Source organism: Cibotium barometz, chromosome 55 (assembly GCF_041138505.1).
Source record: "Cibotium barometz isolate CiBa-2024 chromosome 55, ASM4113850v1, whole genome shotgun sequence".
NCBI classification, from domain to species: domain Eukaryota; kingdom Viridiplantae; phylum Streptophyta; class Polypodiopsida; order Cyatheales; family Cibotiaceae; genus Cibotium; species Cibotium barometz.
The window spans coordinates 10,075,409-10,147,497 of NC_141100.1; the positions used below are offsets into that span (position 1 = coordinate 10,075,409).

Consider the following 72,089-nt stretch of genomic DNA (forward strand, 5'->3'; position numbering starts at 1 on the left):
CGGTCATGCTGCAGCAGCAGGGAACCCAAGAAGTGGTTAAGTCATCTGCATTTGGTCGAATTCGCTTACAATGCTTCTTATCATCGGAGCATTGGGATGAGTCCTTTCAAAGCTTTGTATGGACAAGATTGCCTTACACCATTGACTTGGTCTGATCCATTGATTAGAGTCAAAATGTCCAGACAAATGCTTGACGACATGGACCAGCAGATGTAATAAATCTGTAAAGATATAAAGGCAGCCCAAGTCAGGCAAAAGCTATATGTCGATAAAAAGAGATCTGAGAGAGAGTTCGAAGAATCAGATATGGTCTTCATTCGAGTACGACCAAAAAGAAGTTCTTTATCCTTAGGGAAGTACAAGAAGCTCTCTCCCAGATACTGTGGGCCATATGTTGTCATAAAGAAAGTGGGCAATCTACCCTATAAACTTCTTCTGCCTCCCCATCTCAAGATACATGATGTATTCCATGTCAGCTTGCTTAAGAAATATGTACCTAGCCTGAGTCACATGCTTAATGTGATGAGCAATTGATCTCTCCGACTCAAGGCCAAATGGTACTCCAACTTGAGGAACTCCTTGACATTTGGGAGAAGATTCTCAGGAGCAGAGTCCTCAGACAATTCTTAGTAAAGTGGAAGTTCTTTCCTCTAGAAGACGCCACCTGGGAGAAAGAAGAAGAGTTGGCAAAGGATTACCCCCACTTTGCGAGATGAGGACATCTCGCATTTTTCAAGTGGGAGAGGATGTAAGATTCCTCCTCGAGCTGAATATTGATTAAGCCTCTACTTTGCGAGATGAGGACATCTCGCATTTTTCAAGTGGGAGAGGATGTAAGATTCCTCCTCGGGCTGAATATTGATTAAGCCTCTACTTTAATCCCTTGTAATCATTCTATGTTTCTGAATACAAGAAAATATTATTTTCCCTTGTTTTGCCTAGTGAGATAAAAATTTCTAGAGAGTGGTAAATCAATATTGGGATATTTTTAGATAAATAAATTCTATAAATATCAAAAAAATATTTTCCTAAAACTGAAAATCAAAATAGATTTTCCAAGGTGGTAAAAATTGGAATTAATAAAAAATGATTTAGAAGACCTTAGCCTAAGGGTCAAGATTTTCAAAAAAAATTTGATTATGGTCCAATTAAGGTTTCTATGGACCAATAAGATTAATCCAAGTGTTGGGACAACATAAATCCAAAGAATAAAAGAAAATACCCAAAAATGAGTAAATGCCCACATAAGATGAAGAGTTGACTAAGTACTAGGTTTATTAGTTAAAAATTATGAAGTATTAATAAAAAAAATGAGATATTTTGGAGTAATCATTCATTTTTGACACATAGGTAAGGAAAAGGGGGCCCTTCAAGAAGGCGCCTATTTCACATGTGTCAAACCAAAAAATAATAGGATATTTTTATCTCTTCTCTCTCTTGGATCAAACCAAATCAAAAAGGGAGCCAAACTGGTCCACCAAACTGAAGCTGGAAAATTCTAGAACTCAGTTGGACTCAGTAAGTGGCCTCCCTCACCTATAAATAGACCCTCATTCCTTTGTATTCTCATATGTGAACTAAACTATGCCGGTATTACTCTAAGTTAAGCTTATTTTCTATTATCCTCTAGAAACCCTCTAAAAATTGAAGAGATTGGAGCTTCTCTCTCTCTTCAATCTTCCTTGGAGACTCCAACAACATACCAAACCAATTGATTGGTTGGGGGCCTCTACTGTGATCAAAGAATCAAGTAATTTAGGAGGTAAAGTGTGGATTATTATCTTCTTTTTCTTAAATCTCTGAATGTTTCTCTTCTCAATCCCTCTCAAGCTTGAGAAGCATTAATTTGAATGGCTTTTGAGTACTATTGAAGTTCTTTAATGTATTGTAATGAAGAAATACATAAATTTCCATTTATGCTTAATTTATAATGGTTTTTAGGCATTTCTCTCTCTCCCCCAAAGAATGGTCATTCCTATGACCTATTCTCAATTCAAATGAAGCTTCTCATGAAGCATTTCTCTAATCTAAAAGTAATTTCTATGCTTGTCTAATTGGAGGCCAAAAGAATGGCTTTTTAATACTTTTATGCTATTTACTTTATGGTAAAATTAAGAATCAATCCATAATTGGATAATGATTCAATTAGGCGTTATTCTAATCACATGAATAATACTAAACCTTATTCTTTCAAATTTATTGAGAATTATCAGTAATAGCAGCAGCGGAGCTATGGTAAATTTTTTTTAAAAAAAACACATAAATCGTTTTCATTTATATTATGGAAAGAGGACTTCCTACCATATTCTAGGATTAATCATCCTAGATTAATTGAATGATTCTCATTAGTAATCATGAAAAAAAAATTGATTTTTATGTTTATGCATAAATAATAAATCAGAAAAAAGAGAAATTTCTAGTAATTCATTTGTATGTTAAAAGAGTAATTCCCATGACAATAGAAATCCATGTATTCCAATGAATTAAGAAAAAAAATTGGATTGCTAAAATAATGTATATTTTATTTAAAAATTAAGAAAGGATTTTAGTTAAATTTATCTTTTGGCATGGATAAATTTTAAATGATGAAAGAGGAATTCCCACTATATTGCAATCCAAATATTTATATGAGGAAAGTGTAATTCCTAGTGTAAAGGAATTAATAAAGATTTTTATTTAAATTTTAAGAGAAAATATAGTTAAAATTATCTTTTTGTATAGATAAATTTAAATGATGAAAGAGGAATTCCCACCATATTGGAATTCAAATATTTAAATGAGAAAAGTGGGATTTTTAGCTTAATGAAATTAATGGATATTTTTATGTAATTTTTTAAGAAGAAAGAGAGATTTAATTTATGGAAAAAGAGGAATTCCCATGACAATTGGATTACACTCATTGAAATGAGAAAAAGAAGGATTTCAAGTTTATTCAAAAAAAATAGGTATTTCAATATTTTAGTTAAAAGATGAAATTCCATCATAATTCTACCTAATGAATTAAGGTTGAGAAATTATGTGGGAGAAGGAATATCTTTGGATATTTTAATTAGTGAAATCACTAAATTGATATTTACCCAAAATCTAGATGTTTAGTTGAAGGGAATCCTTATAGAACTAAACGGAATGAATTTGGTTAAACTACGTGAGGGACAGACAATAAACCTAATTGTCCTTCTCTCGATCTGAATCAAACAAAAACTTTGTGACCAATTCCAGTTACTAAATCCAAAGAATAGACTACCAAAACTAATCTAGTTTTTTCTTGACCAAACTCACCAAGAATCTAGTTGGATAAATGGACAAAATGATGGGTAGATTACCCTCGTGAGAGATCAAGGATCCTCATTATGAAACTGGGAATTATGGAAAAAGGGTTTTTGAAACCGATCTCAGACTGGAATTTTACTTGCATTGGAACCTCTGTTTTTTTCATTCAAAGGATTGTTTTACGCCATAATGCTGGAGGAAGCATTTGGCTTATGTTTTTCTAAGAGGAGGTTCATTGGAACAACTGGTGGCAGGGAATCGTCAAGGGACGTTGCTCGCGACAAAGCCCGCCGAGGTCTTGACCAGCCTCGGTATGGTTAAAATGGTGTGCTTCCGGTATGATGGGCGAGGACTGACGAAGCCGTCCCTGAGTGAAGTGCTAGGACACCTAAGGAGGATCCTAGAGGGTTCTGACCAGGCGGTGCACGGGCTCGCAGTTGCTAGGACACCCATGCGTACATCGAAGAAGATTTTGGATGGACAAAAAGGAAAGATTTTTGGGAACCAAATTTTGATACTGGATCTAGTTGGTTGGCCAGCTGGTCTTCAACAGAGAGTTCAGAGGATACACTTTTGTAATACAATGGACTCAGAGTTTTGGAAAATGATGATCAGAAATATTATGATTTCTATTGAAGGATTGTGGGGCCTAGTCAGAAACAACGCTTCAAATTGGCAAAGTGAGCATAGGGTTAGGTTCCCCATACCCTAAGCTTCCCATCTAGCCTTAAACCTTACCATTCGGACACTTGAGCTATCCGCTACATCCATTTTTCCACTGGATACCATGTTTTATAGAAATTAGGGTTTTTGGATTGAACCAATTTTGACATTATAGCTGGATAGTATGCTCTTCCCTAATTCTGGCAAGCTAAAGACTTCAAGAATTGGCCACTCTTAGGCACTTCAACAATAGCCAAGGAGGATCTTATTTAGTTTAACACCTTGTCGAGAGGCATCATTCCATTGGTCATCCTCTCACCTCCTCCACCACGAGTGTTGTAGGCTGAGGAGGGGAGGCATCCTCCAAAAACCCATAGGTCTCATGATTTTTTTCATGACGTGTGTTGGCTGAGGTCACCTTTTTGGTTTATGCTTACCATTTTATTTACTTTATGTGGTGTTTCCCCTTTGAGCCTTAGATCCTACTATTTACTCATGGTATTTTTTAGTAATACTTAGATTACCTCGCTAGATGATTTACCTGGGAGGTAGTGCAAGAGGACTGTGAGTTTTCTTTTATGCCTAAGTTATGGCTGAGGTCACCTTTTTGGTTTATGCTTACCATTTTATTTACTTTATGTGGTGTTTCCCCTTTGAGCCTTAGATTCTACTATTTACTCATGGTATTTTTTAGTAATACTTAGATTACCTCGCTAGATGATTTACCTGGGAGGTAGTGCAAGAGGACTGTGAGTTTTCTTTTATGCCTAAGTTACCTTGTCGAATGGTTTGCCCAAGTGGTAGTGCTAGAGGACTATCTTAGCTAGAAGGTCACGCCAAGGTTACCTCGCTAGATTCTTTACCCTAGCGATAGTGCTAGAGAACTATCTCAACTACGAAGTTTATACCTAGGAGTTATGTTGTCTGATGTTTTTCCTAAGGGATAAGCTCGCTAGAGAGGAGTATCTCTTCCCTAAATGAGGGGTATTATTCTATACAAACTATAGAAGATGAATGTACTTAATATTAGATATTTATGGTAGTATTATAGTGAGGATGTGTATTGATGCCATTGGTACTTTTTGTTTCATGGCCATCCAAGTATGAACGGACACCATAGTGTTATCAGAGAGCTCTATTTTTATCAAATTACTTGAGCCTAGGGGAAATCTTTTAAGTTTTATAAAATATCAAAAAGTAAATATTACTAAAGTATATGTTTTGAGTATAAGATTATGAAAATAAATAAAATAATGTGCAAAAGCTTGCACATATATATAGAGCTTACTCAAAATTGTGAATGCCTTCCAAAATAATTATTTTTGCACATCAATCTCAATCTTCCATGTCCTCCTTACCTATAAAATATCCAACAAATAGTTTGGTAAATTCAATACATGTTCCATAGGTAAATAAACCATCACCACACAAATGTTCATTAGGCATAAGTACTCCAGGAATCACCCTGCTATACAAACAAGTTGTAAAACAAACAATGGAGGCCCCAAGCATATGTCATTTCACCAAACGTATTAATATCTATAGTGGTATCACCTATGATATTACATAATTTAGCATGACACAAAAATAATCTAGGTATCCTCAAACTATTTAAAAGGGTGGAATAATTATTTTAAGAGGGATTAAAATACATTCTCATAGCATGCTTACCTCTTGAGCTTGTTACACACAAACTAGCACTCTGATACCATGAGAAGAATGCATGGGAGGGGGTGATCTTGAGATCCTTGTAAGAAAACTTCTTAACACACACACAAGAGTAGGTAAACACACAAGAGAGAGATGGATGGCTGAATTTTCTTCTTTCTTCTTACTTATCTACAACCATAACATAAAGATAAGAGTATGTACTACAAGGAAAATAATTTACTATTAAAACATAAAGATAACAGTATGTACTATAAGGAAAATAATTTGCTACTAAAACATAAAGATAAGAGTACATACTATAAGGGAAAGTATTGTACTACGAATACTACGAAAACATACAAGGTCCATAGTGTGAACCTAACTATGTACGCCATAAGTATGCCATAACTCTAGTAACCAAAGTGGCTATCATACATCCTGTAAACCACTGGTGGCATATCAAACATAATCTCACCAACCATTCCAATGGCATAAGAGAGCAGAGTTATAATCCTGGCTCGATATCTTAACACACAAGCACTATGATCTTTATGTACAAGGTATTTTGCTAGGGCTTCTTCATTTTAGTAGTTAAATTTTTTTACAAACTTAAAAAAAAATTTAAAAGCAACTCACCAATGGAAATCAACAAAAATGTAGGTGATGGTCTCGATGGACTTAACATTACAAAATATTATTTCTTAGCATTTTTTTTTTGTAGTCTAGTGATGTACACAAGTTTTGGAAATATGTGTTCCTAATATTTAAATAAGTTCTATATATCGGTATTACCAATAACATCTTTCACTTTTAATGTTGAGGATTCTAAAGCACCTTTTCTTAGCCTTATATATAGACAGAATCAAGGTTTTATTACAGCTTTGAAAATTAATTTTAGTATATTACTTATAGATGTGTGCTCATAATGTAGAATCCCACAACTAATGCTATAGGTGTGTTGGTGCACATATTTTAGATGACAAAATTACATTGGAAATTAATTTCTTGCAAACATTACAAAGCCTACACACCTTTTTGTTGATAAATCCTTAATTAAAATTTTCTTGATGAATTCAAGGCTTTTGTTTTTGTGCTTTTGCTACTTGAAATTCAATAAATAGATTACGATTACATGAAACACATCTATGTTGTCGTGTGCCATTACTTTTATTTAAGTTGTGCTTGATGTGTGATGATGCTTGTTTAAATAAAGCTTTGTATTCAATCAATTGGATAGTTAATCTAAGACTATATATTTTTGGCTCATGATAATACTAATTTTCTTTTCAAAAATCTATTTCATTACTTGTGTAATTTTATATGATAGTGTTCTAAATGATGTTTGTTTAAATAAAGCTTTGTATTCAATCGATAAGACACTATTTTTTTTTGGCTCATGATAATACTAATTTTCTTTTTAAAAATCTATTTAATTACTTTGTGCAATTTTATATGATAGTGTTTTATATGATAGTGTTTTAAATGATATGTTTTCATTAGAAAATTTGCTTAGAAAAATAGAGTGTATACTCTTGTGAGACAACAAAGGACTTCCTCTTTTAAGCTTCAGGATTTGTGAATCTAGAAATAACGTAGTCCTTTTATGTTTTCTAGTTGTAACTGGACCAATTTCCATTGTACTACTTAAAGGGAAACTTAGCTTATTATCTTGCAAATAGTAGCTTAATTCGATGGAGATATACTAACTTAAACAATATAAAAACAAATCACGCATTTAAAAAGCACAACCAAGTCAACATGAGGTATCGATGTCTTATTACCTTGCATGCTCAAGGAAGTCATCAAATGACCTCATGGTCAGGTGGATTATTTCTTTTGCATTGTGTAAATAAGACACAACAAAATGCCACAAGGACAATGGGGTAAAATGATATCCAAAAGTACAAGATATTGTTTAAAAAAATAATATATTTAGTCTATTACCATGGTGAAATTCTTGGTCAAAGTGAATTAGTATGTTTTGATCCATGGAAAAGGCCTTCATTACTTACTAAAGATTACCATTAGTAAAATGCTTAAACATTAGGAAATTAAATACAACAAATTACTAAGCAACAAGACTTGATTTAAGCTATCTCTACACCGCATACATTGCATTGAATAATAAAATCACTAAAGGAATCAAATGCCATGGTTGAAATAACTTGATGTAATGTCAACACACAAGTACACAATGCTAAGATTGGAGCAAAATGCCATCATTCCATTGGAACTCAAAACTCATCCAAGGAACCAACTTGCTTAAGGACTAAGAAATCGACACTTAACATCATTAGTCACAATCCAAGTTTTAAAACCAACATACAAATTGTTTATTTCTTAAGGACTAAGAAATAGACAATTAACATCATTTGTCTCACAATCCAAGTTTTGAAACCAACCTATAATTCAAAAACTCTTTCAAGGTATTGTTTTACATGTAGATAGTATCAAGTCAAATTAATTAAAAAGCTTTGCACGTTTATTTAAAGATTAGAGTAGCCTAGATTAAAATTAAATAAAGTAATCATTAAAATAACAATAATAAAGTAATGATTAAAATTAAATAAAGTAATTATTGAAATAACAATAATAAATGAAGAAGGAATATTTATACAACAGCCTCTTTCCCATGGAAGGTTGTATCATTATGTGGAAGTTGAGATGGAAATCACACTTATAAACCTAACGAACACATAATCACACATATTCGGGCTACACACATTAATTAATTAATCGAGCTCTAATGAGCTCGATTAATGAATTAAGGTTCTAAGGTTTAAACCACCATCGCTTATTCATCGCTTCGTAGCTTTCAATTTTATTTTTTTTTGACCAAGCCGGATCGCTCTCTCTCGTAGACAATGCAAGGCGAATCTCTGTGTGTGTGTGTGTGTGGAGGCCACAACCTCTTTCCATTTTATTGCCACCCTAAGGCAGTTAAGGAAGGATCCAGAGAGACCGTCAGAATTCGATTTTTTGTTTGACCTCCCATTTCCATATATTACACTCTAAGGTCACGTCCCATTTCTCACTCCTAAGGTTATGCCACCTCAACAAATTAATTAATTCTCAAACAAAATTTGGCAGCCATATTCACAAACGTCCACCTCGAACGACCATTCTTAACCTTATTACCCATACAAACCACATTCGATAAAAACAAAATTTTCAACCAAACAGAATAAGGACAACTCCTAAGTCTACCCGATTTCAGTTCCCAAAGTGTATACTACATGTCGGTTTTATAACTAAACTGTATAAGAAGTGAATCCTTGAAATAAGGGCAATGAGAAAACTTGAGCTTGAGCTCCTTGTAAGAAAACTTCTTAACACACACACACACACAAGAGTAGGTAAACACATAAGAGAGAGATGGATGGCTGAATTTTCTTCTTTCTTCTTACTTATCTACACCCATAACATAAAGATGAGAGTATGTACTACAAGGAAAATAATTAACTACTAAAACATAAAGATAAGAGTACATACTATAAGGAAAATAATTTGCTACTAAAACATAAAGATAAGAGTACATACTATAAGGGAAAGTACTGTACTACAAAAACATACAAGGTCCACAGTGTGAACCTGACTATGTGCACCATAAGTATGCCATAACTCTAGTAACCAAAGTGGCTATCATACATCTTGTAAACCATTGGTGACATATCAACCATAATCTCACCAACCATTCTAATGGCATAAGAGAGCAAAGTTATTATCCTGGCATGTCATTCATTCCCACACTAGTTAAGCTCGATTTCTCAACACACAAGCACTATGATCTTTATGTACGAGGAATTTTGCTAGGTCTTCTTCATTTTCGTAGTTAAATTTTTTTACAAACTTAAAAAAATAATTTAAAAGCAACTCACCAATGGATATCATTGTCGCTTAATAGATGAGAATGTCAACAAAAATGTAGGTGGTGGTCCCGATGGACTTAACTTTACAAAATCTCATTTCTTAACATTTATTTTTTGTAGTTAGGTGATGTACACAAGTTTTGGAATATATGTGTTCCCAATATTTAAATTCAAGTAAGTTCTATATATTGGTATTACCAATAACATCTTTCACTTTTAATGCTGAGGATTCTAAAGCACCTTTTCTTAGCCTTATATAGAGATGGAATCAAGGTTTTATTATAGCTTTGAAAATTAATTTTGGTATATTACTTATAGACGTGTGCTCATAATGTAGAATCCCCGGTATACTTTTATAACTTTGAAAAATAAGTTTAGTATATTACTTGCAAATGTGCGCTCAAAATATAGAATCTCCCATTTTGTAATTAATGAACTCCCATTTTGTAATTAACGAATCTCTTTTGTGCTTTTATATCAAGCTTAGCCAAAAAAGGGGTGGGAAGTAAAAGTATCTTTGAATAGGCTATGGGGAGTATCTTTAGAGGGCCTACCATTAGACATTGAGATTCATAATCTACTATCACCTCTGAACTAATAATGCTATGTATAAGTGAATCGATCGCTACATCATAGTCTTCTTCCAGTTCATTTTCATTTTCATTTTCATCTTTAGGTTCTAAACTTGAGATTGGGTTTGTTTCTAAATTATGCTTCCAATGTGGATTTTCATATACACATAAAGAGGTGTTGATATCAAATCCTTTATGGCTTGCATAACACATATTGGCCTTCCACACCCAACAAGGTAAGGTTTGTTGTTGTACTAGAGTTGCTTGATTCCGATCAACAAACTTGCTTCGTCATTTAAAAATCTTGGCAATATTCTTTATATTTAAACACATTAACCAACAATACTACCTTCTAATGCAAAAATTGGCCTTGATAGCCTAGCTCACAAAGCAATGCAAATCTTATGAATTCATAGGGATCGTAGCCGTTCTCCAATATCACTATTATCTAATTTCGCAACTAATGCTATAGGTGTGTTGGTGCACATATTTAGATGACAAAAGTACATTGGAAATTGATTTCTTGATTTCTTACAAACATTACAAAGCCTACACACCTTTTTTTGTTGATAAATCCTTATTTAAAAATTTGTTTGATGAATTCAAGGCTTTTGTTTTTGTGCTTTTGTTACTTGAAATTCAACAAATAGATGACGATTACATGAAACACATCTATGTTGTGGTGTGCCATTGATTTTATTTAAGTTATGCTTGATGTGTGATGATGTTTGTTTAAATAAAGCTTTGTATTCAATAGATTGAATACTTAATCGAAGACTATATATATATATATATATATATATATATATATATTTGTCTCAAGACAATACTAATTTTCTTTTCAAAAATCTATTTCATTACTTGTGTAATTTTATATGATAGTGTTCTAAGTGATGTTTGTTTAAATAAAGCTTTGTATTCAATCGATAAGACCCTATCTTTTTTTTTTTTGGCTCATGATAATACTAATTTTCTTTTCAAAAATCTCTTTCATTACTTTGTGCAATTTTAAATGACACGTTTTCATTAGGAAATTTGCCTAGAAAAATAGAGTGTATACTCTTGTGACAACAAAGGACTTCCTCTTTTAAGCTTAGGATGTGTGAATCTAGAAATAACATATGAATCTAGACCAATTTCCATTGTATTACTTAAAGGGAAACTTAGCTTGTTATCTTGCACATATAGTAGCTTAATTCGTAGCTTAATTTGATGGAGATAAACAATATAAAAACAAATCACGTATCTAAAAAGCACAATCATGTCAACATAAGGTATAGATGTCTTATTACCTTGCATGCTCAAGGAAGTCGTCAAATAACCTCATGGTCAGGTGAATTAAATACAACAAATTACTAAGCAACAAGACTTGATTTAAGTTATCTCTAAACCGCATACATTGCATTGAATAATAAAATCTCTAAAGGAATAAAATGCCATGGTTGAAATAGCTTGCTATAATGTCAACATACGAGTACACAATGCTAAGATTGGAGCAAAATGCCATCATTCCATTTTGAACTCAAAACTCATCCAAGGCACCAACTTGCTTAAGGACTAAGAAATTGACAATTAACATCATTAGTCACAATCTAAGTTTTAAAACCAACATACAAATTGCCTACTTCCTAAAAGGACTAAGAAATAGACAATTAACATCATTTGTCTCACAGTCCAAGTTTTAAAATGAACCTATAATTCAAATACTCTTTCAAGGTATTGTTTTACATGTAGATAGTATCAAGTCAAATAGATTAAAAAGCTTTGCACATTTGTTTAAAGATTAAAGTAAACTGGATTAAAATTAAATAAAGTAATGATTGAAATAACAATAATAAAGTAATGATTAAAATTAAATAAAGTAATTATTGAAATAACAATGATAAATGAAGAAGGAATATTTATACAACAGCCTCTTGCCATGGAAGGTTGTATCATTATGTGGAAGTTGAGATGAAAATCACACTTATAAACCTAACCAACACATAATCACAAACGTCCATCTCGAACGACCATTCTTAACCTTATTACCCATACAAACCACATATTAATCCTTAAATTTAAGGTGAAAAATAATTAACCCTTGACGTATTAGGGTATGACCCCAAAACTCCACAATCCAGTTTATACTATATAGCAATGCTCGATAGAAACAAAATTTTCAACCAACGACAACTCCTCAGTCTACAACACGATTTCAGTTCCCCAAAGTGTATACTACATGCCGGTTTTATAACTAAATTATATAAGAAGTGGAATCCTCGAAATAAGGGCAATGAGAAATCTTAGGCAATTTTTTCATTATTCAAGCCGGAAAAAATACACAAAGTTGCCCTCCCCCCCCTTTTTTTTTTCTCTCTACATTTCTACAAATTTCTTTAAATTTTTTTGGAACAATAGTTATATATATTAATATTAACAGAAGCAGCAAATTTCTACAAGCATTTTAATTTATGCAAAAAGTTATTATTTTGACATTTTTTGGGGGCTTAACTAAATTTGACCCTATTTGGGTTTTCTTTTTCTCCGACACATGCATAGGGTTTCTCATCTCAATCGGGTTCTCTCCCTGCGTCTGGAAATCTGTCGGATCTCATCGCAGAAACCCCAGTTGTGATCTAGGGTTTATCTTCCTGCGATTTCTTCAGAAACACACGTAATTTGAAGCTTTTCTAGGGTTTCTTCTGCAGCAGCACACAGGAAAGCTTCCATAAATCTCTGCAGCGATGAGACGTCTCCGCTGCTTCCTGCATCGACGCAAACCATCCAGGCTTCTGCTTTCTTCACAGCAAAGAGGAAAGGAATTTTTTAAATACACAAGGGTTTGTGTCTCCATCAGAGAGGCCATGAAGCTCTTTTAGGGTTTGGTTTCTGCACTTTTTTGAAGAAGAGGGAGGAGATGGAGCTTATCTAGGATTCATTTCTGCCCTTCCTGAACAGCAGAGGGGAGATGAGGCTTTTCTGACGCCAAATCTTGCCCTCTGTTTTTTTAATATGGGAGCAGTAACTTCGTCTGTTGCAGCCAGATTTGCCTTTTTCCCACCCACGCCGCCATCATACCAGGTCGTGAAGGACGAGACCACAGGCAAATTGAAGCTTTCTGACGTGCCCAACCGAGAGAACGTTGACGTCTTGTGGCTGAATACCAAAAGGGGCAACAACATTGTAGCTCTCTATGTCCGCAATCCATCTGCGCGCCTCACCTTACTCTACTCTCACGGCAACGCAGCCGATCTGGGCCAGATGTATGAGCTTTTTGTGGAGCTGAGTGTTCATCTGCGCGTGAATCTGATGGGGTATGTGATTTTTGCCACAATTCTGGAAGTGTAAATGTGTTTTATTTGTGCTTGATCTACGTACCAATGGAGTGTCCTGGATTTTGAATCCTCCAGATTTCATAGGTGACTCTTATTATGCAAGAACTAGCAGCAGTTATTTACTGGTTCTTAACAGTAACCATCCCCACAAGCACATGGACCGATTTCTAACACGATCCTTTGTATATGTGAATTCATGAAAATTTTCAGATGATTTAAGACTCTCTAGAAAGCTCTTGTGTGTAATTTCACTACAATATGTTTTTCTATGTAAGTTGTATCTAAGGCCTTGGGCTCTCTAGTAACTGCACCATATAGTGGTTGTAGACGTTGCTTTTGTTGTTGATGAAGCCTGAAAACTTGATCTTGTGTTGCAAATGCACATGCCTGCTACACACATGGCGCACTAGAACCATTACTGTGTGTTGTGCATACATGCATGCAACTACAACCCACTCCGGCCTAGCCACCCATACCATCTTCTTTGAATTGTTTCATAATCATGAAAGCAGCCTGCATGTTTGCTTTCAGCCACGTTTCTCTTCTGCCTGCTGTCTACACAACACACAACTGTCTGCACAGCTTCAGCCCCTGCTCTTACAGCCTCAACTTTCTACTTGCTGCCTTGTAGGCAGCCTAGTGCACATCCAAAAAAGCCTACCCGTACAGTAGCACAGTGTGTTACACTGCTGGTCGCCCCCCCCCCTCTCTCTCTCTCTCTCTCTGGGGCCACCTTGGAGTATGGTATGCACAAGTTTCCACTTGGTTCACGGGATATGGGCTCTGCATGGACCGCCTCCCACTCCTTCAGTACAGTTTGGACTCCCCTTTTCTCTAGGACACCAACCGGATTATCCGGTTATTTAGATCTTCTCAGCCTCTATACCCACTGGACATGGATCACACCTTTGGAGTTCTCACCGAAGCTGTACTAAAGAGATCACTTCCTCACGCTCACTGAGGATGGATTCATCTAGCAACCGGGCTACCTTAGTGTTCACATGTTCCATGCCATCCAGATTGCTATTGGCCAGATACAGGTTTCATCCCACTGCCTCAGAGTGGAGATAGGAAGAGCTGAGCATACAGGTTGAGATAGAGGAGCCAAGGATACTACGAGATCCGTGGCATTTCACTGTCTATTCCAGGATCATTAACTTCACGGACCAGTGTTGCCTAGGGCTCTTCTTGCTCGAGCCCCACAGACACAAGGACACTTTTTTGAGAGAGCTTCTGCTCCAGCCACCCTGACCCCTTGCTTCTGTCAAACCCAGGAGGAGGACACCCATACAGTGGATACTCACCTCGCTCTCGAGAGGAGTTACATCGGACCGGGCTTCTACATTCCAATGCATTGCATCATGCCACATGTACAAACAGAGGGAGATTTCTTCCAGGTCTCTTTGAGGGAGAGGAGAGTCTTCACATTTACTGTTTGCACTCAGTGGAGAATCTTTGGCTTCAGTGGCGGTCACTTTAGTTTTTGGGGTCATTCAGGAGGACTCTTCTCACCTACCGTTTGCATTGTGTGGAGTAACTTCAGTGTATGATGTCATGGAGGCACCACATGAGGACATGTCATCACATTTGTCTTTATCATTGGAGGATAGGCTAGTTGGTGTATATCTTCACAATATACAGATTTCTTGGAGATTGTTGGACGGTTGGACAGACGGAGAGTCCTTGATCAAGTGGAAGTCTGTTGCATGCGCGGAAGCCTTTACTGGACTGATCCACAGCCCTAAGGCTGATTAAGAACAAGATGCTGACTTAACATGATTAAGACATATGAGAGAGAAGAAGAGAGAGATTGTTGTTAGGTTTTCTTGTATTTAATATCGTACAAAAAGGTGACATGGTTGTCTTTACATGCTTGGGCCCTTGTTCAGCCCCAAAGGGGTTGATCCTTGGCCCCTTACATATCTTCTACTAATAACTAGACTTGCTACACTGCTGAAATGACTGATTAATGAATGGCTTTTGACTTGGTGTATTTATATATGCTTAGAGGAGCTGGTCAGCCAGCCCTGAAGGCAGTCCGCCTACTACTGCTGGACATGGTATTGAGGAAAGTTCCCATAATGCTGTGCTTGATTACCGTGCTGTCCAGCCATGTTGCCCTTTCCTTCTAGCGCTTGGCTGTCGGTTGGTTGGGACCTTGCTGGTTGCTGACAGTAGACTGATGGCAACCGACAGGGTTCCACCTGCCTTGATGATGATGATGATGGTGATTCTAATGATGATGTGGCTGCTGATGATGAGGATGATTCTGTGGCTGATGATGATGATGCGCTGCTGCTGCTGATGCTTATGTTGATGCTAATGATGAAGATGCTCATGATGATCCTTGATGATGACCTATATGTTGTCCTAACTGCTGGATTAATCAAGGATTAAGACTGTTCATGTCGAGGATTAGCCATGGCATAGGTGTGCATGTGACAAAGTCGGCTATCTGCAAGTTTCTTTGCAAGTCTTCGTGCCAACGCAGAGAGAACAGAATGTGAGCCTTTGCAGTGGTAGCAAAGTGGTCTCGCATTGTTCGAGATCTTGGATATCTTGGATGAGCTTTGCTTGGATCTTTTCCTTTTATGGAAGAGCACTTTATATGGACACGATGCAAATGAGGACAATTGCAATGCAAGTAGGGGAGAATGTGGCACACCTACGAGTATGTAGGGTAGAGCGGGACACCAGATAGCATCATAGCAGCTGATGAGCAGAGTCCAACAACGTAGGTGACACATGGCACTGTCACGTGGCATTGATGATGTGGTAGTCGGGTATAGCTGGCTAACAGCAATACTACTGGCCGACTAGGAGCATTGGTGCATCTATACAGATGGGTAGCCAAATCGTCACATTTTCATATGCTTTCCTCAAGGTTGGACTTCACAGTGCGTTTCTTTGTAGGCCAAGTGCTAGGTCACAGGGTTGTGATTTGACATCTTCATTCTCAACCACTTGAATTTGAGTTGTATTATTTCTTTCTTGTACAGGGCCGAGTGTAATTATTTGGCCTTCCTAGCATTATTCACATGATGGAACCCTTGCCAAGACAGTGGACTAGTGGAAGGAGGCATGGGGACAAGGACCCTAAGGTTTGCAATGTGCACTTGGAAAAGCATTAGTTTTGGTCAAAAAGTAGAGAAAAGCAAAAGCTACTTTTCAAAAAGCAACTCTAGTGTCATGACCCTGTGAAAATGGAATAGCACAAGTGTGGGCATGGTGGTTGCTGAGCAAAAATATTAAATGATTCACATTTGGGGTGCCCGGACAGAGAGAATGATGTATGGACATCTCCAGGTGTGAAGGGGGGAACTAGAACATTAAAATTTAATATTTTAATGTTTTATGTATGGTTGCCCTTAGGCCTTAGTGGCCCCTAGGGAACTTTAATGTTTATTAAAGTTGGGGCCCTAGGACATTTTTGGAGAGAGGCCACTCCACTTTTGGAGTTGCATGCCTCTCTCACTTCTCTCTCTCTCTAGCTTTTGGGGAGTCGTGTAAGCTCAAGCGTGGAGAAGGAGAAAAGAAGCTGGTCGACTGCTGGCTGTGGTTTTTGCTGTTGTTTTTTGTGCAAACCTGCCCGTACAGTCCACGTGTGCAGGCCGTACATAGTTGTACGACAGCAAGTACAGCAGTACGGCTGCTGCAGGTTCTTCTACTTGTACAGGCGGCGCTGACAGTGGCTGAGAGCTGACTAGGCCGTACAGACGTACAGTCCACGTGGCCAGTACAGGCCGTATAGGGTAGGTGACGGCTGTGGTTGCAGGCGGCGTCGGCGATCAGAGAACTGGCGGAGCAGGCAGTTGCAGACCCAGGCGACTACTGGTTGGTTCTGACCTGTACGCATTAGGGGCTGCAGGTGGATACTGTACAGAACAGTACAGTCGCTGTTAGCTGGGCAGGCGGGTACTGTGCAGGACAGCACAGCACAGTAGTAGTTTTCTGACACAGACAGGTTCAGTTGCTGCAAATTCTTCTAACGCAAGCAATAGATGAACATACAGATTGTACGGACAGCTGCAGGTGGTGTCCTACCAGAGTATATTTGGAGTAACAGTCAGGTGGTTGCAAGAGGAAAAGTACAGACAGTCTCTGGCATGCACAGACTGGTACAATTGGCCTCGCGAGTGCAGAACCACGAGCTGATTTAGTAAGCTCTGAACTTGTCCATCGGTCTTTCTTTCCATTGGCTTATGTTTGCTGCAGAGTTGTGCTATCTGGCCCCTTGTGAGAGGAGGGGTATTTCAGATTGAAAAGGGTGGAAACAGAGATTGGACAGTGAATGTATGTTTGTGCTGAGTTGTGGAATCATGTGCATGAGATATGCCAAATGTATGCTCAAGGCTGTCCTGCTGAATGGTCTTGGCTGATCAGAGGGAAGCACAGAGTGTTGCTTTTGTGGGACACAGATCTGTGTGTGAATCCTCTGTGCTAAGAGGTATTGTGGGCTGCCAGATTGGACATACAGGTGTATTCTCTTGGCTGGTTTTGTTGTACTCAGCTTTACATCTTTTTGAAATTGAATAAAGAAATACCGAAAGGGGCGCCAAGCTTTGGGGCCAACAGGTGTCGTTCTCTTTTCAGATTTGGGGCACTCTAGCTCCAATCACATTTCTTTTTATATCTGGACTACAAGTGGAAGGGTGACTGCTAGTCTACCGCACTTTGGTTTCTACCAGAGGCCGGTTTCAAGGTTCCGTTGCCGAGACCTATCATCAACTTTCTTAAGGGGGTGAGCTCGTGGTTGACTCGAGGAGTGTCATCACTGAAAAATTCAGCAGCATGTCTGATACAGAAGACGAGTACTTTTATCATGAAGAGGAAGAGCAAGAGACCTCTCTTGAAAGAAATGAATCTAAGGATACTCTTGCAGGAGAACAGGCTACAGATGATGAGCATTATGAGGATGTAACACAGCCAGAAGATGTGCCTAGTAAAGAGGAAGATGATGCTCAGTTTAAAAATCGTTTGGCCGGTGTTATGGATGTGTTTATGCAGCTCACACAAAGTGAGAAGTTTGCTGAATTTATGTGTCATGTGCATCACAGATGCCATGGACATTTCTAGGGCTAGATCCAGAAGAGGCAAGCAGATAAAGACTATGAACCAGTAGAACCAGAATGTAGGAGCTTCAGGTGTCTCATCTGAGGTGGACATGGAGCCAAGCATGGATCAGATGGCTGTCGGCTGCAGGACAGTGGATGCTGGCTGCCAGAGGAGCTGTCGGCTTACGTCAGCAGAGGGGAGGGCAGCATGCGCATCAAAGACAAGGACCAGCAGCAGTCGGGCAGGGCTAAAAGGGATTATTTGGACATGGAACTGGCCGACCAGCAGTCGGCCAGCATAAAGTGTCAAAAGTCCCATATAAAAAGGGCTCCTTGCTCCTTGTTTTAATCATTCCACCCACTAGGGGTGAGAGTCATTAGGATCCTAGTCTAGGGCAAGTTTTGGGTGTGTTATCACCTTTTCAAGAGGGCAGCCAAGGGCTGCAAAGACATGTACCTTTTTGTACCATAGTATATACTGAATTTCCAGCACTTCTCACTCTCTCTCTCTCTCTCTACCTGCGTTTTTGCATCAGATGGTGCGTTTTGCATCAGAAGGTTTTCAAGAGTGTTTAGGGCTGAAAGAAGACTCCCAGAGCTTCCGCGTGTTACATTGGTATCAGAGCATCAGGCCCAGCAAAGCTAAACACTGATTCAGTCCCATATGATGGTGTACAGGTCCAAGGTACAGGAAAGTACACGGATTCGAAGCCCAAGGCGGGAACACAGATCGGGAAGAACTCCCAGGAGGTTTGTTGGTGGTGTTCCACAGTGCCAGATGGGGTGGCAGGTCCGTGAGCCAGATAGGTTCTAAGGGAACGGTCCCAAGGGAGGTTGATCCTCCAAGGGTGATGTGAGAGTGCCAGACTCAGTTCCAGGAATGAAGACCAAGACGGTGTTCAAAGTCAGGGCAGGAATGGATTGTGGACTAGAGGAAGACCAGATGCATAGATCTTCATCAGAGAGAGTGGTTTGGAGAAACAGACCGGATTTTCAGAGAAAAAGGTTTGCCAGGGATGGAAGATGACAGAGGGACTTCGGGACAGGATTGGGATGATGACAGTCATCCAAGAGCAGGTTGGATTCCCGTCATCAAGTTTAGCAGAGGGGGATGTCATGTGCATCACAGATGCCATGGACATTTCTAGGGCTAGATCCAGAAGAGGCAAGCAGATAAAGACTATGAACCAGTAGAACCAGAATGTAGGAGCTTCAGGTGTCTCATCTGAGGTGGACATGGAGCCAAGCATGGATCAGATGGCTGTCGGCTGCAGGACAGTGGATGCTGGCTGCCAGAGGAGCTGTCGGCTTACGTCAGCAGAGGGGAGGGCAGCATGCGCATCAAAGACAAGGACCAGCAGCAGTCGGGCAGGGCTAAAAGGGATTATTTGGACATGGAACTGGCTGACCAGCAGTCGGCCAGCATAAAGTGTCAAAAGTCCCATATAAAAAGGGCTCCTTGCTCCTTGTTTTAATCATTCCGCCCACTAGGGGTGAGAGTCATTAGGATCCTAGTCTAGGGCAAGTTTTGGGTGTGTTATCACCTTTTCAAGAGGGCAGCCAAGGGCTGCAAAGACATGTACCTTTTTGTACCATAGTATATACTGAATTTCCAGCACTTCTCACTCTCTCTCTCTACTCTCTCTCTACCTGCGTTTTTGCATCAGATGGTGCGTTTTGCATCAGAAGGTTTTCAAGAGTGTTTAGGGCTGAAAGAAGACTCCCAGAGCTTCCGCGTGTTACATTATGAGATCCCGTTCTGAGCCTGAAAAGAAGAAGAAGAAGGTTCGTTCTAAGAACCTTCCTCAAGGTCATAGTGGTGCCATCCCACAGGATTCATCTTTTGGACAGTTTCCGAACATGCAGCATGCTTTTGGTGCTAACTCTCAGAGTTCCTTCTTTTGACAGCCATCTATTCCTCAGCAGACTATGCATCCAGGTTATTTTGGTGGTGGCTCGGTGTTCCAATCTATGACTGGGGGTTATCCTCAGGGAGGCATGGGTATGCCAAGGCCCTTTGGAGCTAATTTTTAGCTTGGAATGCAGGGGAATATGTATGGTGGAATGCAGTCCGGTATGCAAGGAAACATGTTTGGGAGCATGCAACCTGGAATGCAAGCAAATATGTATGGTGGCATGTAGCCCGGTATGCAGCCTAGAATGTTTGGAAACATGGCTGGAATGTATGGCATGCCAGGTGTGGGAATTGGTAATGTTGACCCTATGATGGGCATGAATACTGGGGGTAGCAATCTTGTGAAGCCACTTCCTTACGATAATCTTGCGCCTATGGGTAAGGCGAAGGATTTTAAGGAAGGGGGAGCTGTTGTGAAATTTGATACATTCAGTGGAGCCAAAGATAAGTTAAAAGCACTTACCTTTTTTCAGCAGTTTGATGCTACTTTTCCTGGTGGAAATTACACAGAGTCCTCAAAGGTGAGAAAAGTTGCGACTTTTCTCAAAGGCAATGCATTGCAGTGGTGGTCTACTCTTCTTTTGCAGGGCATAGCACCCACTACTTGGGTACAATTTAAACAGGTGTTCTCTTCCGTATGGCTCACATCTACATTTGAGGTGGATGTTATGACTGCATGGCACAAGTTGGATGCTTCAAAGTGTGAAAATTTGGAAGATTATAACAAGAAGTTTTGGGAAGCTTTACTTCCAGTGACTTCTTACCGTGCAGTGCCTTTGTCTGAGCAGGTAGAGAAGTATTGTTGTGGGCTGCCCAAAGAGGTGCGTGATTATTGTATCAAGACTCGAGTAACAAACATGTCACAGATGATAGAGAATGCTATGACAGCTAATGCGTTACTCACTGGAGGTTCATCTGGGTTTAAAGGAAGTAAGAACTCGAGCAAGGAAGCTGAAAAATCTGGGCATGCTTCACGTGATGCTAAAGGGTCTTCAGAGACGCGGTATAAGAAGTTGCCAATGCCCAAGAGAACTTTTGAGAAGAGACATGCTTTGAGAGATGCTCGGAAATGTTTTTACTGTACTGAAGAGGGACACATGTCATTTAATTGTCCCAAGAGAAAGTCCCAAAAGGACTCTGACAATAAAGGAGAGCCCAAGTCAAAGAAACCAAAACCTTCTGTAGGGTTAGTTCCTGATCTTGTGGGGGAACAGCCAGGTGGTGAAGAGACATAGTTGTTTAGGGCATGGGGCAAAGTGAGAGATCAAAATGCCTTGATATTCTTTGACACAGGTGCTAGAGCCAACTTTATTTCACCGGATTTGGTTGGCCGATTGGGGATTCGTGCAGAGGAGATGGGGCCGTTATATGAGGCTAACATGGCTTGTCCAGGGTATGCAGAACCCGTCACTCCTATCATTGGGAAGCTCAGGCTTCATTTGTAGGGTTATGTGGATAGCGAAGAGTTTTTCATCATGCCACTTGATGGATGTGATGTTTTGTTGGGTATGCCATGGTGCCACAGAGTACATGCGGTGGTGGATACATATAATAGGAAGATTGCTTTGACTCATAGAGGGAAAGAACATGTTTTGGATGTAAAACTTAAAGGGGAATCTGTTCCGATTGTATCAGTTTCGGCAATTTCATCAGTAATGAAAAAGCATCTTTCCGTGTACTTGATTTATGTAAAGGATGCACAAGATGATGAGTCTAAGTCTAATTTGTCTATGCTAGATAAGGACAGGACTGATTTCTTATGTGGGTTCCAAGATTGTTTTTCCGAGTCATTGCCTGGAGAACTTCCTCCTGAGAGGCCAGAAGATCATGCCATTGATCTAATTCCTGGTAGTACTCCACCAAATAGACCGTCGTACCGTGTTAGTGCAGCCCAATAGGAAGAAATTATGAGTCAGGTACAGGAGCTTTTGAATAAGGGGTTGATACAGCCTAGCTCATCACCCTTTTGCTCACCTGTACTCTTAGTGCAAAAGAAGGATGGTTCTTGGCGCATGTGTATTGATTACAGGGCGTTGAACAAGAATACCATCAAGAATCGATTCCCCATTCCGAGGATCGATGACATTTTGGACCGCTTACAGGGCTCTTCAGTCTTTAGTCGCATTGACTTGAAAAGCGGGTATCATCAGATTAATACGAATTAGACCCGAGGATGTGCATAAGACAGCATTTCGAACCACGTTTGGGTTGTATGAGTTTTTGGTTATGCCCTTTGGTTTGACAAATGCACCTGCCACATTTAACAGAATGATGGACAGGATTTTCAGGCCTCATAGAGCGTTTGTGGGCACATTCTTTGATGATATGATTGTGCATTCACAAACTGAGGAAGAGCATAGAAGGCATTTGGCCATTGTGTTTGCAGAACTCAGGAACCATAGGCTGGTTATTAATGGCAAGAAGAGTGAGTTTTTTTGGCAAGAGATACATTTCTTGGGGCATATTGTGTCTAAGCATGGAGTCCGTATGGATCTAGCGAAGGTGGAAGCAATTCTTAATTGGCCAGATTTGAGGACCGTGCATGATGTACGCAGCTTTCTAGGATTGTGTTCCTATTATAGGCGATACGTACGGTATTTTGCTGAAATTGCTTCGCCTCTTCATGCCTTAACAAAGAAGGCAACTCCGTTTAGATGGGCTGATCGGGAAATTACAGCCTTCAAAAAGCTCAAAGAAAAGCTTACTTCGGATCCAGTATTGGTGTTACCGGACCTCCGAAAGGCTTTTGTTGTCCAGTGTGATGCATGTGGAAGTAGCATTGGGGCAGTTCTCATGCAAGAGGGACATGTGATAGCCTATGAGAGTAGAATATTGCAAGATGCCGAGAAGCATTTACAGGTTTATGAGAAAGAGATGTTGGCTGTAATTCATGCTCTTTCTACATGGAAACACTATTTGCTTGGGGCTGATTTCATTGTGCAGACAGATCATCAGACCTTGCGTTATTTCCTTACGCAAACTAAGCTTTCAGAGAAGCATATGCGTTGGGCAAACTTTTTGTCTATGTTTCACTTCCAGATTGTGCATGTGGAAGGCAAAAAGAATGTAGTGGCAGATGCTTTGTCACGCAAGCCAGAGGTCTCAGCAGTTTCACTTGCTTATCATCATGAGCTTGATGAAATGAAAGAGCAGTATGCCCATGATGAGGACTTTGAAAGGTTGTATGATCAGATGTCTGAGGGTCAGCGGCATGAGCATTATACTCTCAGAGATGGGTTTTTATTGATGCATGGCAGACTGTGTGTTACCAGGCCATTGCGCCTCAAGGTTATGATTGAAAGTCATGCTCCACGGTATGCAGGTCATAGAGGTATTGACGCCACGGTAAAAGCAGTGGAGACTTTCTTTTATTGGCCAACCTTGAGAAGAGATGTTGATGCCTTTGTTAGGCAATGCATCGTATGTCAGAAGGTAAAGTTTGACCGTCAAAAGACACCAGGGTTACTACAGCCTTTACCTATTCCAGATAGACCTTGGGAGAGCATTGCCATGGATTTTATATTTGATCTTCCACGGACACAAACGGGCAATGATGGCATTTGGACTATCATATGCAGGTTCAGTAAGCAGGCTCATTTCATTCCCGTGCGTAAGACGATCAAAGTGGATCATATGGTGAAGTTGTTCATGGCGAACATCTTCAAGTATCATGGCTTGCCTACGTCTCTCAATAGTGACCGTGATCCACAGATGACGAGTTTATTTTGGAGAGGGTTGTTTGACAACATGGGTACAACTCTCAAGTTTTCATCATCATTTCATCCACAAACAGATGGTCAATCGGAAGAGGCCAACTCTACAGTGTTAGATCTTCTCAAGTGTTATGTGTCAGAGCACAAGCAACAATGGGAAAAGTATCTTCCTTTGGTGGAGTTTGCATACAACAACACTGTTCATACCTCGACAGGCAAGGCGCCTTTTGAGATTGTGGAAGGAGGGAAGAAGGTACCACCCATTTTGCATACAAAGGATAAGATCGAGGCTGATCAGTATGTGGAGAGTATGGATGAAGCTTATCGGTTTCTCTCTTCTCTTTCAGAGGAGGATAGTGGTTCTTCTATAGTGTAAGTGGATGATTTTGTTGAGATATCCTCGCATATTTTGGAGCTTCCTACTTTGGTGGCTTCTCTCCTAGCAGTTGCTTCTCCTTCTTATGTTTCAGAGGAGGCATCTTCCACTATCTTGGAGCCTGTTCCTACTTCGAACTTGGCAAATTTAGCTATCATTGATGATCCGTTTGTTCCAGTGGTTGTTTCATTTCCTTCTTCTTCAGAGGAGGATTCTACTTCGGTCCCAATACTTGTTGTAGATGCAGAGGAGGTACCACATTTTTCGGAGCCATCTATGGTTCCATCTCTTGAGGGCTTCTCTCTCCAATTGATCTTGGTGTTTCGTCTTCGATATCTTCTCGATCTTCTTGTGGCTTCTTCCAGAGACCTTCTCGGTACCATATCTTCGCGAGTTTTGTGCCTTTTATGAGGAGGTTGTTTCTTGCTGGAGTTGGTTCACCCATTTGGCACTGAAGAGGAGGCGTTGGAAATTATTTCATCCCCAGATGGACTTTCCCATGCACATTCATGCTTGTATCTGGCTCCATTTGAAGCCCTACGTATGCATCTAGGCACTAAATATTTTTTTTTTGCCTATTTTTAGGCATCATTTCAGATTTTTTATGCATTGCCGGCCAGTCCTCTGATTTGCTATTGGCCGAGTCTTTCCCGGCTCTCTGTCATGTGCACAGTGTGTATCTACCGTGTGCTACACGCACGCAAGACTAGTTTCGAGGCTTAGGGAAGCTTGGAGATAGGCAAGTTGATTGACGAGCTGAGTTAGGGATATACTAACGGGCGGGCACCCAAGTATGGACGGGCGGGCGCCCAAGTGTGGACGCTCGATGACCGGCCAAGAGCCTATAAAAGGGTGGCCAAGGTTAGTTATTGGGATATAGAGAGTCTCGCGAGTTTGTGAGAGCTCTATGGTCTTGGAGCCTGGATCTAGTGCAGACGTGCACTTGCTTCACGCAGCCAAGGCCGGCAGCAATCTCGAGTCCCGCGAGGGCAGCTTCGTGGCGGTATGGGACGTCGCGAGGAGGAGATTGGTCGGTACGTCATCCTAGTTAGCTCAGCTCGTGGCTCGGTGGGGACAGCCAAGACTGTGGGCTTGCCCACGGCTGTCATGGTTGGGAGGTGAGTCAGGCCTGCACCCCCTTGTTTGTTTATTCGTTTGTTTGCAGGATTCGAGTCTCGTATCAGGAATGATCACGAGGAGATCCGTGGGGATTTGACAGTGGTATCAGAGCATACCTCGTGAACGAGCAAGTCGGTAGGTAGAGAAGATGAGGTCGAAGAAAGGTATGTGTTAAAAAGCTTGCTGTTTTTTCTGTGCATACTGCTGTTTTCAGAAATAGTATGTGTTTTTCTTCATCAAAGAAACCCATGTTGATGGGGATGGTAGATGGTAGGGTCGTTTGTTTGCAGGATTTGAATCTCGTATATGTCATGTGCACAGTGTGTATCTACCGTGTGCTACACGCACGCAAGACTAGTTTCGAGGCTTGGGGAGGCTTGGAGCTAGGCAGGCTGATTGACAAGCTGAGTTAGGGATATACTAACGGGCGGGCACCCAAGTATGGACGGGCGGGCGTCCAAGTGTGGACGCCCGATGACCAGCCAAGAGCCTATAAAAGGGTGGCCAAGGTTAGTTATTGGGATATAGAGAGTCTCGCGAGTTTGTGAGAGCTCTATGGTCTTGGAGCCTGGATCTAGTGCAGACGTGCACCTGCTTCACGCAGCCAAAGCCGGCAGCAATCTCGAGGCCCGCGAGGGCAGCTTCGTGGCGGTATGGGACGTCGCGAGGAGGAGATTGGTCGGTACGTCATCCTAGTTAGCTCAGCTTGTGGCTCGGTGGGGACAGCCAAGACTGTGGGTTTGCCCACGGCTGTCATGGTTGGGAGGTGAGTCAGGCGTGCACCCCCTTGTTTGTTTATTCGTTTGTTTGCAGGATTCGAGTCTTGTATCAGGAATGATCACGAGGAGATCCGTGGGGATTTGACAGTGGTATCAGAGCATACCTCGTGAACGAGCAAGTCGGTAGGTAGAGAAGACGAGGTCGAAGAAAGGTATGTGTTAAAAAGCTTGCTATTTTTTCTGTGCATACTGCTGTTTTCAGAAATAGTATGTGTTTTTCTTCATCAAAGAAACCCATGTTGATGGGGATGGTAGATGGTAGGGTCGTTTGTTTGCAGGATTTGAATCTCGTATATGTTATGTGCACAGTGTGTATCTACCGTGTGCTACATGCACGCAAGACTAGTTTCGAGGCTTGGGGAAGCTTGGAGCTAGGCAGGCTGATTGACGAGCTGAGTTAGGGATATACTAACGGGCGGGCACCCAAGTATGGACGGGCGGGTGTCCAAGTGTGGACGCCCGATGGCCGGCCAAGAGCCTATAAAAGGGTGGCCAAGGTTAGTTATTGGGATATAGAGAGTCTCGCGAGTTTGTGAGAGCTCTATGGTCTTGGAGCTTGGATCTAGTGTAGACGTGCACCTGCTTCACACAGCTGAGGCCAGCAGCAATCTCGAGGCCCGCGAGGGCAGCTTCGTGGCGGTATGGGACGTCGCGAGGAGGAGATTGGTCAGTACGTCATTCTAGTTAGCTTAGCTCATGGCTCGGTGGGGACAGCCAAGACTGTGGGCTTGCCCACGGCTGTCATGGTTGGGAGGTGAGTCGGGCCTACACCCCCTTGTTTGTTTATTCGTTTGTTTGCAGGATTCGAGTCTCGTATCAGGAATGATCACAAGGAGATCCGTGGGGATTTGACACTCTCAGTGTTGCATAGAAACGCGTTTCATACACTTTTGAAACGTACGAAACGTTTCTAAACGTTTCTAAACGTTTCGTACAGTATGAAACGCGTTTCATACAACATGCAGTTTTTAAAAACCTTAAAAAACGTTTTCTTTCCTGGATTCGTACGGCGCATATTATCACGCTTCCCAGTGGCCACCGCATGCGAGTTCGCCGATTTGCGTGCCATCCTTCTTGTCCTTCCATCGCATCTGTCGACCCCCAGCTCCTTGGTGTCCTCGGGCCTTGTGGAGGTCTTCCAAAGGGGTAAAGTCCTGTTTTGCTTTAAGTTGGTTTTCTCTGCACAACTCACAAAACAGCACACTTTTTTCTCTTCCATCAATATTTATGGCATATCTTCCACGGTGTCGCACTTGCAGGGCCAACAATCTGCATTTATCCTCGTCTTGTAGGATGCCTCGAATAGGTGATTCTCTTTGGAACAATGTCACCTTCGAGTCTAGATATGGTGGCTCAGGCTCCGGAAAGTGGAAATGCAACTTTTGTGCTAATAAGCACCATGGCAGTGTCACCAGGTTGAAGGCACATTTCTCACAAACAAAGGGTTTCGGCATTGGGCCATGTAAGCATGTGCCACAAGAAATCTATGATAGCCTCAAGGCTTGGAAGGCCATGCAGCTAGGTATCCCCCTTGAGGATATCCCCAATCTGGGAGAGCCTGAAGCACGTCAAAGTGTCTCCAAGAGGACTCGCAGTATCAGAGAGGAAGATACCAGTGGTGAGGTTGCAGGTGGTGTTGCAGGTGGTTCTAGCTCGGCACCTCGAGCCAAAAGAACTAGTCTTCCAGTGTTCAAGAAAGGACATGTACAGGCAGGTATGCAAAAGTATGCAAAAGGCTGCCATGAAAGAGGCAACGAGGGAGTTGATGAAGTTGTTTATTCAATGTGGATTATCCTTCCACATTGTCAGGACTCCTCGATGGAAGAAGGCAATGAGAGCTATCTCCCGCATTGGGTGTGAGTGGGATGGCCCCTCCTACGAGACATTGCGCACTACTGAGCTTCGCAAGGAGCAACTGGCTGTGGAGATGGAGATGGAGCCTCTCAAGGCCACTTGGGCAAAGTATGGTTGTACTTTGCTTTGTGATGGATGGACAGATGCGCGGAAGAGAAATGTGTACAACATTCTTGTGTCCTCCTGCAAAGGCACAATGTTCATTCGTGCCATAGATGCATCGGTGCCAGGGATAGTGGTTACAGGGGAGTTCATTATGTCCCACATGTGCCAGGCAATCAATGAAATTGGGCCTGATAACATTGTGCAGGTGATCACGGACAATGGGTCCAATTGTGTATCCATGGGCAGGATGTTAGAGGAGGAGTTCCCCAAGATTGTGTGGACACCTTGTGCAGCACACAGCCTTGATTTGATGATTGAGGATGTGGGAAAGCTTGATTGGGTGAGCCATGTATTTTCAGCTGCATCTACCATGGTGAACTTTGTCACAAAGAGGCCAAAGGTTTTGAGCATGTACAGGGCCAATAGTGATCTTGAGCTTCTAAAGCCCTCCAAAACTCGGTTTGCATATATGTTTATTGTGGTGGAGAGACTAGTGAGAGTGCGACATGGCTTATTACGCACTGTTGTGTCGTGAATGGACAGCATGGGAGGACAAGGATGAGCCCAAGTCTATAGCATTCTCTCGTATGGTCATGAGAGATACTTGGTGGCAGGATGCAGAGGGACTTGTGAAGGCACTTCAGCCCATGTATAGTGTCCTTCGGCTCACAGACATGGAGGGAAGTACCATTGGGCTGCTTTATGAGTTCATGGACAGAATTGGTGAAGCTCTCAATGATTTCACTACCTTGTCGCGTGACAGGTGCTCACCCTTGGGCTTTAACTTTAGTCTTTGAGTTATTTTATAAATCTTGATCTCTCTTGTGTGTCACATGTTACATGCAGAGTTCAAGATATTAAGGAGATCTGGAATCGGCGTTGGGATTGGTTTCATAGGCCAATCCATGCTGTTGCTCACATTTTGCATCCCCTTTGGAGGAATGAGGAGCAATACCTCAATGAGGAGCTAGAGTCAGGATGGATCGAGTACATTACCAAGTTGGTGGGAGTGGGAGGTGATATACAGCTGATGAGAAAGCTCGAGGATGAGCTTCTCATTTACCGCAACGGTAGCCATATGTTTGGGCGAGCTACTGCATTGCTCAGGGAGACACAGTTGGAGCCAGTGTCTTGGTGGGAGAAATACGGTATTGGGACACCCAACTTGGTAAGGTTTCTTGATTCTTGAATCTTGTATCTTTGTCTCGTGAGTCCTATTCTTTCAAAATCTACATTCAAATGCTACTCTCTTTTTGACTCTAACTTAACATTCTTTTTTGTGCAATGTAGAGACGGATTGCACTGAGAGTTCTCTCCCAGGATTGCAGTTCAGGGCCTTGTGAGAGAAACTGGAGTACATGGGCTCTTTTTCACACGAAAAAGAGAAATAGACTGTCCTCAGCACAATTGGAGAGGCTTGTCTTTTGTCATTGCAATCTCCGTTTGCTAGAACAAAAGATTCATCCCATTGAGCCTCACCAAGTGAATCCAGATAAGATTGATATCATGAAGTGCAAGGAGATTCCCGACATTCCTCAGGAGGAGAGAGACATCTATTCTATGCTCTATGAGGAGATCATGGCTCCGGCTCGCACTACACGATCTTCTCGAGAGGCTAGTACTAGTGGTGCACCTGCACCTCTAGAGGATGAGGCCTTTGAGGACTCGGCTACCGGCAGTGACCTTGAGAGTGAGGCTGCAGAGGCAGAAGATGCAGATGAGGATGAGCATGAGGATGCAGATGAGGATGCAGATAGTAGCTAGCAGCTGCCAGTATCATTTTATTTGGACATGTTATTTAGTTTGAACTTTGGACATGTTATTTATTTTGATCTTGGATTTAGAGTCATGAATCATCACCCACGTGGTGATGCTTTTGATTTTTGTTTAGTCATCAGTGATCACCCACGTGATTTGTGATATCATCATATCTTACGTGTATTCTGTTTTTATTGAAATGAATTCAATGTGGTCTCTTAAAAGTTCTGTCAATATTTTTTTCTTTTGTATATTTCAAGTAAAAAATATACATGTTTTTTCTGTTTCGTATGAAACCTTTTTTTACCCGTTTCTTACCTTTTATGAAACGTTTCAAAACGTATGAAACCCGTTTCATACCTGCCGTTTCTGAAACGCCTGGCAACTATGGACACTCTCCATGCTTTGGTGAAGGGGAGAGGGTCCTCTTCCCTGTAGCCTGGCTTCATGCATAGAAGCTGTCCATCTTTCTCGGGAGTGGAGTTGGGTGTCTCGGCTATACCTGTGACTCGAATGTTGAGGTGGCGGGCATGCCTCATCTTCTCCTCCTCAATGGTGGTGTGAATGATTTGATGTTCTTCCCTTTGAGTCTCCTCCCTCACTTCTTTGCGGATGTTCTTCTTCACCATCTCAATCCATCCTGACTGCGTGGCTTCGAGTTTTCCCTCCATGTCCTTTGTGATCTCCTTGGAGATCTCTTCTTTGATGGCCGTGAGAGTGTTCTCATTGATCTCCCCTTCTTCCTTCTCGGTGTTCTTGACGGCTACCAGTTCCACTTTCAATGCACCATTGCACTCACCTCCTCCTTGAGTACTGTGTTCTCTTGTTCAAGGCCCGTGACCCGTGCTTCGAGGGCCATGATGTGCCGGTGTAGTTTGTTCTTTACCTCATTGAGGTTGGAATCAGATGTCTTCTTATTCTCCTTGATTAGTGCCTTCATTGCCGTCTCGAGGGCCTCGAGTTTCTCTTGGAGACTCGGGGCCATTCCTCGAGATTGAGGAGAGAGAGAGAGAGAGTTATGTTGCTGCCTTGGGGGCCTGAGCGAGGGTAGGTAGGGAAAAAGGGGCGCAGACCCTAGCGGAGAGGGAGGCGGGCCAGCATATTGCTAGTAGTACTGGCCGCCCTTGACGAACAGACAGGGCAGCTACGCACAGAGATTAACAGTAGGCGAGGGATGTCAAGAGAGAGGAGAAGCGAACAGAGAGCAGCGGGGAGAAGGCGGCGGTGAGCAGGGGCGGCCCAGGGAGAAGGCGGCGGCGACAGTAGCGAACAGAGGAGAGGGCGGCGAACAGAGAGCAGCGCTGAGCGGGGAGAAGGCGTCAGTGAGCAGGGGCGGCCCAGGGAGAAGGCAGCGGCGACAGTAGGAACAGAGGAGAGGGCGGCGAAGCAGTGGGGAGAAGGCGGCGGTGAGGAGGGGCGGCCCAGGGAGAAGGCAGTGGCGACAGTAGCGAACAGAGGAGAGGGCGGCGATTAGAGAGCAGCGGGCGGCAAACAGAGGAGAGGGCGGCGATTAGAGAGCAGCGGGCGGCGAACAGAGGAGAGGGCGGCGAAGAGAGAGAGAGAGAGAGAGAGAGAGAGAGAGAGAGAGAGGGCGGGAGGGAGGGCTGGTGCGGAGGGGGCTGGCGCAGAGAGAGAGAGAGAGAGAGAGAGAGAGAGAGAGAGAGAGAGAGAGGGAGGGAAGCTGTATTCTCCTTGTATTATATGGTACAAAAAGATATCAATATGACTGTACAGATTCTGTGGCCTTTGGCCTTCCAAAAAGGTAAACTCAGACCTCTAATGGACTCACGCTTGACCTGCCCCAAGAATGGGATCAAATGCTATGCTGAGTTCTGGCCTAGCCTTAATATAGGCTCCAAATATGCCCATAAACAGGCTGACCTGTTGTCGGCCAGCAAATAGGACAAAACCCATAAATATATATGAAACCGACTTCATCATCTGTATGCTCTTGTCCATGTGGTTGACGGCTGTCTTGACCAATTAAGGCTTCTTCTGCATATATCTGAGCCTTGTTAGTGCCCCTAAACTACTGTTTATCTGCTGCCCAAATCCAGGATTAGCCTTGAGATTAGCCATGTCCAGGTGTGCACATGCAATCCCCTCTTGCTAAACTTGATGACGGGATTCCAACCTTTGACCTTGGATGATTGCCATTATCCCCTTGTCTCTCCATGGACTCCCAAACTTGTCATCCTTCCTTCTTGGCAACCTTTTCACTGAAAACCTTGACATGTTTGTATTTGTGCATCTGTTCCGCTTTGTCTCCCTGCCTTCATGCCGTGTCCCTGAACACTACAATGGTATCCTTCCCGAGGGCTGATCATGTTATCTTTGCGTCTTTCTCTTCATGTTATTTTCATGCAGTTTCTGATAGGCCACCATACTGTATCACTGCAAACTGCTTACAAAACGCATCCATAAACCCTTGCCAAGTCACTGGCCTCGATTGTAGGTCCCACCACCAGGCATAAGCCTTGTTATTTAAGAACAGTTGGACCTGGATGTCATGTGCACAGTGGGTATCTACCGTGTGCTATACGCATGCAAGACTAGTTTCGAGGCTTGGGGAAGCTTGGAACTAGGCAGGCTGATTGACGAGCTGAGTTAGGGATATACTAACGGGCGGGCACCCAAGTATGGATGGGCGGGCGGCCAAGTGTGGACGCCCGATGACCGGCCAAGAGCCTATAAAAGGGTGGCCAAGGTTAGTTATTGGATTATAGAGAGTCTCGCGAGTTTGTGAGAGCTCTATGGTCTTGGAGCCTGGATCTAGTGCAGACGTGCACTTGCTTTATGCAGCCGAGGCCGGCAGCAATCTCGAGGCCCGCGAGGGCAGCTTCGTGGCGGTATGGGACGTCACGAGGAGGAGATTGGTCGGTACGTCATCCTAGTTAGCTCAGCTCGTGGCTCGGTGGGGACAGCCAAGACTGTGGGCTTGCCCACGGCTGTCATGGTTGGGAGGTGAGTCAGGCCTGCACCCCCTTGCTTGTTTGTTTGTTCGTTTGTTTGCAGGATTCGAGTTTCGAACCAAGGTCGATCACGAGGGGATCCGTGGGGATTTGACAATGGTATCAGAGCATACCTCGTGAACGAGCAAGTCGGTAGGTAGAGTAGAAGAGGTCGAAGAACGGTATGTGTTAAAAAGCTTGCTGTTTTTCTGTGCATACTGCAGTTTTCAGATTAGTATGTGTTTTTTCTTCATCAAAGAACCCCATGTTGATGGGAGATGGGCCACCATACTGTATCACTGCAAACTGCTTACAAAACGCATCCATAAACCCTTGCCAAGTCACTGGCCTCGATTGTAGGTCCCACCACCAGGCATAAGCCTTGTTATTTAAGAACAGTTGGACCTGGATGTCATGTGCACAGTGGGTATCTACCGTGTGCTATACGCATGCAAGACTAGTTTCGAGGCTTTAGGGTTTAGGGTTTAGGGTTTAGGGTTTAGGGTTTCATGCAGTTTCTGATAGGCCACCATACTGTATCACTGCAAACTGCTTACAAAACGCATCCATAAACCCTTGCCAAGTCACTGGCCTCGATTGTAGGTCCCACCACCAGGCATAAGCCTTGTTATTTAAGAACAGTTGGACCTGGATGTCATGTGCACAGCGGGTATCTACCGTGTGCTATACGCATGCAAGACTAGTTTCGAGGCTTGGGGAAGCTTGGAACTAGGCAGGCTGATTGACGAGCTGAGTTAGGGATATACTAACGGGCGGGCACCCAAGTATGGATGGGCGGGCGGCCAAGTGTGGACGCCCGATGACCGGCCAAGAGCCTATAAAAGGGTGGCCAAGGTTAGTTATTGGATTATAGAGAGTCTCGCGAGTTTGTGAGAGCTCTATGGTCTTGGAGCCTGGATCTAGTGCAGACGTGCACTTGCTTTATGCAGCCGAGGCCGGCAGCAATCTCGAGGCCCGCGAGGGCAGCTTCGTGGCGGTATGGGACGTCACGAGGAGGAGATTGGTCGGTACGTCATCCTAGTTAGCTCAGCTCGTGGCTCGGTGGGGACAGCCAAGACTGTGGGCTTGCCCACGGCTGTCATGGTTGGGAGGTGAGTCAGGCCTGCACCCCCTTGCTTGTTTGTTTGTTCGTTTGTTTGCAGGATTCGAGTTTCGAACCAAGGTCGATCACGAGGGGATCCGTGGGGATTTGACAATGGTATCAGAGCATACCTCGTGAACGAGCAAGTCGGTAGGTAGAGTAGAAGAGGTCGAAGAACGGTATGTGTTAAAAAGCTTGCTGTTTTTCTGTGCATACTGCAGTTTTCAGATTAGTATGTGTTTTTTCTTCATCAAAGAACCCCATGTTGATGGGAGATGGTAGGTTTAGAAGGGTTGAATGCTTTTGCAAAGAAGAGGAAAGATGTTGTGCAGTCGCATGACCTGCAGGGAGAGAAACAGAAAAAAGAGAGAGCGAAAAAGCAAGTTTGCTTTTTGTGGACAAGGAGAGAGAGAGCACGTGTGTGTCGTTTGTACTGCCGGCTGAGTACTGATGTACTGGGCGTAAGCGTAGGCGTTGGGCTACCAGCAGATATAGGCCAGGCCAGGCGGCCTAGGCCTACGTAGCCAGGCAGCGCCTAGGTTAGGCCTACGCAGCCTAGCGCAGGTGGCCCAGGCCACGTATAGCAGGTTGGCGCCCAGGCAGACCAGCACTCACGCCAGGCAGTCGGCGCCCAGACCACGCACAGCAGGCGGGCGCCCAAGCATTCGTGGCAGGCGCAGGTTGGCGCAAGGAAGTAGGCGACGTCAGCATCAGCACACGCCGGCGGGTATTTCCAGGAGAAGGAAGAAAGAAAACAAAAAACAACAAGGAAAGCACGTTTCTTTTTTAGCTTTCAGTTTTTTTTGGAGTTTAAAATTTTTAAGGTTTAAAAGTTCTCTCCTCTCTAAGGTTTCCAGGGTGTTTTTTCTTTTTTAAGAAAAGAGAATATATATATCCATATATATATATATATATATATATATATTCAAGGAAAAAAAAAACACAAAAGCTAAAGCAAAAGCTAAGCATAGCTTTTCGAGATTTTTTTGGCTTTTGGGAAACCTTTATAAACCCCCCTCACGTAGGCTTCTTGCCACACATCTCTCGAGTTCTCAAGTTCTCAAGTTTTCAAGCTCTCAAGCTCTCGAGTTCGCTCGCACTTTCATTGTGCAAAGATTGAATTTTCTCTCCGCGTACCCTCTTCACGATGTCGACCCAAGAATCAGAGTTGGAGCCCCTCGTGGAACACAAAGGCTTGCCGGCTACGGAAGGTACCGATGCCGATCTTTTTGACGATTTTGTGTCAAAATCAAATTTCCAAGAGTTCAAAGTAGCTCTCGAAGCTTCTTCGACGGAACGTCAGGCAGAAATCGCAGCCCAGATGCAGGCTTTGCAGAACTCCATCGCTCTATTGACCACTACCCTCTCTACTTTCTCGAGTATGGATATCTTGGCTTCAGCTTTAGGCCCCAATATTACTCCGGAACCGTTCGGGGGCGAGCAAAAGCAGCGAACCAAGGAGATCGTGGACACGTGGCTACACAAGTGGCAAGTTCACTTTCAGTTTCATCCATATGATGATGGAAAGAAGATCCAGTTAGCAGCAGGTTTCCTGTCCAGCAAAGCTTTGCTTTGGTGGAAGGAACTGAACCCTAAGCCAACGACTTGGGCACAATGTGAAGACATTTTCAAGAAAGAAATCCTCAAGAAAGAGGATGATTATGATGTTGTAGCCCGGTTTTCAGCTTTGACCATGACCTCGCAGCACCTCACTTATGAGGTCTACCTCCAGAAGTTCCGTGACTTGCAGATGAAAGCTACAAAGATGGATCCCACTACTCTTTTGGGGTTTTTCGTAGTTGGTTTACCAGACTCGTACCGATTACAGGTTAAAAATAACAAATGTAAAACTTTGGACGAGGCCATTCATTTAGCTCGTATCTATGATGATACGATGGTCTCTTCCAAGTCGAAACCCATTACCGAGCAGGGGAACAAGCATAAAAGAAAGTTCTCCGCACCTATGGCTAACACGACTGAAGGCAAGTCTTCGGACCAACCTTCGAAAAATTCAAGTTCGACACCAGCGAAGAAGAAACGACTCCTCAGGGCTCTCAAGCTCAAGAATGAAGGACGTTGTTTTATCTGCGAAGAAAAAGGACACATGCGTAATGAGTGCCCGAAGCAAAAGGGTACCAAGTCAAACGCAGGACCCAAGCCAAAGGCAGCTAACCAGTTGTCTTTGACAGGTACGTCAATTACTGTACTTTCTCGCCCTAGTACTTGTTCTGATTGTCTGTTCAATTCAAAGGTATTTGGCTTGCATGATCTTCTCCGAGTTTATGGAGAAGTGAATGGCTATAAAATTCACATTCTGTTAGACCCTGGCAGTTCGCATAACTTTGTTAACTACAAACTTGTGCAGAAATTGAGTCTTGATACGACACTCAGCGACCATACCTATGAGGTACGTCTACCTGCGGGAAGACAAGTTTGGAATCGCAAGGTGGAGATGCTTCCAATCCAGATTCAGGACTACAAAGACACTCTGGAATGCTATGTTATGCATCTGGAAAATGTAGACTTGTTATTAGGGATTGAGTGGTTTAAGACTCTTGACGTCGAGATAGATTGGTCTAGTCATATTTTTTCTTTTCAGCATAGGGACACCAAGTATAGTATTTTAGGTGATTGTATTCATCCCTCTCAGGGACCTCTTGTAAATACAATTGATTTTGAAAATATAATGAATTCTTCTTTGTATACCGCTTTCCATTGTGTATTGATTCCACTTTCTTCTTTTCTCATCCCTTCCTTGGATGTGAATGAATTAAGTGTGTTTGAAAGCAAAGAGTTATAGAAGATACTTGATTCGTTTCAAGATGTATTTCCTAAGGAATTGCCATCGAGTTTACCACCTGAACGGGCAGTAGATCATCGTATTGACTTGATCCCTGGTGCTCATCCTGTCAGTATTCCACCTTATAGGATGAGCCAAGCTGAGGAAGATGAGTTGGCTAAACAACTCGAAGATTATTTGCGGATGGGCCAGATCTGTCCAAGTAAATCACCTTGGGGTGCACCTGTGTTGCTTAGGAGAAAGAAGGACAATACTTGGAGAATGTGTATAGATTACAAAAGATTGAACAAGCTGACAATTAAGAACCGTCATCCTCTCCCTAGATCCGATGACCTGATTGACCGATTAGCAGGAGCGAAATATTTCACGAAGATAGATTTACGTACTGGTTATCACCAGATACGTATTCATGAAAGGCATGTCGAAAGAACCGCCTTTCGAACTAGGTATAGCCATTACGAGTTTCTCGTATTACCTTTTGAGTTAACCAATGCTCCAGCCACTTTCTAGCAAATGATGAACGATCTTTTTCGTGAACATTTGGGGAAATTTGTGGTGGTGTTCCTGGATGATATTTTGATTTATAGTCGTACTATCGAGGATCATGTCAGACACCTCATGATTGTCTTATCTATTTTAAGACAAAATCGACTATATGCTAAGTTAAGTAAATGTGAGTTCTTTATGACCGACATCATTTACTTGGGACACAAGATCACTAGAGATGGATTGAGCATTGACTATGACCGAGTTCAGAAGGTTCTGGATTGGCCTATACCACGAATAGTGAAACAACTTCGTTCTTTTCTCGGTTTTGTTGTTTTTCTTCGGAAATCTGTACGGGAGTACTCTCAACTCACACTACCGATGACCGACTTATTGAAAGGTCGTGGACGTAAGTCCAATCAGCCTCTCACTTGGAATAACGATTTGGATATGGCCTTCAAACTTTTGAAAGATAAAGTCAAGGAAGCACCTATCTTAGCATTGCCTGATCCTAGTCGGCCTTATGTTCTTGAAACTGATGCCAATGACTATGCTATCGGGGCTGCTTTATTTCAAGATGGTAGACCGGTTGCTTTTGAAAGTAAAAAGCTAGACGACACTCAATATAGTCCTTTCATGCTTATGTACGGTTTTCAACCTAGATCACTTGTTACAGTAGGATTCTCAGGACTTCAGCATGATGCAGCACGTAATTTTTTGCAAGATATGCAGGAAATGTTACAAGTTGCAAAGGAATCTATTAGAAGTGCTCAAGACCGAGACAGGTTTTATTCTAATAGACATCGTTCACCTAGAGAGTTCTTTGAAGGAACGATGGCGTAATTGCGAGTTCCGAAAGATTCTGAGACTTTACGGACAGGTAGATCTCCGAAATTATCCCCTAGATACTGTGGACCATTTCGTGTTACACGACGGATTGGTTCAGTTGCATATGAATTGGATTTGCCTTCTCATGTGAAAGTTCATCCTGTATTTCATGTCAGTAGACTTAAGGAAGTACTGGGTGGAGCAGATCAGTTAGTTACTCCTCAAGAAATCATAGATGTCTAGGACATGACATTTGTTCCGCACGAACCTGAAAAGATTCTTGGATTTCGTGAACAAAGATTGCGTCATACGCTTATCACGGAATACAAGATCAAGTGGAAGGATCGTGTTGAGGAGGACGCTACATGGGAGACATTGACAACTCTTCAGAGAGATTACCCTGGCTTTTTAGTGAGCTCAGGAGCGAGCTCTTAGAGAAAGGGGAGTATGTCATGTGCACAGTGGGTATCTACTGTGTGCTATACGCATGCAAGACTAGTTTTGAGGCTTGGGGAAGCTTGGAACTAGGCAGGCTGATTGACGAGCTGAGTTAGGGATATACTAACGGGCGGGCATCCAAGTATGGACGGGCGGGCGGCCAAGTGTGGACGCCCGATGACCGGCCAAGAGCCTATAAAAGGGTGGTCAAGGTTAGTTATTGGATTATAGAGAGTCTCGCGAGTTTGTGAGAGCTCTATGGTCTTGGAGCCTCGATCTAGTGCAGACGTGCACCTGCTTTATGCAGCCGAGGCCGGCAGCAATCTCGAGGCCCGCGAGGGCAGCTTCGTGGCGGTATGGGACGTCACGAGGAGGAGATTGGTCGGTACGTCATCCTAGTTAGCTCAGCTCGTGGCTCCGTGGGGACATCCAAGACTGTGGGCTTGCCCACGGCTGTCATGGTTGGGAGGTGAGTCAGGCCTGCACCCCCTTGCTTGTTTGTTTGTTCGTTTGTTTGCAGGATTCGAGTTTCGAACCAAGGTCGATCACGAGGGGATCCGTGGGGATTTGACACTGGAGGACCCTACGATCATTGGTGCACCAATCAAATCAAAATGAGTATATTGTCCACTTGTCCAACCAGTTTCCAACCTCCGTCTTGTCACATTCCCTTTTCTCTCTGGAAAAGGGAACACCCTGAAACTGTAATGGAGCTTGTTGCGCTTGAGAACCAATGAGTCGACTCCAGTTTTGAAGAATAGTTTGAAGGGCTATGAGATGCGAGTTGAGGGCATTAAACTATACTCCATCCACTGCGGATACACAACAACAAAGGATCACGAGCACCTAGTTCTCTAAATTTCTGCACGTAGGTATCATAAGTCGTGTTCTTCATCTCTAACTCTGTGAACTTGGCAATGACGTCGATCTCATCTTGTGACAACTCAACTTGGAATCTGCCCTCAAAAGTGGTCTAAAGTAGTCAGTTTCTACTTCAAATCCTTCCACCAAGTTAAGGCCTTCTTTTTGTGGAAGCCTTAAGCCATCTAGATCTTCAAATCCTTCCATCCAAGATGAGATCAACTAACCCTATGGTTAGCATAAGGTATGTAACTTATACAGTGGTGATTCTTGTGGTTACTATGGGCATCATAGGCTGGGCTTCTGCTTCTTGTCGAGGTTGATGGCACGGGTTGTGTGTTGAGACTCTCTTCTGGATCTTTGTCATCATTTCCACTTAAGTACCAGTGGCCCCATGGACTCATCTAGCCCTACGGATCAGCGATGGGAGCCTGTCATTAGCATAGCAGTCTGGCTCCTGACCAGATGTTAAAAAAGGGGGTGGGGACACTGCTTGTGTAAGGTTTCCATATGTTTAGAAGGATGTGTTGATTGCGCTAACTGTTCTCTACAATATTGGATGTTTTATGCATTAGAGCTGATACAGGTATTGTTCTTTTTGCAGGTATGATTATGCTGGTTATGGACAGTCTAGTGGGAAGGTATATATGCATTTTTTAATAAAATTTGTGATTCGTAGTGTGGGCTTAAGGCATATTACATGCTTTCAAAATTTTCGTGTACTGTAGAGGCTAAACTTGTGTAGTTAGTTCGTTTCAACAGCCAAACGAATACAACACTTATGCTGATATAGAGGCTGCTTATGAGTGCCTTGAGCGTGACTATGGTGCTAAACAAGAAGCCATAGTTTTATATGGGCAATCTGTCGGGAGTGGACCAACTTTAGATTTGGCAACTCGTCTATCACAGTTGAGAGCTGTTGTGCTGCACAGTCCTATCCTGTCAGGATTGCGAGTCATGTATCCTGTCAAACGAACATATTGGTTTGACATATACAAGGTGAGTCTAGTGTGAAATACCCATAGGTTGTGGTGAGGATAAGCTCAATTTTGGCTCAAGTACATGCGTTATTTGAATTTTGTCTTGATTAGCTTGTGTTTTCTGTCGTCGTTTACTCTTCGTTACAGAATATCGACAAAGTTGGACATGTATCTTGTCCCGTGCTGGTCATGCATGTAAGTATCTTTCTTTCACACTTGGCTTTGTCTTTGGGTAGTTTTAAGCATCTCAATGAGTGAAGTCAAGTTCCACAACCTAGCTTTGCATAGCAGGCCCTTAAACGTTCTTTTGTGCTAGGTGGTGTTTGTCTTTGTGCTATTGTGGCAGCAAGTGGTGCCCTTTGGCTCCCCCCCTTTAGTTTAGGACTCCATGGCAACCGTTCCGTCATCTTGTCCGAGGCCACCCTTGATTGCTCTTTTCTGGAAGTGGAACTCGAGCTCTTGGCTTCTTCAGTGGCTTTTCTCCAACCAAGCACATTGGTGTGCAAGTTTGTCGGCAGCTGCCTGACTCGAGGCCAGATTGGGGCATCTCTCATGGGAGAGTCTGGCGGTATCACGGTTCAGTTCCTAGGCACTGGGTACATTCCGGTGGAGTTTACCTCGTCCACCCAGAGAAGACACTGTTGTTGAGTTCACTTGCAGCACGGAGCTCCTAGGTTTACGTCGCATCGTGGAAACATGGATTCTCCCTGGACTTGGACCCACTGCCAAGAGAGAGAGAACATCTTAGTGACAGTATACTTCCCTGGCCTCCCAAAGAGTACCATGCGCTTCTCTGAGAATTGGGGTGCTCTTTGGGCGAGGTCTTGGACTCTTCCTATTGGTGGTTGCCAATGTAGTGAGGGCAGCGGGGATCCCTTCCATTTGGGTGTCACATACCTCATTGGAGTATCTTCCCCGACATTTGGCGATTCCGGAGTTGGATGGCAACATCTGTCTTTAGAGGCTTGAGTTCTGCCATCAGATGGTCACCTTGTGAGAGCCTGCCCTCGCCACTGCACAGGTGAGGGCTCCCCACGTGCCCTGGGAGGAGCCACCCTCAGAGCCTCCAGAACTCAAGGAGCTTAGCATCAGCAGTCCCGTCCCTCTTCTTCGTTCTATATCTCCACTAGATGTAACCTGGGAGGGGGATACTCGTAAGCAGGTGCCTGGAGAGAGTGGGTGGAAAGTCCCTTGACAGACTCACCACCGTGGCAGGCCTGGAGGTGTGTCCTCAGTGCTCAAGGCCCTTGCCCCTGAGGATTCGTCCGAGTCAATGAACCGTTATGAGCATTCATCCGCGGATCAAGGTTGATTCCGTATGTACGTACGGATCCGTACAGTACGGTACAGCCATACGGTACGGTACAGTACCGTACTGTACGGATCTGTACGGATTTTTTAAAAAAAAATTAATAAATGGCGTGGCGTGGTGAAACGTGTGTGGCGACCATGCGCTTGCGGATAAGCGACCAGATTTTGGGCATTAAGCGACCAAATTTTGGGTCCATGTGAATACTTGCACAATCATGTGTACCTGCAAAACTCTGCAGAGTAGCTTCTTCGCTCTTCTTCCCTCTCTCACGCCCAGGCTTCATCATGCCGCGCAAGACTAACCGGAACTGGGCAATCCACACCAATGTCCTGAGGGTTGTTAACACCCCTTCTCAGCAAGGGTCAGGTACTCGGCTATGGGCATGCAAGTATTGCGGGGAGCAGTACACTAGCACCATAACTCGCGTCATCAAGCACATGACAGGTATCGGGTGCACCAATCAATGTGGTCCATGTGATAAAATACCACAAGCTGTGAGGGACCAATTGATTGCGGAGAATTGTCCTGCAATGGGTGGTGCAAGCAGTGTTAGAGGTGGTGAAAGTACGCAAGATGCTCTCCATGATGCTTTTATTGGAGATGTTACAGGTTCAGGTACAGTAGATGAGGGTGAAAGTCTTTCGGCTTCAGCCCAATCCACCACAGGCAGGAAGAGGGCACGTATTGCTGATGATGAGGACCTCCTGCCACAAGATGCGAGAGGTACAGGAGGCATCAAAGCAATCCACTCTGCGTTCTTGTATCTCATCACAAGCTTGGGTAAAAGAGCGGCAAAGGGTGGCAGAAATGGAGATTTGTCGCACTCTTATTGAGTGTAATATATCCTTCAATGTGTTAAGGACAGACCAATGGAAAAGAATGGTGAAAGCAATTGCGCAGGTAGGGCCTACTGAGACATGGACAGGTCTTCAGTATACGAAGATGCGTACATCCATGTTGGATGAGCAGAAGGCCTTGATAGACAAGGCGCTCACACCTGTGAAAGCAGGTTGGCAGGAGTTTGGATGCACTATTATTTCAGATGGGTGGGCAGACATTCGCAAGAGGCACATAATCAATATCCTTGTGTCATCTTGCTTGGGCACCTATTTCTTGCGTGCCGTGGATGCAGGGAGAGCAGGCGACAGGATCACAGGGGTGTTCATTTATGGCCACATTCGACAGGCTATCCTTGAGGTTGGGGAGGACAATGTTGTGCAGGTGGTGACCGACAACGCCTCTAACTGCAAGGCAATGGGTCAAATGGTCGAGGCAGAGTTGTTCCAATACCTCAGCAAACACTCCTTTAGTAACAATGTTAATTATCACCATCATGTTTTGTATTTTAACTCCCTAGTTATGGGAATTGGGAAAATGTAGTTGGAAAAACAGCATTTTTGAGGTGGCTGAATGAGGAAATGCCATGTCTGCAAGGATGAACTATGCAAGGGGCGTAAGAGGTGGAGAGAGAGAGAGAGAAAGAAAGAAAGAAAGAAAGTTGTATTAACTTCTTCAAAAGGCCAAAATGATCTATGAGACCAAAAGGTTACGTCATATCCATGAGGTACATCATCCTGGGTACAAAATAGTAATAAAGAAAGATAACAAAAATCTAGAACTATAAAATCTGATCTAGGTACATGAGCAGAGAGCTCTCATATCACCCTAATACATCCCTCATGGACCGTTGTGACATGGCGCTCAAGGTGGTAAAACTGAGTTGGCGTGAGGTCCTGCGATGATGGGAGATGATGGCCCGGATCCTCCTGTGGTGGTGTGCCCGTGGGGGCGAGGGCCATGGGATCTGGGGCGTCGAGCTCTGCATAACTCAGTGGTCCTGTTGAGTGTCACACCTCTCGGTTGAGCTCCTGCACTAGCCTATGGTCCGGGTATGATGGGTGGATCGGCCCTTGGAGTACTGGTACGGAAGAAGTCGGTGAGAGCTCTCTGTGCTGGTCCTTGAGCACGTACAGCTGATCTGGATCGAGGACCAGCACAGCTGATCTGGATCTCATTAAGGACTCCCTGTGTCTATGGAGCTTTAGAAGAAAAAGTCCCAGGCATCTCTGATCCGGGAAGTCCATGATCCTGGAAAGTGGTCCGAACCCAACTCGGGAGAGGCAGTGGAACCCCCCCCCCCCCCCCCCCGCTCCCCCCCTCTCCAAATCTCATAGTATACAGGGCATCGGCATATGTAATGATCCTCTGTCTCGGGCTCTGTGTGACAGAGCTGGCATATCCTGTCCTCTGGTGCGGCCGCCCTAGGCCCATATCTGGCAGTCTCCACTCTTAGCTAGTGGGAGGAGGTGCGGATCTGGTCGATCGCACCTCACCCCAAAGGATAGGTGTGTGTCCATGTAGCGTGGGCGGATGATGAAACCATCCTTTGTCAGGCATAGGAGGTGAATCAAGTGATCTCTGTAGAAGGTCATCTTCGTCCCCAGTGGATGTCTAGGTGAACTCCATGTCCTCTGAGTATCCAGTCTGACAATGTCCTTCCAGTGGACGACTAGGTGAACTCCATGTCCTCTGAGAGAGAGAGAGAGAGAGAGAGAGAGAGAGAGAGAGAGAGATGCAAGACAAAAGAAACTAGTTATTTGACCAAAAGAATGTAAAATCAAAGGTTCAAACGGGAAACGCCGGTCTTGTCGAAGAAACAAGGGAAAGTTCCAGGAAACGGTAGGTGTTTCAAAGAGTTGTAGAAGAGAAGCGGCAAAAATGGGGTGAAATTGCTGCTTTGAAAATGAAAACGGGGAATGGTTGAAATGTGTATCGGACACGTGAACCCTTGAATTGGGTGTTTTGGTCTGGAGACCCCTTGTCTGGGGGTGTTTCCCTGAACTATGAGCAGCCCCTCAACAAGGTTTCTTCTATGGAGAGCGATTGTAGGGCCCTTTGAAATCGTTAGTGGGGATGTCGTAGTATCTAGTCCATACTATGCATAATGGAGTTGATAGTTATATAGTCGTGTGGGTTGACTACCATGAGTATATAACATGCACGTTCCTAAAAGGTGAATTTGGGCATGTTCCTGGATTTCATCTAGGTATATATACTGTCAGATCCTTCCATTCACATTGTTGTGCAGGTTCTGATAGTTTGTGCACCACAATGACCCAGTCTCAAGTCTCGGGGTGTGATGAGAGCACAGCGTGAGCATCACAACGTTTTCTGTTATACACACACTTTCCTCACATCCTTAAGGGTAGTCCAGTTGGAAGGGTACATATTAGCAAGTTTGTGCAGGTTCTCATCATTTGTTGCTTTACCAAGTTGCGGGTCAAAAGACTTGTACATGTTGCTTCTACAATAGTGTGCTGTTGGCTCTTCTACTAATGCGTATCTCGTATCTGGTTTGCAGGGCACATCTGATGAAGTGGTTGATTGTTCACATGGAAAGCAGCTCTGGGAGCTGTGTAAGGAAAAATATGAACCACTTTGGCTGAAAGGAGGTGGCCATTGCAACTTGGAGCTCTACCCAGAGTACATCCGGCATCTCCGGAAATTTGTATCGTCTTTAGAGAAATCCTCCTTGAATCGGAACGGGTCCAGGAAGAGTACGGATCGTGCTGAGCATTCTAGGAGGAGCGTTGATCTTCTCGAGCAGTCAAGAAAAAGCATAGATCGACATGAGCACTCTAGGAAAAGTGCGGACCGAATTGAGCAGTCCAGAAAAAGCACAGATCAGAAAGTCTAAGTTTGTTTTTGCAAACTTGGATAGTGTGGGATTTCGCCTGAGTGCCTCTGGTATAGTAGCCTCTAATTATAGGGAAAATTTTATTCATGATAACTTTTAAGTACTTATTTGGGACTGTGCGCTCTTTGGGTTTGCCAGTGCTCAAGTGTAGATTTGATTTCAACACAGACTTCTACTTGAATGCAGGTCAATGCAGGACTGTCGTCATTTTCAGCTTCTTTTTTCTATATATATATATATATATATATATATATATATATATAATAAATGTATATATATATTTATATTGTATTTCTGAGTAGGGGTTTTCTTGCGGTATTCCAATGGATAAAACGTCCCTGAATAGCTTTTGGCAGGTTCGATTCTATGGCACTTTTCAAGTGGCCTATAATATGGGGTTACGGATGTGTTTCAGTCTTTACATATGTTGCATTCTATCCATATGATGCCATATGGCGGAGGGTTTCTAAAATTTTTCTAGTTTGTTCAAGTTTTTGTAATGTTGATTTTGTAGTATCATATATGCTACTTACCCAACTTTTTTCCTTCCCTACTTCACCTTCTTCCATTCTAGTGTACTCCCTGTCCACCCTTTACACACCAATCATGTGTTCTCTTTTCATGTGCCAGTCCAGTCATATTTGAGGCACATGCTGCTCATTCACACGTTCTTTTCCTGTCACACTTTAGCCACAGGTCATTCACATACCAAGCTCATCACGTTTGGGTCATGTGCTGTATGTACCTTTCTGTTATGTGCTATTCATGTTCCAAGCACGTTCATGGTGCAATCTGGGTCTGGGGTAATGTCTGATTCACGTTGGTTTTCTTTCTTCTATCTTAGCATAGCAATTGGAATCGGCTTTGGTTCGAGAATACAGATGGCCCACAAAAGGCTCCAGGCTGTTGGGCCGACAGCCGTCTTTGATTGGATAGAGGATGCCTGCTATCTCATGTCCGGGGCATTGTGGCTCCCCAAGAGATACTCCAAAATATGGGCGCGAAGTGGCATTCTAGTCAGCAACGTGAAAGATGAGCTGCTCTTCATCCAATTTTTTTCTCCAGGTTATGCAAGATGGGCGCCTTTTATGTGTACTCAGGCTTGAGCTTGAGAAAAGCAACTGTCCCAAGTGGGTGGTGATGGACAGTTGGTCAGTTTGTCAATGCTCAGTAAACAAACAATGTGGACTCCTGTAGTTTCAAGTTCCTCTCTGTTTTTGGTTGCTAGGTCTTTATGCAAAGACCATCATAAGAGGAAATGTAAGACGATCATAAGAGGTTTTGTTGATGAAAAGTCTTGAAAGGCTAGTTAACAAAGGTTTGAAGTGTGGGTCGATAGGCAGTCAATTATCAGGTTAAAATTTGGTGGTCTTGATCATAAAACTGGCACGGATACCTCAATAAGTCATAAATGCCCCCAAGGTCACTTATATATCAATATATTATTGGCCCTTTCTTTATTTATAAGCTTTCTTGCTTTATATATAAGCTTTTAGAGCTATAACTCGCTCTTCCTATTATTTTTTGACCCACGGCCATTCCAAAACTTCGTCTTGCTAATGTCCTTAGCGTACATGTGCACCCTACAGGTCCCCATGCCCTACTAAGTGTTAACCCTCATCCTAGTCAGCCACGGGTTAACCTAATACTAGGTGTTGAACATTGAATATTTGCATTCTAGCTATCGATCCTACCCCATAGCATCTCTCTAGCATTTATTCTCTATTAGGGCAGTTGTTGTCTAACAAAGGATTTCAACTTCTGACGTGTACTTGAACTTCGGAATGGAGCATTTTTGAAGCTACTGGTTAATTTTGGGTTGGATGTTGCCCTTGATACTTTTTGCACCATGGATAATGATTATGTTGAGATGATTCTTGAGAGAGAGAGAGAGAGAGAGAGAGAGAGAGAGAGAGAGAGAGAGAGAGAGAAAAACAAAGATCTTATTAACGTCTTCTAAAGGTCAAAAAACAACCTATGAGACCAAACCTGTGTACATCATCATCATGTCTCAATGGGCATCAAATGGATACAAAAGAAAAAAAAGTACAAAGTACTCTATAATGTGGAGATAAATCACATACAGGGCTGTGGTTAACTATTGTGGGGTGGGTGGGAGGGAGGGAGGGTAAATACATCCAATAAAGCAACTAGCTCCAATCGGTGCCAATGATTGGGTGTAGGATGTCATACATCGGGTTAGGGGCAAGATATCTCCCAATTTGTGCTAGATCAATTTGGGGTCTGTCCTCTTTGCTATGTCTTCCCAAGATCTCATCAATCTGTGTCTGGTGGAGACCTGGGGGCCAGGGCGTCTCCTGGATCGTAGCTGTCTCGCGCGGGTTGATGTCACTCCTCTACTAGTAGAGAGAGAGAGAGAGAGAGAGAGAGAGAGAGAGAGAGAGAGAGCTTATTATATAATGATTCATGTAGCAAATGAATCATGTTCACATAATGTTGAAAGTTGTAGACTTTGCTACACGCTACCACAAGATACATAGAAGTTGTCATGATTGCACATACAAGTACAAGTAGGTGTCATCAAGCTAGCTTTTGGAAGTCTACACATGCAATCTTGGTTTTTAGTTTTCTTGGTCGAAGACGGTGAAAGCATGTAAGTGGTGCGTACTATAAAAAAGAATTGTCATATAGAGTAGGGAACAAAGCTTGATCTATTCTTACTTCTACAAACATAAACTGAATGATGAATAGGATAGGTGTTGAATCCATAATTGAGTTTTATATTGTGCAAGTGAGCTCTTTGTTAAGGCTCTTTTCAATAAAAGATTGAGGGCTTTTCTTGCATGTGATCTTAACTTTTTTGTCAAATTCAGTAAATGAGCTATACAAATTTGGCAAGGATTCCTTTGCTAGTATTTAGTATGGTTTTGATTTGTTGAGAGAGAGCACACCTTTCATATTGATTTGTTGCCAAGAGTTGCCGTTAAACTCCTTGAATATCTATGATTAGACTGTAATCTTATGGTAGGGTTATGTGCATTGTCACAAATCTAAGTGGGGTGCTTCTTTGGCACATCCTTGGATCGATAAGTCTACTCTTGAACTTTTGTTTCTCCATCAGATTAGCCCAAATTACTTCAATAGCCCAACCTTTCTTAGTTATTGAATCACGATGGGTGGGTCAATAACTTCAATATTGTGTGAAATTTCCACATAAATTCCAGGCAATTCAATCAAGATAATGTCTCTGTATCCAGTTGATGTGTCCAAGGGAAAGCACACAATTCAAGCAGGGATGTGAACTTACACTGGTCAACACGTGAATAGATGGCAATGGCCATGCTAAAAAATTAATCTATTTCAACGTAGAAATCAAGGACCATACCAACACCTAAAAGAAAACAATACGTTGTCCTTCTCGATGCCCAATAAACTCGATGAAGTTTATTAATCTTTGATCTACTTTGGATGTATATAACTATATAAGTAGATGAAATTAGTAAACCATTGATCTACTTTAGATGTATACAAGTATCCTTGATAAACATAGGATACTTGATAAACATAGCTTTGATCTACTAACATCTAAAGTATCCTTGATAAACATATCTTTGATCTACTAGATGAAATCATTTAATCTTTGATCTACTTTATATGTATATAAGTCATTGCTCAAATGATCTTTAAAAAACATGATATCATCTAATGTATTCATTCTCCAATTCTCCCCTCGGTCACTTTTGGTGTTCCTTGAAGTAGGTCCTCCTAAATCTATGCTATCTCGTTTGTTTGTTTGTTTTTTTTTGCTAGAGTCAATTAATTTAGCTTCTCTTGCTGGTGACTCTTGTATTGAGCTAGATGCTCCACCAATCCCACTACTCTTAAACAATATACACTTGTAATTTGCCTTGGCAACTAGCCTTTCTATAATGAAGGTTATCATTGTTGCATCATTAGGGTGGCCTTTGAGCATTGTACCATCCAAAATGAGGGAGCCATACATGGCTATGGATTTTGCTTTGCTCATTGTATCAAGGACTATTAGCTTTACCACTTAGGACTATGGACTTTGACTTGGTGTCAAATGAATCCATAGAGATAAATTTCTCTTCCCAATTTAACATTGAAAATTCCTCCAATTGAAACTTTTATAGGGATTGCTTGTTGAATGGGTCTTGTGAATTGATTCGAGTCCTCCGATTTGATTGGGTAAATCTGTATGTGATGGCTCTTGGATACTGGTAATCTCTATGGTGGATAGTTTGCAAGTCATAGATGAGGAGGTTTATTCGTGAAATCAATATAGCAATATAGAATGAGTAAGAAAGCTGTGAGCAATTTGCAATGTTAAAATTTTAAAAGTTTCTTTTTGTTTTTATGCATTTGCATGGAGTTTAGAGCCAATCATGCAATTTGAATGCTTACCAAGGACTCCTACCGCACTCTAAAGGCATCTACTAAAGGCAAGATGTTGAATCCTTTATATTTCCATCCATATATTTCCTCATTTTAATATGATTTACCTTAAACTTGTTACCAAATCCATAAATGATTAGATATTTTGTTTTTAAAAAGAATTCCTCCCCTGCCTCCTCTTGCCCCAAAATTGCTTGAGGGGTAAAAATGGAGTCAAGGCCCTTGCTTTGATGGGTGAGCACCACCAATTTTCCTTGAAAACGGTTATTGATTTTTTGGAGAAAAGTAAATTGTTATAAATAATCGATCATAACACCACAAGGCAATTCTCAATATAGGTAAAATCATAGTAATATAAACTAGTCTTTATCATTGTATGCCCCAGCAAATTTGTTTCAAACAATACACACATACCAACCTAAATTGGTTTGGATGTACCAATACCATACACTTTACCAACCTCCCAAATTCATATGAATGAATTGATTAGAGTGTCAATACATGCGAAATTGGGATGTACATTATAATCTTTGGGGTTAATATTGATATTTCTTCTTTAGCTAAGGGTGTTGAAAAAGTGCTATTTGATTCTTTTGAAGACTAATGGATTTCATATACTTGAACAAATTCCATTTCCCATTTTAGAATGGTTCTAGAGGGATAGTAGGGTGATGTAGAATGCGATCACAATGATATTCTCTTGTAGAAGTCACATTATTTAGTGCATTGAATTGCATCCTTCATTAAATTTTCCTGTTGTAGCCTTGGTTGCAATACAGGTAATGGAATCCATAGAAGTTACATGTTGGAATCAGTGCTCCACATATATGTGAAGGAACGAGTTGCTCTATTTGTAAGCCGTCCTTTTATGAAGCAAATCTACTTTTTGTTTAAGTATGCTCGAATTCCTAATAGTTTTGGACATAGGTGGCCGATGTCTTATGTGGATTTTGCACCATGCTAAATAGGATGCATATATTTGCTCATTGATATAGATCAAACTTATGGGTAGAAGGAGATCTTCGGGTACTTTGTACTTGGGTGGGCCTCAGATGAGCTTGGATAGGCCTTGAAGTTGTACAAAGACCTATATATTTAAGCACCATCTCTCTTGAAAGCAAGCACCCAATTGGGCTATTCCCTACCTTCTTCAGGTGTCTCCTTTTGACTTCCATATGGGCTGGACATTCCACTTATATGTTGGGAAATACACCCAATATTCATGCTCATATTCTAAGGTTACTTGGGGCACATAAAACCTTGGCATTACTCTTGTAAAAAGGCATCATTTCTACCTAGAAGAAGGGGCCTATTTCCCATGCATTTAGAAATCCACCAATGTTAACTTTGCTGCGATGTTCTAGGAGGGCATCTAGAGAGATGTTCTAGGAGAGCATCTAGAGAGAATGTAGGAGATGATTGAGGACGTGCTTGACATCATCCATGACACATTTTATGCTTTGTGTATTGAGCCTATTTAAGATGCACACCTTCATGAATGAAACATGCTTGATCACTCCTCCATTAATGTTGTGATTATGCTAATCTTAATACTTATTATGTGTGATTAACATAGTGCTCTTGATTTACTCATAATCTTTGTCATTATGTTCAACCATGAGCTTTCTTGTTGTTTATGAGCTTCCATGAATGTTCAACATGTGTTATCAGAGCCTTGTCACTTTCCTAAACCGCACCATTAGCTGATTAGTCCCGTATATTAATCATGATTAAGTTCTCATTAAGTTTTCTCTCTCTTTTTCCCATTCTATTAAACCCATCTTCAGTGGAGCAATGATTCCTCTCTCCACAAGGCACCATTGAACAATCTATCAAGTGGAGACTCTTCCCAACCCAGAGGCACATGTGCGGCTTGGAGAAAACAATCGTTGCCGGTGGGAGATACTACAATCGTTGCTTGCATTTTTGGGAGAAACCCTAATATCAAAATGAAGAAAGCATTAAAATCTAATTGGATCTTAACCTGGGAGTAAATTGACATGGTGAACATGTTGGTGGCATTAGATTTGAGAAAAACAACGTGAGCTAAAGGTTTTAGCAGTTTGCAACTTCAGAGAGCTACCTTGGTAAATTTGGGATTAGTAGATTATTAATGCACCTAATCACATGGTTATTTCTTTCATATTGAAGCTAACCCATTGCTATTCATGCTCCTAAAAGGATTTGAGCTCCCTACAAGTCTATCTTGCTCAAATCATCACTCCAAAGTTACTCTACTTTCTAGTTCATAACAGTGAGTTAATGTTACTAAGTCAAGGCCTAATGAGACCTAATCTTAGTGTTTTGGCATAATTAGTGGTTCAATCCTACCATTATGAAGTTTTGGCATAATTAGTGGTTCAATCCTACCATTATGAAGTTTCTACAAGCTCCTATTAGCTCACATTGTATTTTGCCCCTTGATTTGGTGCATCAATTGCTCACTCCAAAAACTAATCTTTTCCCATTACCTAAATTTCATAAACGACCATTCCTAATGATGGTGATAATCAATCAAAGAAGGAAAAGGTTAGGCCCAAGAAGAAGACCAACAAGTGAAATTCCAAGCCTCATTGCTACTATTATGCTAAAGCTTTGAATTTTTCTAGATTCCTATGTACCCACATGCACTTATTTAGCTCATTGTATTTATATTTGGATCATTGCACTTATTTAGCTCATTGCATTTATATTTGGATCAAGCAACATTAGACACCGCTTGGGAGAGTCTCCTAAGTAAGACCTTGCTATTCATCATCAAGGCTACTTCAATAATCCACATTGAAAGGTTTAATGGGGTAGGCTTTCACACATGGCAAGTAAGGGTAAGATTCATCCTCATAAAAAAGGTATTATGGGCCATTGCAAATGGGAAATAGGAAAAACCAAGGATAAGGGAGGTAGAGATTACATGGGAAGCTAAGAATGAGAAGGATTTTGCCATCATTCCTTTAGGACTTAGTGATAATAACATTCATCACATCGTAGATGCAAAGTCCTCTTTTGAGGCATATAGGAGACTATGGAAAAACATATTTGGGACAAAAGGGAAGAATTAAAAAATTAGTGTTAAAATTCACATTTTTAAACTTGAAATGAAAGCTTTTGACCCATTTCCAACCCATCTAAATCACATGAAGAGTTTAATGTCCCAGCTAACAGGTCTACAGGAGCACTAATAGATGATTGATGTAGTTGTTGTCTTATTAAAAAGTATTCCCGATGAAGAGTATGGACACTTAGTCTCTACTCTAACAAATCTTCCAAAACCTTCTTTAGAGGAAATTGAAGTTGCACTCCTAGAGGAGTACAAGAAGAAGCAAGAGAAGACTGGTGTCTATGAAGTACACTACACCAAGAACAAGTTCTCCACCAACAAGAACTTCATTAAAAAGAAGATTTTCACCGACTCAAAGGCAGAGAAATTTTATGGAATTTGTGGTAAAGATAATCATATTGAGGAGAATTTTTTCTTTTAAAAAAGGCACAAAAGGCGTACCCTGCAACTCAAGAAGAGGTCTCCAAGGAGGCCAACTATATTGAAGCAGATTGGGCTTTTTGAGTAGCCTAAGGTTTATGCCTCTACCATGTTAAAACCTCACCTTAATATACATAACTACCTAACCCTGAAGCTTTGTAAACATCATCAAGTTCACTCACACGCCCATCTAGCATTATCATCATAGCTAGTAAGACCTACAAGCATAGCATTGAAACATGACTAGTAAGTCTAATGAGCCCTATAAGTGCCATTGTAGCTGGGGGAGGGGATGTAGTCATGAATATTGGTTCAGGGGGGATTTGTTAGAAAATACACCCAATATTCATGCCCATATTCTAAGGTTACTTGGGGCACATAAAACCTTGGCATTAGTCTTTTAAAAAGGCATCATTTCTACGTAGAAGAAGGGGCCTATTTCCCATGCATTTAGGAATCCACCAATGTTGACTTTGATGAGAGATTCTAGGAGAGCATTTAGAGATAATGTAGGATAATTGAGGAGGCACTTGAAATCATCCATGACACATTTTATGTTCCTAATACTTATTATGTGTGATTAACATAGTGCTCTTGATTTATTCATAGTCTCCCTTATTATGTTTAACCAGGAGCGTTCTTGTTGTTTATGAGTCTCCATAAATATTCAACATTATATCTTCACATTTGAGCTTCCTTTGAGCTTCCTTTGATGAGCCTTTGAACCACAGTCTATGATTTATGTAAATCAATTGAGGGTCACATGACACTCCCCCTTGCTCCTAATATTTACCCTATATCACTCCCTTGATATTCTTAACAATCTCGTGATTTTTAACCACTCCGTTGGTTAACATGGTTTTGCTTTCCCCCCCACGTGCTTCACTATCTTACCCACATGAACATGGTTTTTAACACTCCCATGATTGTTAACCACTCCGTTTGTTAACATGGTTTTTCTTGCCACACATGCTTCGCTATCTTACCCATGCGAACATGTAATGAACTTTTGTAAGAAGACACTGGAACATATAAGGCAACCTTACCATATGCTTCATGTCAAATAGAAAACGTCTATAGACTTAGTGTACATAGCTGCTGAAGACTAGTAATAGAGGCTTGACCATTTTTAAGTTTGGCCGAACTAGTGTGAAAACTAGTCACTTGTATGTATGTCATTTTTGACAGTAAGCAATACAGAATCATTCCCTTATAAATAATTTTCCTTTGAGATCTCTTTCTTCCTCTTCTCTCTTGCTTGCATGCTATTGGATTCTTACATGCTTATTTTGAATAGGTGTGATTATAGGTTTCCCTCTTTCATTAGCTTCTTCTTTCTCTGCCTTGTGTGTGAGAAAGCCATTGCAAAGGACCATCTCTTCTTGCCTCCATCTAGACGTCAAGAGCTCTCCCTTTGCCCCTTGGCAAGGAGCATTCTGGTGTGACAACGGTGGGGAGTAAGGATGCAACGATGAGCTAGTGTGCACCCACATTAGGAAGTTGCATTTTAACGGCTCGAAGAGGCAAGACCCAATGACACATGATTTCGCAAGGCTAAGATAAGCTCTTGACTTGAACATACTTGGCAGCACTGTTAGGGACTAGCCTAGGGATTAGCTCTATTTTTCTATTCATTCCAAGCTATTGGGATTACCTAATATTGGGCCGAAGTCAATTAGAAGGTCACACTCTAAAAAAGTTATAGTTTTGAAGCCATTGGATACATTTGTTTGTGTGTTTGATTTTGATTTGAAGTCAATGTTACATTAGGGCATTCTATTTTCATCTATTAGTAGAAAAAAATCCTTTTTGTTTGGTGATTTTCATGAAATTGGAGCCTAATAGGCTTAGATTTTATTACCTTGATCTAAGGATTTGTTTATATATTTTATAATTTTTCATGCATTATTGAATTGGTAGTAGACTAGAAGCATGCTAAGCCACCAAAAAGTAATCAAAACCATTTAATTACTTGACTACAACCCTTAATTAGAATTACGACCATGAATCACACTCCAGCAAGTAAATTTTTTAAAAAACCATTAAAAACCAGGTGAAGGGATGTGAGCCAGGAGTCCCGCTTAAAAAGATGTGTTTGGTAGAATCAACAAAGGAGGAGCTACGAAAAGCCAAAGAAGACCTGCACAACCTCTCCGTAGTCCAAGAGAAAGTACAAACTCTAGAGGCGGAGAAAGTTCATTTTCATAACATCATTAAGCTCCAAGCCAAAGAATTATCACAAGAGAAGCAGGATAAAGTGTAGATGCAGCAGCACATTCGAGATTTGTAGCAAAAATACATGAATGCTGAGCTGCAAAGTCAACATCTCTTAAGCTAGCATTGTGATGCAGCAACATGAGGCCCAAGCCAAGGTAGATCGGGAAACCTTGCAAGTCTTGCAGAGTGGAGTTAGTGCTTTTGAAGCTGATGATGATTAGGAAGTGTATGAGTTGTCTGCAAAGCGAGGTGTATACTCACGAAGCTTGCATCCGGGAGCTCATGGACAACTTATATGCAAGATACATTGAAGAATTCAAAAACAATATTGAAATGACATGCCACGTGGATGAGCTCTCTAACACCAACAACATGATGATGAATCTAGTGCAGGCAGATCCGACGGAGGCGGTGGACCAGATGGACCTCTTGGTCCTGTTCAGCTGTTAATCCCATTCTAGGATTAACAAGAGCTACCACCATTATCTTACATCAAGGAGTCACAGTAGATACACCAAAGGGTCATACATTCAAGATATCAAGCAATAGTGTCCAAAGCTACAGCTTGGACGGGCGCCCGTAATGGTGTGACAGAGTATTTATGGCAATTCCCGCTTTAAGAGCGTGCGGTAGCAAGTTAGGATGAAGTCCTAAGTGATGTACTTCATGGATATATTATGAGAGTAGTCATTGTAGCATTAGGTCTCTTAAGAGCCTAAAGTGCCCGGTCGGCCACAGTTTAAGTGAGTGTGAACATTTATAGCCATGTATATAAGTGAATTTCTCTCATAATACAACATACTCTCCCATTGTGCAATTGAGTCTTGCTCTTGCTAATCCTCTTGCTAATCTCTCTCCCTAATGCATGCCAGTGAGTGTTTGTGAGTGAAGTGAGGTGAGAGGAGGGACGAGGACCCATAGCGCAGCGCGGCGGTGTGATAACACTTGCGCGGGAGACGCGGTGGAATTGCTTCTCAAGGAGTTGTAGAGCTTGGATACCTCGAGGGTTACGAGCTCGGCCATTGGAAAGATCCTCATGACAGTTGCGGCTCTTTTAGATGTGTTTCAAGGAGGGTTAGGGTAAGCCTTAACATTTTTGGCGCCATTGTCGGGGAGCCATCCCTTAGCTTTTTTCATCTTTTTGTCTCTAATCTTTTTGCCCATTATCTTGATTAGTGGTTTTCCATGAAAAAGATGTGGATTTGATGGTGATTTATGTGAGATTTGGTGTAGAATAGCTCTCTTTTTTGTTTTTGAAAAGAATGCTTTTTATTTAATTTTTAGATTAATTTGTTATTATTATTTTTAATAGTTTTTCATGTTCTTAGGGCTTGCAAATAGTTTCTACTAGGCTTAGTTTGCATCCATTGCATCAAACAATGCAAGAGAATGCATTTCTTAGTGAATGTTAGCTCTCTTTAGTTTAAACATAGATCTAAGATCATTAATTCTAGTTTGATGGTGAGTTTTTTGTTGAAATTATTTGGATTAGTGTGTTAGCAAGCATTAGGAGTAGCTTAATCTCTCAAAAATTTTCTTAAAACCATAAAAAAACTCTTGAATTTGACTAATTTCTCTTAATGGACTGGTTTTTGTCATTAAGGGTGATTAATCTTGTTCAAAGAGGCTAAAAATTTAGAAAATGTGTTAATTGGGGTCTAAATTGATCATTTGAGTAGTCGAAATTAGGATTTTTGAGTGTTTTGAGAGCATTTAGATGCATTAAAACACCTAATCACGTCAATTTTTTGATCAATTGGAGAAATTTCACTCTCTTTGCTTATTTTTATCTTAAAAAGGAGACTATAATTAAGAGTCTAATTAATCTCTTAATTTAGATTAATTTATACAATTATTGATGCGCACATAGATTAGTTTTTCCTTGCTCTATCCAATGGTGTGCTCAATTGTGTGAATTAATTAAGGATTAGTAGTTAATTAGAGTCCTTGATTAGTGTAAAAGAGAGAAAGATTAGTGAAAGGATTAATATTGGATTAATCTTTAATCACCTTTTTACATAACTCATTAAGACTAATGAGCATTCAATGAGAAGATGCTCATGAGTTGTCAATTTGTCCATTTTGGGGGTCATTTATGTTGGGTGTAAGGTGTGTCATTGAAGGGTTGACTTTTTTAATTCCATTTATATTTTTTGGAAAATGCCCATCTCTTTCATTCTAAATTCAAAAAAATATTCCCCCCAAAAAGGAAAATTCATATTTTCCATTAGACTCCGAGAAAACAAAAAATCAAAATTTAATCCCACCTGAAGTCTGCTTCACGCGTGGAGTGTTTCACGGCGTGAAAAACCAGTTCATGTGAAAAAAAAATAAAATCTCACGTGAATGGAAAAATCACGTGAACGGAAATTTGACGTGAACGAAAAAATGACGTGAACAAAAAAATCATGTGAACGAAAAAATGACGCGAACGAAAATCTCACGTGAACGAAAATCTCACGTGAACAGAAATCTCACGTGAACGTTAATATGACGTGAATGGAAAAATCACGTGAACGAAAATCCGACAAAAAAAAGCAAAATTTTATTTCACGTGAAGTTCGGTTAACGCGTGAAAAGTTTTTCACGACGTGAAACAGAAGTTCACGCGGTATTTAAAAAAATAAAAAAAATTTTAAAATTTAATTTTCACGTGAAGCGGAGTATGGTTCACGCTTGAAGAGTGTTTCATGGAGTGAAACAGCAATTCACGTGGGCAAAAAAAAAACTTTGGAAACCATCCCTGTTTGGAGGCCCGTATCTCCCAAACCGTGTATCCGATGAAGGCGCTCTAGGGCTCATTCGAAAAGCTGACATCGAGCTCTTCGACTTTGGACTAGTCGTCTGAAGTCAAAATCGATCATTTGGCCTCCGACCAGAAGCCTCAAAATTTGACCTGAAAATCGAGGCAAAAAATAGCCCAAAAACCACGAAAAATCATAAAAACGGCGTGAAAACAACGACGAGCCATATTCGGGTTACTTTTTGGGTCTAAATAACAAAATCACAGACAAATCAGGGAAAAAAAGTTGTAGTACTCAAAAAACACTACAACTCTCTCATACAGAGTTTTTCAAAATTCCTTTTGGATCACCCTAAAAAACGTGCTGCGAAATAGAGAAAAAATTCTCAATTTTTTTTTTCGTCTTGAGACAGTGATGGTGGAGAATAGGTTTTAGGACCTCCTTTTCCATCTGGGAAGTTCCTACCCTAGCATACGCTTTTTTCGGAAAAATATCTCACGTGCATATAGCGCCCAAGCTAATTAGGGCAAACGGACACCCGTTTGATCCAACGAAGAGTACGCCAAGCCTCTTGAGGCTGTAACGGGCTATGGGAAAGTATAAAAAGCCAAAAAAAAAATTGTGATTGCTCATTAAGGAGTGTTTAGGTACTCTGACATGGCCACAATAGAGGGATTGCCAGTAATTACACAAGGACTAAACCCAATGGCTACTGACATCTTTGAGCCATTGAGATCCATGCTGCCAATTCACCTCCCCATGCCATTGACCATGCCTATAACAAGCGTGTCATCAGGTTTTACACCCCCTATGACTTCGATCCCACCAGGCTTTGGTCCCTTGCCTAACATTCCTGCAAATTCTCTAAGTACCAACCCTTTCCTGGATGCCCACACCTTGGACTTACTGACTAGTCTAGGAAGGGGGGTGGCCCAAGGACTCAATGAGTTTCTTCCAACAAGAGCACCACATATGGTCTCAATGACATACAGAAATACGGCCGTATAAATTTCCAAAATAATGGGCAAATATGACGGAACAACAGACCTTGTTCAATTCATTCAAATGTTTGAATAGAGATGTGAAGCCTTTGGAAATCCCAACTACCCTACTAAGGTACATGGATTGAACTTATGCTTAGAAGGAAAAGCTAGTCAATGGTTCATCGCATTGATGCCGGCGATCAAGACCAACTTCAAAACTTTGAAATCAGCCTTTATACATGGCTTTTCCGGACAATGTGATCGATGGAGTGCAACAATAGAACTCTATTCAATTAAACATTAACCAAATGAATCCATTAGAGATTTTATCCTTTGGATAAAAGTCTTGGACTCACGTTGTGAGAGTCATGGAAAAAATTAAACGATGATGTTTCATGATGGGTTTACAGAATAACAACTTACATATCAATGTTGTAAAGAAGCAATACGTTTAGATGACAACATGCTAGAAGATGATCATGCTACAAGATGTTCCTCATCTAAGCCAAGTGAAGTAATGGCAAAAGAAAGACTGATCTTGGAATTGACATTTCCTGAATTGTATGCAGCCTTGCTTAAAACCTTACGGCCAACATCTCTAAGAGGATGAAAACCTTCAAAATCAGACATCTTTAATGCCTATAAAAATGATGAGCGAAATGCCTTATGTTGAATGCAATCATATGACCATCCCAATCCTCATTGTGCATACAAGGCATCTGTTTTTTTATACTGCATCTATTGTAAAACCTTTGACCATGATACTAAAAAGTGTCCTGCTTCATCCACGATGGACTCAAAACCTCCCGTGCACAAAATAGAAACTGTCCAAAGGGTAGAAACTACTCAGGAAGCAGTTAAGCGGACACTTCAGTGTTTCTATTATCGTGGACCTCACAAGGTGACAGACTGCACAGTTTGGAATGCTTCCATGCCCATAGTCACTGACACCTTACGATCGACCAATGTGTGAATGATGTGGCATTGATCACAAGTTCCAAGATTGCCCAAGATGAGTTGCTTCAATGCAACTTGTCTCACAAAATACAACTCTTAACATCTTAAGTGTACAAAATGGGCAATTGTTCATGGTACCATTGAATGTGCTTACACGTTTACAAGCCAAGGCACGATGACAAACAGTCCAAAAGAATGTAAAAGACAACACCTCAACATGGGTAGAAGAACATGTTTAAAACAGAAACTAAAAGAGAAAACAAAACCTTCTAAACCTAAGAAAAACAAAGGACAACAAGCTGTCGAAACCAAGGTCGAATTAAAAGATATGGAAAAGGAGTCTATACAGGACATAAACCCAAAAGGGGACATAAACAAGACAGAGCCAAAAGCTATACATGATGCAGAAGCATCCACATCAAAGACTACCACACAAACCTCAATACCCATATGTGTGGCACAGGAGGGATTCGGGGAAAATTATGATGAGAAGCTCCAAGTGAGGAGGCAACAACTCAAGCAGAGTAACACTGTCAGTGCCTCTCACCAAACGGAGTATGCTAGGAGAAATATCAAAGGGAGTGCCAGGATTGGGACCAATCCAGAATGCCACCATATGGATGGAAGTGGAGCTAGGGTAGTAGAGGGGGCAAAAGAGAACCAAAATAGATAACTTTTGAAGATGATGCCATCTTTCCAGAGCACTTTAGAATTCAGATCAAGAAGTTTTGGGGATACTGATTCAAGAAATACTCCTTGTATTCAAAAGAAAATCACACTGAAAATCTTGCATAGAAACCCTGTTTCCCTAAAGGACTGTCTTACGCCAGAATGCTGGAGGGAGCATTTGGTAAATGTTTTTCTAAGGGAAATTCGGTTGCAATTAGCTGCCCGATGAGGAGTGTTCAAAGGATGGCTCATGCGGCAAAGCCTGCCCAAGTCTTGACCAGCCTCGGTATGATTGAAAAATGGTGCACTTCCGGTACGATGGGCGAGGGCCGACGAAGCGGTCCCTGAGTGAATAGAGGTGATGACATGTGAATCAGATAGATGTGAATGAATGGATGAGATGTGATGTCATGTGAATCGGGATGTAAATGAATGATATGGGATGTGAATAGATTATATGTGATGAAAATGGATGTGAATGTGTATGTGAAGAATGGATGTGGATAAGTATGTGATGAAAATGGATGTGGATATGTATGTGAAGAATGGATGTGAATGTGTATGTGAAGAATGGATGTGGATGTGTATGTGATGAAAATGGATGTGAATGTGTATGTGAAGAATGGATGTGAATGTGTATATGAAGAATGGATGTGGATGTGTATGTGATGAAAATGGATGTGAATGTGTATGTGAAGAATGGATGTGGATGTGTATGTGATGAAAATGGATGTGAATGTGTATGTGAAGAATGGATGTGGATGTGTATGTGAAGAATGGATGTGGATGTGAATGTGAATGTGTATGTGAAGAATGGATGTGGATGTGTATGTGATGAAAATGGATGTGAATGTGTGAAGAATGGACGTGGATGCGTATGTGAAGAATGGATGTGGATGTATGTGAAAGAATGGAAGTGAATGTGTATGTGAAAAATGGATGTGGATGTGTATGTGAAAGAATGTGATGTGATGTGACATGAATATATGTGGATGTGAAGTGATAGATATGAATGTATGGATGGATGTGAGTGAATGAGATGTGATGTGAATCAGGATGTGAATGAATGAGATGTGATGTGAATCGGGATGTGAATGAATGAGATGTGATGTCATGTGAATTGGGATGTGAATAAATGATATGGGATGTGAATGGATGAGATGTGATGTGATGTGAATCGGGATGTGAATGAATGAGATGTGATGTGATGTGAAATGGATGTGATGTAAATTGGGATAGATGTGAATGGATGATATGTGATGTGAATGGGGATAGATGTGAATGGATGATATGTGATGTGAATGAATGTGATGTGATGTGATGTGAAACGGGATAGATGTGAATGAATGAGATGTGATGTGAATGGATGAGATGTGATGGGATGTGAATCGGGATAGATGTGAATGAATGAAATGTGAGGTGAAATGAATGTGATGTGATGTGATGTGGATCGGGGTAGATATGAATGGATGAGATGTGAATGAATGTGATGTGATGAGATGTGGATGGGTAGATGCGAGTGGATGAGATCTGATGAGGATAAATGAGGACAGATGTGATGAGATGAAAATGATGTGATTGGATGAGAATGAGAATACATATGAAATGGATGTGGATTACATAATATGGATTGATGTGGAACAATGTGGAAAGACGAGAGTTCGTTATAGAAACTGTATTTATGACCTGTTTTTAAATGACTGTTTTATGTCAAGAATGCTGGGGAAGCATTTTGACCGTCATGTGAATGAGGTCGTGGAGACCTAACTGATAAAGTTGCAACAGCTGACGGAGAGTCAACGGAGGACGTCTTGCATAGCAAGGTCGGCCGAGGTCTTGACTAGCCTCAGTTAGATTTAAGTGGTGAGCTTCCGGTACGGTGGATGAGGGACTAAGGAAGCGGCCTATGAGTGAATCGCTAGGTGACCCCTGCGAAGGATCCTAGAGGGTGCTGACCATACGGTGCTCGGGCTCTAGGTCGCCGAAGATACCCACACGTATGTCGTGGAAGATATTGGAACAAGGAGTAAGAGTTGTTTTCTTAATTCGGGCATGGATCTAGTTGATTGACCTTACTGGTCCTCAACGGATGATTCCATGGCTCTTTTATATGGATCTGTTGGTTGATCTTGCTGATCTTCAACACCCCAGAATTCATTGCGCTGAGGGGACAGGGATCTTTCAGATCTAGAGTCCATCAGGGAGGGGAGATAGTGCTTAAGAGAGATCTTCGCTCACCTTGGGGAAGGGAGAGAGATGTGCGAACCATGAGTATCACTTAGCCTAGGGTGGCCATGCATAAGTGAGTGCACGCGACTATTGGTGGACTTAGCATTTGAAGAAGCCGGAAGGCACCACGATGGGCCGTGCATAAGTGAGTGCACATGGCCATTGGACTTGACCATCAAAGAAGTCAGAAGACACCACCAATGATCAAAGAAGTTAGAAATATTCCAAGAATATTCTCTATACCGTTAGGCCCCAACTAATGCTTGCACCCCTGACCATCTCCTAACCATCAATGGAAATAGTAGCGACCCCATCAGCATCTAAGCTAGGGTTCTTTCCCACCAAAGACATGTGTACCAATGGCTTCTCCTCATAATGGGGACCTTTACAAATGTGCACCAAACATAAATGTGAGATACATGTTGCTGAGAGGCAAGCATTGAGTGTACACTAACACCCCCCTCAATGTTTACCCAAAGACATATTATGTTCTTGGCCCAACTCCAAGTCAATGAAGATGCCAAGTGAGCTGATCCTTCGCAAAGAGCCTTGGCGAAGATGTCAGCACAATTCTGGCTCGTAGAATAGTATTCTAGCACCACTATCTCATCCTTAACCAGCTCTGGCACATAATGATACTAAATCTCTCAATGTGCTTCGTTCAAGTATGAAACATAGGGTTCTCAGCAATAGTCATGCAGCTCTGGTTGTCGTATTGCAAAGTTGTAGCCTCACTAATCTAAACTCCCATGTCCACTAAAATCCTCCTTAGTCATACTGCTTGACAAGTAACAAAACAAGCCACCTTGTACTCAGCTTCTGTAGAAGAAAGTGCCACTATAGGCTGTTTCTTGCTAGTCTAAGAGAAAACACCATAGAACCAAGCAAAAAACAATATCCAGAAAAAATTGATATCTTGGAATCATAATCTATCTGAATCACAGTAACCCATAAGAGTGTCACCTGCAATATACATGATGTCCTACTCAAGAGTACCTCTGATGTACCTAAGCACTCACATCCCTTACTTCCAATGACTATCCCATAGCTTATGGAAAACCTGCTCAAAACACCATTTGTGAAGCTGATATCAAGTCTAGTGTTAGTAAGAAAAATTAAACTCCCCACCAGTTTCAGGTACTTCTTGATGTCTACTAATGGTGAAGAATCTTCTGCAGAGAAAGCTTCACGTTCACCTCCATAGTTGTTGACACAAGTTTGGAGAGTCAGTCATCCCAAATGCCATGAGAATCTCCCAAGCATACTTCTGCTAACGATATGAAGATCTTACCCGACTCCTGCCTGTTGAAATTTGAGCATAATGATGAGCTATGGTGGATCAAAGACTAGAATCAACATCATTAGCAAAGTGATTAGCAAATGATTAATGTAGGCAAATGACGTAATTAGTGAATAATTAGCAAATAGATTAATGTAGGCATGGATACTCAAAAACCAGCAAATTCTCATTAGGGCTATGCCTCAATTTATAGAGTTTACATCAAGCATCAAATCCCATTGATTTCTCCATGATTCACTCCCAGAATATCTCCACCTTTTGTCTGATTCTCTCCACCTCTTCTCTTTTCCCTGATTATCTCCCAGAATATCTCTACACTCCTAAATTCCCTCATGCTACCCATTATTCTCTCCCAGTAGATTCTTCTCACCTTTTCACAGGTTCTTTCACAATTACATCTTCTCTTTTACAGCCTCTATCCAAGAGCTTGTTCCCACACACACCCTATTCACTTGTATTTTCAACACCTCCCCTCAAGTGAATACTCCTAGTACACCTAGACCCTATACCAAGTTTGCCTCCCCTTACTTGGTAGTCCGCGACCAGTGTCTACTCCCCCCTCAAGTTATCTCAGCACACCTGGACCCTGTATCAAGTTTCTTTCTTACTTGACAGCCCGCGACCAGTGCCTCAAGTCCCTAAACTCCATAGTCCACTCTCTCTCTCTCTATGTGTCCAAGGCTACTATAAGTGCCCGCGACCTTGACTAAAGTGCTCACACATACATCTACCACGTGGCCTACATCATCCGGTGGCTCAGAGGTGGTTTTACTTTATTGGGGCAGGTTACATTGGGTTGTGGGGTCTCTCTCTCTCTCTCTCTCTCAGAAAAGATGATCCGACTCCACTTCCCTTGGAGCCTCCATGAAGTTTGCCGATGTCGTTCCTTCTTCACTGGGTTTGCTGTAGCAGTCTCTCGCCATGTGTCCTGGCTTTCCACATTTGTGGCAAGTGAAGGTCCTCCCTCCTACTCTGCCTCTTCCTCGTCCTCGTCCTCGAGAGAATCCTCCTCGGGTGAAGAATGCTTTTTCCTCTCTTGCTGTTGAGTCGACCCCTTTCTTCTCTTTGCCTCTGCTCTCTTGCTCCAGTAGAGCTGCTTCTCTCTTGCTCCTAATTAATTAACTAATGGGCTCATAAACCTAATTGATTACCATGTTGAAATTTGAGCATAATGATGAGCTATGGTGGATCAAAGACAAGAATCAACATCATTAGCAAAGTGATTAGCAAATGATTAAGACATAATTAGTGAATAATTAGCAAATAGATTAATGTAGGCATGGATACTCAAAAACCAGCAAATTCTCATTAGGGCTATGCCTCAATTTATAGAGTTTACATCAAGCATCAAATCCCATTGATTTCTCCATGATTCACTCCCAGAATATCTCCACCTTTTGCCTGATTCTCTCCACCTCTTCTCTTTTCCCTGATTATCTCCCAGAATATCTCTACACTCCTAAATTCCCTCATGCTACCCATTATTCTCTCCCAGTAGATTCTTCTCACCTTTTCACAGGTTCTTTCACAATTACATCTTCTCTTTTACAGCCTCTATCCAAGAGCTTGTTCCCACACACACCCTATTCACTTGTATTTTCAACACTGCCAGACCTTAATCCCCAAACAAAAATGCATAAGACCCAAGTCTGTCATCTCAAACACACGGCTCAGCATATCCATTGGATCATTTCTTCATTGTCACTTGTAATGTTTAAGTCATCTCCATAATAGAACAACCAAAGCAATCTTGCCATGCTTTTTTAGAACATACAAATCAGCATCACAAGCACTTCTAGTAAACTCAATCTTTCTGATAAATTGATCTATCCTATGATATCATGTCCTTGGGGGCTATTTCAGCCCGTACAATGCCTTCTTTAGCCTGCAAACTTTGTTTTCTGATCCGGGCATCTCAAAATCTTATGGCTGAGCTACATATACCTCCTCCTTGAGATGTCCATCAAAAATGCTGATTTGACATCCATGTGAAAAACTAGCCACTGTTTATGAGTATCCAAGACAAGTACCGCCGTGATAGTTATCATGTGAGCTATGGTTTTTAGGCAAAGTCAAAACCCTCCACTTATGAAAATCCCTGTGCAGCCAACCTGCCTTTGTATTTTTCAAGTGAGCCATCAGCTTTATACTTAGCTTTACAAACTCATTTACTAACAATTACCTTTCTATTTGGTGGTCAGTGGGTCAACTAGCTCCCAAGTATTATTGTTTATGATGCTTTCATACTCAGACTGCATCGTAGCTTTCCACTCATCACTCGGCAATGTTGGGTGCCCAAATGTCTCTTAGAAGCTCAAGGCTTCCATGATAGCAATTCCATCATTTGGTTCCCAAGGCATACCCCTCAGCAATTCACCCAAACCACACCCTACCATCATGCCAGTACCTGTCCAATCAATGAAGTTAGTTTGATGACCAACAGGCAGGCAAGTCCCCTCCTCCTTGACAAAATCCTACAGATTTTTTCTCACCCAACCCATGGGCACTCAAAAGCTCAATTTTCCCACCCCTCTTCCCCAAAACGGATCCTCCTTCACGAAGCTCCACCCCGCCCCTCGACTTCGTCTCACTAAACCAAGGGATAGTGCTACAAATGGCTAACCTTCTCCAACCACTCAAAGATAAACTCAAAGATAAGCTCACAAGCCACATGGTACAAAACCCACATGCTACATCATTGCAAACATTCTCTTTTCAAATGCTTACTTCATTGATACAGAGATATCTAGCGTTTGTAAGCTGCTGTATCAATAGCTTATTCTCTACCTTTTGGACATAGATTAAATTTACATTCTAATGCATCCCATTTGGAAAACCTCCTTGTAGACAACATGCGATTGAGCTTTTGCGTGGTAGTCTGGTCTCCTGACAACCTTATTAGTTTAGCCAAAAGTAGGAAGATGAGATTGCACTGCAATTGTAAGATTATCTCAATATTCAGTCTAGCAAGTTTCCATGGGATGCTCCCATTCTTCTGTCATAGAAGAAATATGGTAGTATGTGCTTTTGTGTGAATTACAAAAGCTTGAATAAACTCACTGTCAACAATGTGTATCCTTTCTCGAGGATCAATGAACTGGTAAATCGTCTTCAAGGTGTTGAGTATTTCACTAAGCTTGATCCACAGTCATGCTAGATCCTGTGCTAGAGTGGACTATTGAAATTTGAAAGTCCATAATAAAATCCATAGTAATACTTTCCCAAGGTTGCGAGGGAATAGGCAATGGCTGAAGCAAACCTGTCCAAGGTGGCTGGCTCCTTCACTGTTCCTATTATCTCAGCCCATCAAGGTCATGTTGACAACGAGATTAGATGCACTTCTCTGCTCCTCTATTCTCCTTGATCTACGTGGTCCATTTGAATATTTTGGTATCTTAGGTATTGGGTTGCGCTCATCAAAGAGCTGATGTGTCCGCTTTGGAAGTGGCTTTTCGTGAGCAGGCTGGTGTAATGTGTGGGAGACTTTGTCCTCTGAGAACTCCTCCTCCTTAAGAGAAAATATGGTTAGTGGGTTGGGCTCATGGTGGATTATTTCTCTGGCTGATGATAGAGTGGATGGACTTATCTTCTCCACAACCTAAGTGTGGCTACTCATCAGTAGATATCACATCTCAGCCTCCTGGTGATTATCTTCTTCACCTCTGGATCATAGAGTTGATAAGCCTTTGACTCTTGACTATATCCAAGAAATAAATACTTCTTGCTTTTGGCGTCAACCTTCTTCTTCCTGGATGCATTTGGTATATGCACATAACATTCACAACCAAATGCTCTAAAATGAGAAACATAAGGTTTCTTACCAAAGTAGGCCTCTTACAATGTGATACCATTTAGCAACTTTTTGTACCACTTGCTAACCCAATTCTAGGTTTAACAAGATCTACCACCATTATCTTACATCAAGGAGTGACGATAGATACACCAAAGGGTCATACATTCAAGAAATGAAGCAATAGGGTCCAAAGCTATAATTGGATGGGCGCCTGTAATGGTGTGACGGAGTATTTATAGCAATTCCCGCTTCAAGAGTGTGTGGCAACAAGTTAAGATAAAGTCCTAAGTGATGTACTTCATGGATATATTATGAGAGTAGTCATTGTAATAGCATTAGGCCTCTTATGAGCCTAAAGTGCCCGGTCGGGGCACAGTTTGAGTGTAAATACTTATGGGGCCATGTATATAAGTGAATATCTCTCATAATACAACATACTCTCCCATTGTGCAATTGAGTCTTGCTCTTGCTAATCCTCTTGTTAATCTATCTCCCTAATGCATGCTATTGAGTGTGTGAGTGAAGTGAGGTGAGAGGTGGGACGAGGACCCGTAGTGCAACGCGACGGTGTGACAACGCTCGCGGGAGGCACGGTGGAATTTCTTCTCAAGGACTTATAGATCTTGGAGACCTCAAGGGTTACGAGCTCAACCACCATTGGAAAGATCTTCATGACAGTTGCGGTTCACTAGGTAATCTCTTTTTGGATGTGTTTCAAGGAGGGTTAGGGTGAGCCTTAACATTTTTGGCACCGCTGTCGGGGAGCCATCCCTTGGCTTTTTCCATCGTTTTTCCTCTAATATACGCATTACCCATTGCCCATTATCTTGATTAATGGTTTTCCATGAAAAAGATGTGGATTTGTGTGTGATTTGGTGTAGAATAGCTCTCTTTTTTGTTTTTGATGAAAAGAATGTCTTTGGTTAATTTTTAGCTTAATTTATTGTTTTTGTTGTTGTTATTGTGGTTTTTCATGTTCTTAGGGCTTTCATATAGTTTGTATTAGGCTTAGTTTGCATCCATTGCATCAAACAATGCAATAGAATACAATTTTTAGTGAATGTTAGCTCTCTTAGTGTTAAACATAGAACTAAGATCATTAATTTTAGCTTAACTATGTGTTTGTTGTTGAAATTGTTTGGATTAGACTGTTAGCAAGCATTAGGAGTAGCTTAATCTTTCAAAAAATTTCTTAAAACCATAAAAAAATCCTTGAATTTGACTAATTTTTCTTAATGGATTAGTTTTTGTCATTAAGGGTGATTAATCTTATTCAAGAGGAAAAAAATTTAGAAAATACGTTGATTGGGGTCAAAATTGATCATATGAGTAGTCAAAATTGGTGTTTTTGAATGTTTTGAGAGCATATAGATGCATCAAAACACCTAATTACATCAATTTTTTCATTAATTGGAGAAATTTGACTCTCTTTGCTTAATTTTGCCTTAAAAGAGGAGACTATAATTAAGAGTCTAATTAATCTTCTATTTTAGATTAATTTACACATTTGTTGATGCACATAGATTAGCATTCCCTTGCTCTATCCAATGATATGCTCAATTGTGCGAATTAATTAAGGATTAGTGGTTGATTAGAGTCCTTGATTAGTATAAACAAGGGAAAGATTAGTAAAAGGATTAAACTTAAATTAATTATTAACCACTTTTTTACATAACTCGTAAGGCTAATGAGCATTCAATGAGTAGATGCTCATGAGTAGATGCTCATGAGTTGTCAAATTGTCCATTTTGGGAGTCATTTATGAAGGGTATAAGGGGTGTTATAAAAAGGTTGACTTTTTTGATTCCCACTTACCTTTTTGGAAAAATGTCCATATCTCTTTCATTTTAAATTAAAAAAATCCCCCCAAAAAGGAAAATTTGTATTTCCCACTAGACTCCAAAAAAAATCAAATTTAATTTTCCCGTGAAGTCCGGTTCACGACGTGAACCATTTCCTGCAACTTCACAGCCTAAGGGTTCATGCCCTCGGAACCCGTGCCCAAAAAAATGAATTTAATTTTCCCGTGAAGTCCGGTTCACGACGTGAACCATGTTCTGCAACTTCATGGCCTAAGGGTTCACGCCATCAAAACTCGTGTCCAAAAAAAAAATCAAATTTAATTATCCCGTGAAGTCCGATTCACGACATGAATCATTTTCTATAACTTCACGGCCTAAGGGTTCACGCCCTGAGAACCCGCACCCAAAAAAAAATGAATTTAACCTTTTCGTAAAGTCCGGTTCATGACGTGAACCGATAAGCGTTCATGACATGAGACCCTTCATTCACGCAACCCAAAAAAATTCAAAATTTATAAAATCTGTGAAGTCCGCTTCAAAGCGTGAAAAGGGGGTCCATCGGCCAAAAAAAAAGACTCTGGAAAACACCCCTGTTCGGAGGCCCGTATCTCCTAAATCGTATATACGAATGAAGGCGCTCTAGGTCTCATCGAAAAGTTGATATCGAGTCTTTGACTTTATATTTGGTTGTCCGAAGTCAAAATCGACCATTTTGGCCTTCGACCAACAGCCTTAAAATTCAACCCAAAATCAAGGTAAAAAACAACCAAAAAACCACGAAAAATTGCAAAAATGACGATGAGCCATATTCGGGCTACTTTTTGAGGGTCTAAACGACAAAATCACAGACGACTCTGGAAAACAAAGCTATAGTACTCCAAAAATACTACAACTCCCTCATACAGAGTTTTTCAAAATTCCTCATACTACAACTCTCTCATACAGAGTTTTTCAAAATTCCTTTTGGAACACCCTCAAAAACGTGCTACAAAAGAGGGAAAAAATTCTTGGAAAATTTTTTCATCTTGAGACAATGATGGAAAATAGGTTTTGCTCTTCCATCTGGGAAGTTACTAGCACATGCTTTTTTCGAAAAGTTATCTCTGAGGTTCGAGTGCGTATAGCGCTTAAGCTAATTAGGGCGAACGGACACCCGTTTGACCCAACGAAGAGAATGCCAGGCCTCTTGAGGCTAACGGGCTGTGAGAGAATATAAAAAGGAAAAAAAATTATGTTTGCTCATTAAGGAGCATTTAGGCACTCTGACATGGCCACGATAAAGGGATTGCCAGGAATCACACAAGGGCTAAACCCAATGGCTGACATCTTCAAGCCATTGAGATCTATGCCGCAAATACACCTCCCAATACCATTGGCTATGCCTATAACAAGCATGTCATCAGGTTTTACATCCCCTGTCACTTCGATCCCATCGGGCTTTGGTCCCTTACCTAACATCTCCAAAAATCCTGTAGTAGGTACCAACCCTTTCCTAGATACCCACACCCTGGACATATTGACTAGTCTAGGAAGGGGGTAGCCCAAGGACTCAGTGAGTCTCTCCCAACAAGAGTATTTACATACGGCCTTAGTGACTCATACAGAAATACGGCTGTACAAATTTCCAAAATTATGGTCAAATACGATGGAACAACAAACCTTGTTCAATTCATTCAAATGTTTGAACAGAGATGTGAAGCCTTTGGAAATCCCACCTACCCTACTAAGGTACATGCATTTAACCTATACTTAGAGGGAAAAGCTAGTTTGGTTCATCACATTGATGCCAACGATTAAGACCAACTTCAAAACTTTGAAATTAGCCTTTATACATGGCTTTTCCAAACAAGGTGATCGGTGGAGTGCAACAACAGAACTCTATTCAATTGAGCGTCAACCAAATGAATCCATTAGAGATTTTATGCTTCGGATAAAACTCTTGGACTCATGATGTGAGTCGATTCTCAATTGAAGAGACGTTTTATGATGGGCTTGAAGAGTAACAGCTTACACAACTTGATCATTGTATCCAATCTGAAAACAATCGATCAATGTTGTAAAGAAGAAATAC

General features: G+C 41.7%; 2 protein-coding genes across 9 annotated transcripts; both read left to right on the forward strand.

Annotated features, from left to right (window-relative positions):
* The first annotated feature begins 12,530 nt into the window (after positions 1-12,530).
* LOC147607355 (uncharacterized) lies at positions 12,531-46,803 on the forward strand. 8 transcript variants are annotated; one of them, XR_015264659.1, is made up of 7 exons: positions 12,537-13,320; positions 40,085-40,121; positions 40,243-40,479; positions 40,608-40,655; positions 45,134-45,519; positions 45,608-45,655; positions 46,314-46,803. XR_015264659.1 is itself a non-coding variant. In XM_086790231.1 (5 exons), exons 1-5 carry the CDS (start codon positions 13,019-13,021, stop codon positions 45,467-45,469), a joined length of 960 nt encoding a protein of 319 aa, XP_086646357.1. In that variant the 5' UTR covers positions 12,531-13,018; the 3' UTR covers positions 45,470-45,676. The 8 variants fall into 8 exon arrangements, 1 of the variants encoding a protein (XP_086646357.1); XR_015264660.1 differs by having other exon boundaries at positions 46,319-46,803; XR_015264655.1 differs by having other exon boundaries at positions 45,134-45,655.
* On the forward strand, positions 28,571-30,401 carry LOC147607356 (uncharacterized). The gene is made up of 3 exons (XM_086790475.1): positions 28,571-29,019; positions 29,103-29,424; positions 29,547-30,401. The coding sequence occupies exons 1-3, from the start codon at positions 28,763-28,765 to the stop codon at positions 30,018-30,020; spliced, it is 1,053 nt and encodes a 350-aa protein (XP_086646601.1). The 5' UTR covers positions 28,571-28,762; the 3' UTR covers positions 30,021-30,401.
* Positions 46,804-72,089: the final 25,286 nt, after the last annotated feature.

Bases quoted from the DNA above. Each gene is read 5' to 3' on its own strand.
- LOC147607355 (XM_086790231.1), top strand. From the start codon at position 13,019: ATGGGAGCAGTAACTTCGTCTGTTGCAGCCAGATTTGCCTTTTTCCCA. The intron at 40,122-40,242 runs GTATATATGCAT...TCGTTTCAACAG, and splicing joins ATGGACAGTCTAGTGGGAAG to CCAAACGAATACAACACTTA. The intron at 40,656-45,133 runs GTAAGTATCTTT...TCTGGTTTGCAG, and splicing joins GTCCCGTGCTGGTCATGCAT to GGCACATCTGATGAAGTGGT.
- LOC147607356 (XM_086790475.1), top strand. From the start codon at position 28,763: ATGGCTTATTACGCACTGTTGTGTCGTGAATGGACAGCATGGGAGGAC. The intron at 29,020-29,102 runs GTGCTCACCCTT...TGTTACATGCAG, and splicing joins ACTACCTTGTCGCGTGACAG to AGTTCAAGATATTAAGGAGA. The intron at 29,425-29,546 runs GTAAGGTTTCTT...TGTGCAATGTAG, and splicing joins GTATTGGGACACCCAACTTG to AGACGGATTGCACTGAGAGT.